At 47.6% G+C, this 71,225-nt stretch overlaps 1 protein-coding gene and 2 long non-coding RNA genes across 6 annotated transcripts; 2 read left to right on the top strand and 1 right to left on the bottom strand.

Annotated features, from left to right (window-relative positions):
- Positions 1 to 14,214: 14,214 nt before the first annotated feature.
- Positions 14,215 to 37,787, top strand: LOC140601809 (uncharacterized). Of its 4 annotated transcripts, XR_012004911.1 has the most exons (5): positions 14,215 to 14,417; positions 17,000 to 17,121; positions 30,731 to 31,060; positions 31,213 to 31,439; positions 33,526 to 35,067. It is a non-coding gene; the product is annotated as an uncharacterized lncRNA (long non-coding RNA). The 4 variants fall into 4 exon arrangements; XR_012004914.1 differs by lacking the exons at positions 30,731 to 31,060; positions 31,213 to 31,439; positions 33,526 to 35,067 and adding an exon at positions 37,659 to 37,787; XR_012004912.1 differs by lacking the exons at positions 30,731 to 31,060; positions 31,213 to 31,439.
- On the bottom strand, positions 15,550 to 29,684 carry LOC140601810 (uncharacterized). The gene is made up of 2 exons (XR_012004915.1): positions 29,533 to 29,684; positions 15,550 to 17,090 (listed from the first exon to the last, which is right to left on the bottom strand). It is a non-coding gene; the product is annotated as an uncharacterized lncRNA (long non-coding RNA).
- A 20,499-nt stretch (positions 37,788 to 58,286) lies between the features above and the next one.
- On the top strand, positions 58,287 to 61,525 carry SOX11 (SRY-box transcription factor 11). Its single transcript, XM_072771215.1, has 2 exons — positions 58,287 to 59,549; positions 59,616 to 61,525. Exons 1-2 carry the CDS (start codon positions 58,417 to 58,419, stop codon positions 59,899 to 59,901), a joined length of 1,419 nt encoding a protein of 472 aa, XP_072627316.1. The 5' UTR covers positions 58,287 to 58,416; the 3' UTR covers positions 59,902 to 61,525.
- The last annotated feature ends 9,700 nt before the right edge of the window (positions 61,526 to 71,225 follow it).

Here is a 71,225-nt window from a genome sequence, read left to right as displayed (position 1 = left end):
TCAGGATGGTCAAACATGGAGACACTGTTTGCCCATCATCATCTGAAATAGTGGCAACAATTCTTTGGTTGACCAGATTTTAGTCAGGCTCCTGAGCCTTCTCTTCGGTGCATCTGTGCTCTACATTGTAAAATCCAGTTTTAGCAAAAATTCTGCTAAGTTAGAATTTAGCAAGAGGCCTCCACCCTTCCTATCTCATCACCCTTGGTATCCGATCAGGTTCTTATCCCTTCCCCACCCCCAGGTGATGTCTGCCCACCCTGCCTGTCTCCAGGAATAATCTTGCTAAGTCAGGTTAGTCAGAACCCTGCTCACACCTGTTTCCTTTTACTAGTCTTTCCTCCACTGACCCCCACCATGCTCCTTGGTCATAAATATCCACTTGCCCATGTTGTATTTGGAGGTGAACCCAATGTTTCCCACACTGTAAAATTCTGTTGTAGTGATGCCTCTACCTATCATGATGGTCCTGAATGAGGTCTACTTTACCAACTTTAACAAGTTCCATAAATAATATTTTCTTTGTAATAGAATAAAACATTGGAAACAACCTAAATATCCATCCAAATGACAATGTAAAAGCAAAACATGTGTTCTTCATACAATGGTACCATCTGTACTGGGTCACAGTGCTACCCTACCTCAGACCTCCACACCCAAGATAAGGAACTATTGATCAATCACGCTGAGGCCAAGAACTTCCTTTCTTCACAGAGATGCAAACAGAATCATGTCCTCTATTCCATTTGGGGGGGAATGAAAGGAAGAAAAGTATTGTCAAACTCTGGAAATAACGTTGAGGGAAACCGGAGAAACGGAAGGGTGGCATCTCAGAATCTACAGGAGTAGACAGGATCAAAAACATGGCCAAAGTCAAACAAGATACAGCAAAAAAATGAATTGATTTTTTAAAAAATAGAAATGGCCATAGATTGGAGAAGAAAAGAAAAAAGAAAACTTAGTCCTTCCAAGATGGAGGATCAGCACCTCTTCTACCCAATATGGAGACTCTGTACATGATTGAAACCATAACTGCTCCCCCAAGAAATGTTATTGCCTCTTACTAGAAAACTGCCAGGTATCTGTCCAAGTGTATGTTTCCAAAGGGATTTGCACCATATGGGAGTGTGGGGTATATTTCTGGGATAAGGAGAGAGTGAGGAGAAAGAAACTGAATATCCAACTTAGAAATTGTCCAACTGGATGTTTCATGGAGGAAGATCTCAAAGGGGAAGGAGAAAATAAATGGGGTCAAACAACACATAGGCACAGCACTGTTGTTCACTAGGAACCTATATTCCTATGGTTTGTGGGAACACTATGACCCCTGAGATAAGGGAGAAGGAATCATAGAGGCGGGAGTTATTACTAAATAGGATAAAGGAAAACAAGTGGAGATGTGGACGGGGGTTTACCTTTGTGACTTCTAATATCCATGGAATGAGGAAAAGATAGTATTGAGGGTGTGAAGGTCAGGGATTAAGTTAATGTCACGAGAATGTAACATTTCAATGTCTTGAAACATTGGCATAGCCACGCTAGGGAGTGGGAACCCACCAAGACATCAGTTAATGGATTACTGGAACCAGCACAGCCAAACTGAGTTTGGAAGTTCAAAAATCTGTCATGGATCTCATCAGCACATCTGTGTGGCTTTAGTCATCAGGGTTTGGCAGCTGGGGAGCAGGGCTGGTTTGATCTAAGGATAGAGTTTGGCAATACTGTGAGGATGGGTATGGAGGAGAGGGGATAATCACGAGTCCAGTCCCTTTGATTTGATCATCCTACTTTGTTGTGAACGTCCAGATGTATTGGCTGATAATGAAATTTTTCAGTCCTTTCTCAGAATCTAGTGTAGGTTCAATGATCTTGTATAGCAGCTGATGGAAAAGACTGGCTAGGTGGTCTCCTGAAAGAAATCTCCTGTTTATCCTTTGAAATACTGGCCTCTTTTTTTTTTTTTTTTTTAAGCTGGTCTAGTTTTGTCATTGTATTGGATTCTTCACTGGAAGATTGGGTCTGCTGTGGGAACACTGCTCACAGCTCTGCATGTCTTGGCCAATATCCTTCCTTGTACCACTTCTCTGTTAGTCCCAGAAGAGTATTTTGCTTAGAATTGCTCAGAGTTAAGAGCACAAATGAAGGAAGCTATGAAAGGAAGCATAGCTCATTTTCACAGACTTGGAAACCTGAATGTCAGCATCAGTAACAGCTACAAGCTTCAATTTCCAGGCAAAAGTTCCAGGGTAAAAAGGAACAAGACAGACTCTGAGAGAGAGAGAGAGAGAGAGAGAGAGAGAGAAGGACAGTATAGAGAAGATAAACTGAAGGAAACAAAGAATTCTGAAGGGTCATCAAAGCTCATGTCTCTTCATCCTTTCTAAGTTTACAGATCTCTGCAACACCGTTTTGATTTGAAGCACAGATAACCCCACGGATTATTATCATGGCAGTTATCCTTTTACCAAGCCTGAGTCAGGTAGTTCACTGTGAGACCCAAAGAGGTCCTACATCTTGAGGATGTGTGCTTTATTAAGGGACAGAGACAGATCTTTGAACTCAAGTTCAGATTCTTCTGAATTTACGCCCAACCCCCTTATCCCCCTTTGCTTCATGGCTACAGATGCTTATTGAGCTCCTTCTCTGCATGAGGCATGAGGCAAGATAATTGGCCTTATCTGTACTGGTACTTCAGCCTAGTAGGTTTCCTCTAGCATTGCTAGGATAGCTCATTCTGGAATAGGCCCGCAATTGTACACACTTTCCAAAATGTTCTCAGACCAGTGATCTGCATTGGGAAACAAGACTTGCTAAAACATAAAGTTAAAATCTCATATGGCTTTACTGAAATTCTGAAAATAATAACTGATTAGTCCCAAATAAGTTCTTCTGCCTCTATCAATGATGGGCATCTGATTCAATCACTTTGCTGAAAAACAATATAGCTCTTTTTCATAGACTATTTTCAAAAGCTCGTAACATTAAAAAACTCATTTGCTATTTTATCAAGACCCCTATGGAGTCAATTTGTACAAAGCACTTGAATAGTCTCACATTTCATGAGAAATGTTAAGCTGAATTTTTAATAAATATCTTTTATTATCACAATAGATATTTATACTACATTTGTGGTGGTGTATTTATGCTTGTAAAATGTGAATCTGATCGGTGAAGTTGAAACAGAACCATTATTTTCAATGGATTATAATTATTTTCTCATAAGCCCAGTTCTATAAAAGCATGGATTTGAACATTATTGAACTGATAAATTGGCAGTTCTTTCCAAATTTGGGCTCAACTTACTCAGAATCGTATGAGTCTCATCAATTTCTGTACTTGCCTTTCTAAAATTGAATGTTGTAACATATTCTTGGCCTTCCTCTCATCTCCTTTTAAGCCTTACATATACTTTATTGTCTCAGTGTACTCAGTGACTATTCACGTAAGATGTATACCTCATTTCTCACTCCATAAAATTGAAGATGTCATAATCTTTTAAGAGGCGTACAACATGTCGGATCTAAAAAGAGAACTTGATCACTAATCCTCATGGTAGAAACAGATCCACATATCTAGGAAAGTTTCTCAAAGCCAAAGTACTAAATAGTAACTTAGTTAATAGTTAATGTTAGACCCTGAGACACTAATCTCCCAGACTAGTGGTCTTTCTGTTATAATCATAAAGAACTGTTTATATTTTAAAAACATTCTCCCTTTGTATACAAATTATCTCTTCCATATTTGGCGATTGTTAGAGATTGAATGTTTATGTTCCCTCAATTCATATGTTGAAATCCTAACTCCCACTGTGAAAGTAGAAGGAGGTGTAGCCTTTGGGGATCAGTCAGGTCATGAGAATGGAGCCCTCATGAATGGGATTAGTTCCCTCATAGAGAGACTCCAGCCAAGTCTCTTGCCCCTTCTGCCATGTGAGATCATTGGGAAAAGATGGCCATCTGTGAACCAAGAAGTGGGCTCTCACCAGACACCCAATCTGTTGATGCCTTGATCTTAGACTTCCAACATCCAGGACTGTGAGAAATAAATGTCTGTTGTTTATAAGCCACCCATCCTGTAGCCTTCTGTTATAACAGAAGAGACTAGGACAGGGATGGATTCAGCTTTTCTTTTTGAATCATTCTAAGTTAGATATTCAAAGGTCTATCTCTCTCACTCCTCTTTCCTCATTTTCATCCTTTACTCTTCTTTCTTTCTCCTTTTTCCTCATGTTCTATCAGAGTCCTTTCAACCTGTCTCCACGTCATCCCATGGAGCTCACCTTGGCCGCACGTGGCATCACAGGGATGATGGGGGTGGAACAAGTGGAGTGGTAACTGGCATCGTCACGAGACTGACTATTTACTTATGCTTTGCATCCACTCGAATGTACCTTCCAGAGAGATCTAACCTGTGGTTACCCCCCATTACATATTCAGTGACCAACAGAGTGTAACTATGAATATTTGCAGAATGATGTATTAAGCGTTTCTTAGGTACCATGCATGTTGTACAGTCATCTTGTAAAATTTGAAAAGTGGTATACTTTATCCACTCAAACCTGGGTGCTAAGAGGTTAAATAATTTGCCCAAAGCTATGTGGAAAAGCTGGTATATCATACAAAGTCTGTGTTCTCTTCAATATCCCAAAGAACCTCCTAAGATAACATGCGATTTAATGAGGCTTTTCCAAAGCCCATTTAAGGTCTTACTTCATTACTATTCCTTGGCAAGGTCTGTCTTTGTATTTACTGGGCAGAAAAACAATTCGTCTTTTGTCTCAGGGCATTGCCTTTATAGAAATGCCAACAAAAAGAACAAGAAAGAGTGACTATAAAACCTATCCGTTTGGGAATCAGCTTCTTAAAAAGACTAATCAGGCAGCTCCAGTTCAGGATAGACGAATAAACATACACATTTGTTCTTCACCTTCCAAAGACCTCCACTGAAATAAAAGATTAGAAGTTCAAAAGAAGGAAAGAAAAAAAAAAAGAGTAAATTAAGGGTTGGTAATAATCAACAACAGTTAAGAGATTTCCACCAATTTCTGAAGGGAGGTGGGAGAGGATGGAAAGATGAAACAAACAAAGATAAGTGACTCAGATGCTTTAAAAAGGAGACAATCTAGCTGTTGGAATTCAGAGAGGGTGTGGGTTCAGAATTAGTAAATGGCACAGAGGTTGGTATTTAGACGTTGGACTAAAAGCAGGAGTGTTAGTTGACAATGTACAAATGACAACCACACCACTGGACACTCATCCTACTTCAGTGTCCCCAGCCCATTGAGGTTGTTGGCAGGATTTAGTTTCCTGTATTGTAGGACTGACAGCCCCATTTTCTCATTGGCTATCATGGAGGAGCAGGTCTCTGTTTCTGGAGGCAGCCCACAGAAGACAGGATGCTGAGAGTGGGGGAAAGGCGTGTGAACAAAATTCAGCTGCTCCCAGAGACTGAGCATATGACTACTGATACATATTTAATCTGCAATAAAATAATTAAAAAATATAGTTTTAAGAATCTCCCGGACCTTAGAATGAGATAAAAAATATCAAAGAAAACACAGGCAAGATCTGTGCAAGAGGACAAACACCAAACTGGTAAAAATTTTAGAAAAAAAGTAGAGAAAATGAAATAGATGAATGAGATGTAAATCTCTCAGGCCTGAAGAAGGCCATGAGTCTTCAAATAAAACTCCCCATCAACAGCTCAAGGGCAAAAGAGAGAAGCAACACTATAGAGAATTGATATAACTTCTTTCTTAAATGTACGATAGAATCACCAGTGAACCCATCTGGGCCTGGTGCTTTCTATTTCAGAAGATAACAACTATTGATTCAGTTCATATAACAGATGTAGACTGTTTACTTCTTGTGTTTTAGCAGACTGTATCTTCAAGGAACTGGTCCATTTCATCTAGGTTATCAAATTTGTGGCATTACAGGTGTTCATAATACTCCTTTATTACCCTTTTACTGTCTATAGGATCTATAGTGATGCCTGCCTTTCATTTCTGATGCTTTTAATTTGTGTTTTCTCTCATTTTTCTCAGTTAGCTTAGCTAGAGACTTGTCAATTTTATTGATCTTTCCAAAGAAACAGATGTTGATTTTGTTGATTTTCATTATTGATCTCCTTTTTCAATTTCACTGATTTCTGCTCTAATTTTTTTTTTTTTTGGTATTACCTTTCTTCTGCTTACTTTGGATGTAATTTGCTGTTCTTCATATTTTTATTTATTTTTTAAGATGTTATTTATTCATGAGAGACACAGAGAGAAAGGCAGAGATTCAGGCAGAGGGAGAAGCAAGCTCCCTGCAAGGGGCCTGATGCAAGCCTCCATCCTGGACCCCAGGATCATGCCCTGAGTCAAAAGCAAACGCTCAACTGCTGAGCCACCCACCCAGACGTCCCTTCATATTTTTATTTTAAACATCTTCCCTATTTTATTAACTTTTTATTAAACTACAAATACTGTGCACAAAATACTAGATGTAGAGCCCTGAGTTATGTTCTTGGCATCCTGGAGTTCTTTTTGCAAAGGTAAAATCCACATGCAAATCCAGTAGGAAATAAAAGAAGACTTAAGAAAGTGATAACTGCTTTACTCTGTGTAGGGCAACATCTGGGATTTGGCTTCAAATACATTTGGTCTAGATCTTGACCCTGACACAGATAAATGTTTGGCACCAGATAGTCACATAAACCCTCTGTGCCTCAGTTTCTTCATCTGTGAAATAGGAACAGGAATATCCATATTTTAAGAGGCTTTAGATTTAAATGTAAGGAAATTATTTAGCATTGTACCTGAGGATGTTACATGGTTAGGATCCACGAATTAGTGAAAGAAATACAGAAATAGGCAGGATGAGAAGGGGGAGAGGCAGAGGCAGGCTATGTTGAGGACAAGAGTAGCACGGGTAGAGAATGCTGAACTGGCCACAATTACCTATAACCCACAGCAGAGAGAAACTTCTTGAATTTCAAATATAAAATATAAATCACTTTAAAATGTATAGCTCTACGTGACAAAAGTGCCATGCTCTCACCCCAAACTAAATCTGTCTTTGTCCTGAATAGAGAAAGACAAGAAGGAGATACAAAAAGGAGTATGGGAGTAACATGTATGTGCATACACGTTTACGTATTTGTATGTTTACATCATAGGAAAAAATTTGTAAAACTGGCCTTGGCACAGTGGAATAGTAATTATTTTGCAAAGATCCCATTGTCACGTATCTCATCTCACAAACCTGCTCGTGTTGCACACTCTCACTGATGATGTATGCTTCATTTTCTCTTGTACTCTAAGAACAGAAGCTGGGGTGCCTGGGTGGCTCAGTCAGTTCAGTGTCTGTCTTCAGCTGAGATCAGGATCCCAGGGTCTCTGCTTATCAAGGAGTCTTCTCCCTCTGTTCTCTTCCCCCGCTCATGCTCTCTCTCTCTCTCAATTAAATAAATAAAATCTTAAAAAAAAAAAAAAGAAGTTTAAACATACAATAGCTGGTGATAAACAAAATGTGGTATGAACATCCAGGGGCCCATGACTCAGCCTCAGTAATGAGGTCATTCCAACACAGGGCTATACCTTGAGGACTACATACAAAGTGAAAGAAGTTAGTTACGAAAAGGACCTGTACTATGATGCCACTTATATAAGGTACCTAGAGTTGTCCCATTCACAGAGACGCAAAGTAGGAGGGTGGTTATCAGGAGCCGGTGGGGGAAGGGATGGGAAATTACGGTTTAATGCATATAGGGTTTCAGTTTTGCAAGATGAGAAGATGTCTGAGAACAGACGGAGGTGATGGTTGCACAACAGTGTGAATATACTTAATGCCACTGAACTGTATATCTAAAAATGATTAACATGGTAAATTGTACATGATGTGTATTTTATCTGATTTTTTTTAAAATAGGAAAAAAAAAACTACCCTTCTCATTGGTATTTGAAGAAATGGAAAAATTTTAAAAAGGGAAATCTTTAAAAAAGTAAACTGGCTGGGTGTGTGCTCATGAAAATCAGCCTGTGTTAAAAGTGAGCTCCCTCCAGGACTCCGGCCTACACACAGATTGGGGTAATGGTCTAAAATTTGACTTAAATGTGCTAAGCTTCACAAAACACTCCCCTTCCCTCCATTCACTAAATGGACCAGGAGCAGCTCCCACACGGTGGAGGAGGAGATGCCGCATCCTAGCCCGCGGGGAGCGGGCCCTGCTGCAGATCTCGGCTGTCCCCGCAGGACCTGAGGCTCTTGTCACTCTGTCCCCCCTTCGGATGAGCAGCCTGAGGCTCACCCGGGGCCCTGCGGGGGCGGGGGGGGACCTAAGCCCCAGGTCCCTGCCTGCCCCGCTCCGCAACCCTGGTCCAGGCAGGCCCGGGGAGGCTGCGGCTGCGGGAGCCACAGTGACACAGTGACAGACAGTGGCCGGCTGCTCCCCCAGTGGAACCTCTGCTGCTCTTCTGCACGTTCGGGGGCCGCCTGCCGGGGGACTCAAGGACGCGGGGATGCGGAAGGGGGGGACGCGGGACAGGACTGGGGGGCGGGTGTCTGCAGGGTCTGCCAGAGCAGGGTCTTGCTGGGGCTCCTAGGGAGGTTCCTGGAGGGCACGGGGGGCACAGGGGGCTGTGGAGGGCTGTGGGTCTGGGAGGCTGCTGGGGGGCGCAGGGGGATTGGAGGTCTGCGGGGGTGCAGGGGGCTCCTAAGGGGCTGCTGGGGGGCGCGGGGGGCTGGGGGTCTGCGAGGGCACGGGGGGCTGCTAGGGGCATGGGGGGCTGCGGAGGGCTGGAGGTCTGCAGGGATGTGGGTCCTAGGGGGCTGCTGGGGGGCGCGGGGCCTGGAGGTCCCAGGGGGTGCAGGAGGCTCCTAAGGGGCTGCTGGGGGGCGCGCGGGGGGCTGGGGGTTTGTGAGGGCATGGGGGGCTGCTATGGGACTTGGGGGGCTGTGGAGAGCTGGCGGTCTGCGGGGGCGCAGGGGGCTGCTTGAGGGGCACGGGCAGCTGGAGGTCCACAAGGGCGCAGGGGGCTCCTAAGGGGTTGCTGGTGGGGCGCAAGGGGCTGGAGGTTCGCGGGGCTCAGGGGGTTGTTGAGGGTGCAGGGGGTTGCTGGGGGGCGCTGGGGGCTGGAGGGCCGCAGGGGCGTAGGGGGCTCCTAAGGGGCTGCTGGGGGGCGCGGGGGGCTGGGGGTGTATGAAGGCGTGGGGGGCTGTGGAGGGCTTAAGGTCCGCAGAGGCGCAGGGGGCTCCTAAGGGGTTGCTGGGGGGCGCGGGGGGCTGGAGGTCCGCGGGGCGCAAGGGGTTGTTGGGGGTGCGGGGGCCGCGGGGGGTGTCGGGGGCTGGAGGTCCGCGGGGCGCAGGGGGCTGCTGGGGGGGCTGCGGGCCGCGGGGGGTGCGGGGGGCTGGAGGTCCGCGGGGCGCAGGGGGCTGCTGGGGGGGGCTGCGGGCCGCGGGGGGCGCGGGGGGCTGGAGGTCCGCGGGGCGCAGGGGGCTGCTGGGGGGGCTGCGGGCCGCGGGGGGCGCGGGGGGCTGGAGGTCCGCGGGGCGCAGGGGGCTGCTGGGGGGGGCTGCGGGCCGCGGGGGGCGCGGGGGGCTGGAGGTCCGCGGGGCGCAGGGGGCTGCTGGGGGGGGCTGCGGGCCGCGGGGGGTGCGGGGGGCTGGAGGTCCGCGGGGCGCAGGGGGCTGCTGGGGGGGGCTGCGGGCCGCGGGGGGCGCGGGGGGCTGGAGGTCCGCGGGGCGCAGGGGGCTGCTGGGGGGGCTGCGGGCCGCGGGGGGCGCGGGGGGCTGGAGGTCCGCGGGGCGCAGGGGGCTGCTGGGGGGGCTGCGGGCCGCACTGCCCACGCCCCGCAGTTGCCGCGGGCGGGGAGGCACGCCCGGAATGCGCGGGGACAGCTGCAGGGTCGCCGCGGCGGCCGGAGGGGATTCTTTGGCAGTGACCACAGGGCCGGCTGGGCCAGCTGTCCCACTCAGCGCGCCAGGGGTTCCAGGGTCGCCGGGCGGGTGTGGCTGTTGTCACCGGGCCGTCACCGCGCAGGGGTTAAGCGAATGTCGCCGATTATGGCAGCAGAGGAAATGACACTTTGAGGAGTGTCCCCGCGCAGGCTGACTCAGGCTTCGCACACCATTCCGGGGGCCCAGTCACTCCGTGGACGCTTGTAAAAATAGCGCCCAGCTCGCCGGGCAGGCCGCAGCCCCCCACCCCGGGAGGAGAGGTGTGGGGCGGGGAGCCAGAGGCGAGGGCTCGGCCTTGGGGACCCGGTGCTGCTGCGGGGACCGTGTCAGGCCCGCGCCCTGGGCCCCCTGGGCTGGAGCTGCAGAGCCCGCACACCCCGCCGGATGCTCCGACCTGACCGTGGAAGGAAATGAGCCTCCCCGCCTTTTGGTGATAAACCCGGCAAAGGGCTGTCACTTCTCGTGGAGGCCAGACACCTCCTGGCCAAGCCCGGGTCTGTGGGCCCGTCGCCTTCATCGATGCTGCACCCGACTGGGGGAGACGGGTATTATCTTTCCACTTGGTGAAGGGCCTCGACTTCCAGTGACAGGGGCTGGAGGGAGGAGCAGGGTGAGAGGGGGCTTTGCGACCCCCGCCAGGCCGGGGAGTCCACTCCACCAGCCGCCCTACTCTCTGTCCCTAAATCAGAGTTAGGCACAGAGCCCCCAGATGAAAGAGCCCCGCGCAGACCACACTGTGCATGATTTCCTGCTCTAGTCTGAAGGCAAAAACCACATTTGTATTTTAACAGCTGCTACTCCCTAAGCAAACATATTCATGTAGAAGATTCGGAATCTCTCCCCCCACACACACAAACACACAAATTCCCTGGAAACATAATTTTCTTAGGTAGCCGCAATTGTCTAACTTTGGTTATCTGTACGCATTTATGAATCGGCCAGTTAAGAACAAGAAAGTGAAAGGCAAGAAGGAAGGTGGGCAGAGAAGTGAAGGGGCAGGGCTGAAGGCGGGCGGGACGAAGGGGGGCCCTGTGGTTGCAGCAAGATGTGCCTCAGGACAGACCACAGACCAGACCGCAGATCCACATAGTGGGAGAGGCTGCCGGTGTGTTCTCCTCCCCGCGGGCACATTCCCTCCTATTTGAGTGACCTGAGACCAAGTTTGGACCCCCTGTCTACAGGCCAGTCAGGGAAGGCTTCCTGGAGGAGGTGATACCTGAGGCCAGGACTTCTCCAGCCCAAGGAGCCAGAAGCCTGGGAGCGGCCGTGGGATATAAGCGGCGTGGAGGTGCGGATGCACAGTGGGGAGTGGGGCTGGGAGGCCAGCAAGGTGGCCTGTAGACCGTGCCCTGCGCAGGGCCACTCTCAACAAAGTCCTGGAGCTCCGGTCTGCAGGCTGAGGGGGCAGGAAGTGGGGGGGATCCTTCCCACTTCCCGAGCACATTGTTCTGGGGAAGGCAGAGTGGAAAAGGGATTGACCCCAGGCAGAAAGGCACTTAGGGCAGGAAGTAGGAAAGCTGGCGGAGGGGGGGTGGGGGGCAGAAATCAGAGGTGGCTACTTCAAAAGCCATCCAGGCGGGGGTGTGCACCAGCGCAGGGCGGAAAGGCCCCCACCCCCGGGTGCCAGCACATGACTGGGAGGTTCCCCGCCTCGTGAGGAGAATGAAGCGGGTAGCAGGCGTGGCTGGCACCTGGGTGTGTGCTGGAGGTCGCGGGGGGACGACCTCCTGATCCCATGACCTTCTGGACGCAGCCCTGTGAGGCCTGTTACCATTTTACAGAAGCAGGAGCTGAGAATCAGAAGGGTCGAGGAACTGAAGAGGTGTCCACACAACTAAGAGGTGGAGGCCGGCTGTCCTGAAGGCTCCCCGCCCAGGTGACTGTCACATCCGTGGTAAGCCGGTGAGATTCAAAGGGCCATGAGACATCCCGGTCGGGGGACCTGGGAGCTAGATGAGTGTGGAAGCGAGAGGGTTCCGGGCAGAGATTTGGTTGTGACGGCTGGGTTAGGGATGGGTGGGAGTTACTGAGCCGTGCAGGCTGAGGTCGAGATCTGGGACACCTGGCGCTGGGGAGGTGGCCCCCGAATGGCTTTAGTGCAGAGTGGGAGCGTGGGACAGAATGGGCCTGGCTCTGCCTGGCCTGAAGGAAGCTCAGCTTCTCTGCATTGTTTTTTGTTTTCTTTTTTTCTTTTTTTTTTTATTTTTATTTTTTAAGATTTTTTTAAATTATTTATTTATGATAGGCACACAGTGAGAGAGAGAGGCAGAGACACAGGCAGAGGGAGAAGCAGGCTCCATGCACTGGGAGCCCGACGTGGGATTCGATCCTGGGTCTCCAGGATCGCGCCCTGGGCCAAAGGCAGGCGCTAAACCGCTGCGCCACCCAGGGATCCCTGTTTTTTTTTTTTTTTTAAGATTTTATTTATTTATTCTTGAGAGACACACAGAGAGAGGCAGAGACACAGGCAGAGGGAGAAGCAGACTCCCTGCAGAGACCCTGATGTGGGACTTGATCCTGGAACCCCAGGATCACACCCTGAGCCAAAGGCAGATGCTCAACCGCGGAGCCACCCAGGAGCCCTCTCCATTGCTTTTATGACCTCAATTACTAGCCGTGTTGCTGCTGGCCTATTTTATTTTGCAATTCTCCTAAAAATAATGATCCCTTGTTTTGTTTTGTTTTGTTTCAACAGGGTTCATTTTAAAAAGTTTAGCATCTTATTTATTACTAAGACTCTTTGGGGAATAAAGTGCTATCCAGTATGATTTTTTCCCCTAATAAATGAAGCTTATCTCTATAAATTCCAGAACTTAGTATCAATCATGCCTATGTGTTTTGTTTTGTTTTGTTTTCTATGTGGTATTACATGGTTTGCTTCTTTTCTAAATATAGCATAATTGTGGTCTTCTCATTATGGATATATGTCATTAAATGGAGTAATTTTTACAGTGTTGTCTCTACAAGTGAGGCCTAGATGATTACTCACTACCATTATGAATGATTCCAGAATGCTCTGCATTTATTTCGTTCATTGATGACCTCATTTATTTAGTCATTGAACCAATGTTTGTTATTTCTATTACCAGTGAACAAAAGAAACGAAATACCCTGCTCTTGTATTCTAGAGCTTCTATAGCCTTCTGGTTCCTTCACCCTGCACTACAGGGTTCCCCTCACACTGGTCTGATATGACATTGGAGAACTCCGTGGCTTTACCTTTATAATTACTAACAAAATGGTTTCCAGCAGATGGGAAAGTAGTGGCCTAGTGTAAAGGGATGAACAAGAGAAAAGTCGTTTCCACAGGTTTCTACATACCTACAGAAAGGATTTATCCCATAAAATGGGAGTGATTAGGCAAAAGGTCATGATGTCTAAAATGCCATTGTGTTTATGCGTTAATGTAAAAAAAATGATGACACAAAATTATGTCTATTAACTACATGGTATATCACTTTATATTCTTTTCTTTGAACATCTATCTTTAAAGTCGGCCACTTATGGACAACCGATGGATGGATTTTGCTTGTTTCCAATCTGCCAATTCTACTTCTAATCTGCAGGTTCAGATGATTTAATTTTCATGTAATTATCATGTGACTGTCATCTTTCTATTCATTCTCTACTCATGTCCTCTTTTTTCCCCCCTTTTCCCCACCTTTTCTGCCTCTCTTTGGATTCAGTATTTTTTATGATTCTATCTCTTAAGATCTCTGCTATTTGCTTATTATCAATGCCTCTTTGTTTGATTTTTAGCAGTTGTCCTAGTGTTTACAATATACATTTTTAACTTGCAGGTTTATGTAGAGTGAAAAGCACACATCCAAAGAATTTCGCTTTTTCCTCCTGTTCTTTGCACTATTGTCATAAGTTTTACTTCAAATACATTTATGTGTGCTACACATCCCGCAGTATATTGTGATTGGTTTTGCTTTAAACAATTATCTTTTAAAGAGATGACACAATTTTTCAAGTCTTTTATATTTTTCATGTATTTCCGGTGCTGTTAATTTCCTTTTTTTGTAGAACAAAGTTTCCTTCTGGTATCACTTTACTTTTACTAGCCTGATTTCCTTTACTATTTCTGTAGTCCCAGTATATCCATGAAGAATTTACTCCACGTTCCTGTATCCAGAAAAGGCTTTAATTTCCCTTCATTTTGCTCGGCGGAGGACTCTAGGTTAGAAAATATGTTTGTCATTACTTTAGATTGTTTTTTCTCCATTGTTTGTCTTGGTTCCATACGTTCTGAAAGAATTCTGTGGCATTCTGTGCTTCTCTAATAGGCTTTTTTCCTCTTGTGACATTTTCCTCTCTCTGTGTCCTGTCCTGGTTTTCCAATTGCACATATGTAACTGCTGGACATGGTCCTGAGTGCAGAGCTGGGGAGCAAAGGAGTATTCACAGCCAGCTCAGAATATGAGGAATGGCAAACAGCATTGGATCCTAGCAGACAGTGAATCGTCTTTGCAGGTGCTTGTTGAACAGTTATAATATGGCAGCTTCTACTCTACTGTTTATCCACCTGACTCTGATTTAGGCTCGAATTTGTGTGTCCCAGCAAGCCATCCTGTAGCTTCCTTTCTTACCATAATTCTCTGCCTCCCTTCTCTTACTAGGACAGGTGGCCCTCATTTTTAATTGCATTCAGGGTTTCCCTGTGTCTCTAAATGTATTACTCTTTATTCAGCTCTAACTCTTTATTTCTCTATCGTCCATAGCTGCTATGTCATTAAGAACAAAAACAATGACTTTTGTTTTTACCTCAAATAGCTTGCCTTTTACCCAGAGCATGTTACATTCTCAGTAAATGTTCCATGGGTGAATGAACGGTGCCTTCCACTGGGCTGTGACTCCAAAGGCAGGGTTGTATTTCCTCCAATTTTTGTTGTAACTTCATTGCCAGATATAATCATTGGCATAAAATAAGGTGTTAGTGGTTGTGTTCAGAACACTGAAGGTCTGGATGAATGGGAAAGTCAGCCACCGCTCTTGCTAATTGACTCTGATGTTGACAGAATGATAGCAGAGCCGAGGAAAAGAGGGAAGTGGGTCTCAGCGACTATTCTTGCTCTTCCTCTGTAACATTTCTAGCTGGGAATCTGATCTCTGCCACCAGTTTTCGAACTGTCCCTTTGGCTTATGGTCTTTGAGTGCAATGACAAATATACTTTACATGGTAGCCATAAAAATGGCCATGAAGGGATTGTACTTCCTTCCTGCCTTGCGTTGTATTGCTAGTCTTGTCAACATCCATTCTGTCCCCCTCCAAATAACAATTCAAAAATAATAATAATAATAATAATAATAATAATAATAATATTTATTGAGTACTAATTGTGCCAGACACCTGGCAAGGTATTTTACAAGGATCATCATGATCATTTAACAGATTAGGAAACAAGATTCAGAGAAGTGATTTGATTTGCCCAAGGAAATATATCAGCAGAAAGAAACACAGCTGAATTTGAGCCCTGGTTGGTGTGCCAGCAAAGTTCACATTTTTATCACTAGATAAATGCTATTCTGTCAAGGTTTCTTTAAAGTACAAAATATAGTTTTATAGTTACTAGCCAATGATATATTAAATGCACAAACCCTAAAGTCAGACCAGGGATAAGTTCTTTATTGCTCTAATCTTCAGTGTGTTCATCTGGAAAACTGAGATTCTGATAGCATAGACCTTTTTGGAAGACGGAATGAGATTACGTGGATGAAAGGTGTTTCTCACATTGCAAAGCACTAGATGCATGTTAGTCATTATTCAAAACATCATATAGTTTGAGAAGCACCAAGAAAAGAACTCCTCCTACCTTAAAATACACTAATGACAAAGCTATGATTTGGGGCCGGTAAATAACTCAGTAAATAACTCCTTGAAAATGTGACTACCTTATTTTAAACCCATTTACTAGGCAACTAGCCATCGTTCCTTACCTAGAATGAATTATATCCATCAGACTGACATCTTGACTGCTAGATAAGGTTAGTTTCATATAATGGTTGGGAAATTTTAAAGTGAAGAGAAAGATAGCTATGGAGCCGAGCATACTGCATCGAAAAAGTCTTGTAAGCAGAAAAGGCAGCTGAAACGACACCTAATGCTCTGGGGCCAGAAACAACGAGGCACAAAACACGTAGAAGGGAGGAAGAGGACAGGGATCAGAAGTGCAGAGAAGAGGGATAACTTCACAACTCCACTCAGGGCTTTTAGAAATATGAACTGGGGGCAGAAATCCTCGTTCAAATCCGATGATCTTGGATTTTGCCAAGCACAGAATTGTCAGAGCGATTGCCCAAAGTACAGGGGAAAAGCAGCAGTTGGTCTCATAGGCCTGAGATGTCAGGCATGGCTCCAGGCATGATGGGCTTTGTGTCACCACGGCCCTGAGCAACCTCCGTCCCCTTTGCCCGCGTGAGTCTGAGGTGGGCTTACTGAAATCCTTCAGTGAATTCTGCTTATGTGAAATGTTAGTAAGCATGGTCTTAATTCCATAGGGATCTTTTTTCCAGTGTTTTCAACTTACACATGTTGGATATAATCAGAAAAAGAAATAACTGGGTTAGAAAGAGGAAAAAAGAGGAAGTGAAAGACAAGAAAACCAACAACGAGGCAGACAGCGCTGGGCAGAGGTCTTGCAATGAGGCTTCAAGAGAGACGGGTCTGAGTCCCCCGCCTGCCCCTCAGGAGGGGGTGACACAGGCATCACTGGGGCCAAGGGCAGATCCCTGGGAGGCTACCTCTGTCCCTGTGGCCTCGCTCATTGGCCATCAGAGTTGTCAGGCGGGCCTCCAAACCACCAGCTCAACAAAAAGCCAGGCCCAGGAGAAACAAAGCAAAGGAAATACGTCTCTCAGTGTGTGTATTATCTGCAAAGAAGCAAAATGAACGGATAAACATCTGGTTGCAACAGTGGGAGAGGGAGATCTGGAGAAGATTTTTCCAGTAAAACATGTTCGTTGGTCATAAGCGTCAAGGAACTCAGTGAACTGGGCTGTGCAGCGTGCCGTGCCTTGTAGGGTCTCTTACATTCCTCCTTCCCCTGTGTCTTCAGTTTCTTGACTGCGGATGTCCCAGCCCGAGACTTTCAGAAACCCCATTCCTGCATCAGGGAAGTCTCCTGTCCTTTAATGGGGTGCTTGTATCTACACAAGAAAAGAGCCTGTCACTAGAAAGGTAACGTAAAGGGAAGCAATACATCCAACTTGTGTATATGAATGTTGTCAGTTTTACTTTCATGCATGTATTTGTTTACAGAAAATTGTGCAGAGCACTAACCCTATAAAAAGGCAGACCTATTGTCAAGAACCTTCAAGTACCCAAAGGAAGACAAAGGGAAACCCATAATATGCTCATTACTGCTTACACTTTTAACTCCAGCTAATCATATCCTCATGTTCCCTGCATGTACACATTAAAGAAAATGTCAGTAATTAGTGGAAAATTTAACATAATGAATCCATGTAAAAACAAGGTTTTAATTACAGCATTTACACAGGTTACAAATTCCAACTTGCTTTTGTATAAGAGACAATCAGATCCATACTTTATTTTTTTTAAAGCTATTTTAGGGAAGAAAAAAAATGAGGCTTTGATATTTGAGTCATGATCATACACTTGGGTTCCAGGATGGTGTTCTGGCATTTTTCAAGCAGATCTCATTCCTTGTTGGGGAGGGAGGGTTATTCTTATAGTTCATTGTGTATAACCATCATCATGGAAAAATACGCATATGACTCCATACCCGAGTACTTCTTCCTACATGATCCCAGTCCCCAAAGATCCCTTCTCAGTCTGGTCCACGACAAGCCAGGGTGGACTCTGCCCTTCCATTTCCACAGTCACTCATATTGACAGTGCTTCAAAGTTCACATTCTAGGTCATCAGCTGGTGGGTGATAGAGCTTATGTCATTCCAGAATCCTAAGAGAACCAAATCCCTAGGATAGACCCAAGAAGCCACTGGACTCACATGTAGAATGTGAGTAGATCTAAAAATGAGTCAGTTTAGCTCTGGAAAGAAAATGTCAGAATCTTTATTAAAATAGGAAAAATACGTAAGTGTTAGTGATATTGAACATGCAGAGCGACTCCACAATCCTCAGTCACTCCTTCCATCAGAGGTTTGCACACCAAATGATCGCCCTGGGCTCCCACAGAGAAATGGGCATTGCACAGGCCAGGGAGTGGACCCCACGTGGACCTCACTCATTCCTTCACAGCCAATCGTTAGGGAGCGCAGTTCATCGGGCCCCCTTAAGTGAATTTCAGGTTTAACTCATCGACTTTTAACTAAACCCACCTTACCAAACGGTTAAGCAGCTTCAAAAGTTTCCTGCAAAGAAATAGCAAATTAAGCATGATAATTAATGTAAGCTGAAGTGAATGGGAAATATCAGACCTTTACTTCTTCAATTAGTCCTACATGCTCTTCCTGCCCCCAGAATGGTTTAAAATAATGACAAGAAGCCAGACCAAAAAAACAAAAAACAAAAAACAAACAAAAAAACCTAAATTATCAGGAAAGCACCTTGAAATATAGGTTGTATCTACAGTCTTCAATATTGACCCTTGTCATAAGGGGATATTCTCACTTGAGGCTTAAAGGTGATGATCGTATTTGGAAAATGTGTAGGATCGAATTACACAGGCTTAAGAACACTTAGACATCTACTTCCAAAATTTAATTAAACCTAATGACAACATTTAAAAGTCTTTTTTGAGAGATATTAACAATAGAAGACAAAAATCTGCCTCCTATTGGTTGAAAACTTTACATAATAACTGAAAAGCTTGTTTTTCCTATTATTTTGATAAAAACAGCAGAAATAATATATGGGAGGGGTGTCTGGGTGGCTCAGTTGGTTAAGAGTCTGTTTTTGGCTCAGGCCATGACCCCGGGATCCTGGGACAGGGTAGGGTCCCTTGTCAGGCTCCCTGCTCAGCAGGGAGGAGTCTGCTTCTCCCTCTGCCCCTCCCCCTACTCATGCTCTCTCTCTCTCTCTCTCAAATAAATAAATAAAATCTTAAAAAAAAAAAGGAAAAAAAGGAAATAATATATGGAAAAATATAATGAACTAAATAAATAAAACAACAATATGCTAACAAACTGAAATAGAGTTTTTTGTAGTCTCCTACTGTTACATGATCTATAGGAAATATTATGAATCACGTAAAGAAGTTAATATTAAAACAGATCACACAATGAAAAGTGTTGAAAAGTGTGAAGTGTCCTTCAGGTCTCAGCTTGTGGAAATTTCTAGACTCTGCTTCAGTAATGGATCAATACAGAAATAATTGTTTCTCATTATTACTCATTACGTGTAAAGAGAAACACGTTAATGAGTAATAATGGAATACTTTTTAATAAAAAATAATGTGTATTGGGAGACAGAGAATGACTATGAAAATGATGTTTTTCAGACAACTGTTGGTTTTCTCTTAACAAATTAAACAAAGTTGTAAACTTAAAAATGAATACTGTGTTTTTCTCTTACAAAAAGAAGAGTGTACAAGAGTTGCTGAGTTGTTTGTGATGACACGTGGCTCACAGTGGCACATTACATAACACACATTTACACATATGCAGCACACACTCACCGCTGATCTAAACTTTGAAGTACAGTGAGTAAGAAAGTAAGTATAACTCAAAAGAACATATGCTATGAAGGGAGCATTGTGTAAAACATTTGGAAATGTTCCTCTTATCTGATTTCTTAATCTAAAAGTGATGTCAGTTTATCAGCTTCAAAAGACTTCTATCTACCTTGGAAAACGGACTTGATTGACATATTTACAACTGTAGGAAGAAAGTTCTCAATAAGGCAAAATGCCCATATTTCCAATGGACTATATGACATTTCTACCTGGATATCTAATAGGCATCTTAAATGTGCTATGCCTAAGACCAAATTCCTAATAAACTCCTGCACCCTTGTTCCACATTCCCCTCTCCCATCCTAGTTAGTGGAGATCACATTGTTTAGGCTACTCAAGCCAAAACACTTGCACAAAACCTTAAATCTTTTCCCCTCCTCCTCCCCCCATACCAAATGCATCCCACACCAAATGTATCAAGAAATCCTCTCAACCCCACCCTCAAAACATATTGGTAGTTGGACCCCCTGTCACCTTATGATGATGGCAAGGCCCCCACCTCTCTTACTCTGCTCCTTTTTCTCCTGATTGGCCTATTTCCCCTTTGTCCTCATTCTCTCTCTTTGTGTATTCTCTTCACAACATGCAAGGCATTCCTATAAAAACGTGAATCATGTACATCACGTCCTTTCCACTCCTCTGCTCAAGGCCCTCCCATGACTCCCCATCTACACTCTATGGTCACCACTCAGTCTCCACCCTCAGGGTACCACCCCCTTGCCTCTGCGCTCCCACCCCATGCAGACACTCTATGCAATTGCTGGAGCGAAGGCTCTTTCCCTCCGTGGACGCTCTTCCCCCAGCTGCTTGGTGGCAACCTCCCTCGACTGACTTAGTTTGCTGACATCTCAATGGCATCTACCTTGACATCCTCCTTTAGAAGGATATCCCTGTCTCCATTTCCTTCTTTATTTGTTCCACACTTGCAACCTCCAAGTATCCCACATCCCCTCATCATTTATCTCCTGAATCTGTCTTCCCCCACCAGTGCATACTTCCTAGAGTCGGGGATGCTTGCCTGTTTTCTCCCTGCAGCGTCCTGGCATCTAGCCCAGGTGTGAATGGGGAGCCAGACTGGACAGTTCCACCTGCCAGAGAGAGAAGACAGACTTGAGAGGCATGATGGCCATGTAATCAACAGTACTTGGTGTTCAATGGATCTCAGAAGGGCAGAGAACACTTGATCAGGGCTCCGTGTTTTGCAGGCTGATGGGCCAGGGAGCCAGTGATGCCATTACCAGAGAGGGAATGTGCTGGAGAAGCAGGCATGCCACTGGGGAAAAGATAGGCTCCAAGTTTATATCAGTATAAACCAACGGACTGAAAGCCAACACCGTTGTGTTGAACAACTAATTCACCAAATTACAGAGAACAGTGTGAAAGTTTTAGATTTGTACTCCAGGCCTGTTTCCTTTCCTCCTACCAAACTATTACAGAAAGAAAAAAAATAAAAAGGAATGGCGTTTGAAGCTCACAAATTAGATGCATAGGATCCGACAAATTGGGGCCTAGGGTAAAAGCCGAGAAATGTGCTCTTTAATTCCTTGTAATATTCTAGTTTCTCTTACCATGTTCCAAGTCCCTCCTACTGAGGATCTAGCTTATTATTGAACTTGATACCTCAGTGCTCTCTTCTGGTCATTCATTCCTTACTCATTTCTCTGGCAAAGTATTCATCACGAGTTTGCAATATTTTATTTAGATATTTGAAAGAATCTCATAAGAATCTAATGAGATTAAAAAGTGCTTTTTGTTTGGTTGATTTTGCTTTTTTTTTCTCTCTCTTTTGTTCAGGTTTTAAAAAACGTAGCTAGACATTTGATACTTATTTTAACAGGAATGGCTATATGTTTATAACCATCACAAACAAACAAACAAACTCTGGTTCTTGTGATGTGTCACATATTCTTTAGAAAGCATGTTCCTTACAGGCAACAGACATTTAACCAATCAGATAAGGGCTGCTTCGTGGCTCATATTCGTGGAATACATCCTGAAGTTAATGTTTTCTCCCTGAGACTGATGGATTTAGCTTCTTAGAAATTCTTCTGTAATATTTGTTTTGTTTGCAAAATGGAAAGACCCTGAATTATATATAAACGCCACCAGGAACTTGGTCTAACAACCAGATTCTCTTTTCTTCCCTTTATTGTTGTTCTAACTGCATAGAAACTTAATTTTAACAGATGCTTTTCAGATGGGCCAATTTCAAATGGGCCTTTGACCACCACTCCCTGGGTGATGGGATGGACTCAGAAGGCATCTGTGCATTGGAGGAGACTGAGGCAAGCGCCCACACTCTCTCTGCAGGCTGATGGCTGTGCAACCAGGAGAGTGGTAGTATGACTTGAGTCCAGGGGTCCATTCCTTCCTGACCTGGACATCACTTACCTTTTTGATGGTACATCTGTGAGCTTCTGTCTCCTAGTCTTGTGAGAGGGAAGCATGTGAACACAGTGCTTGCAGCCCACCGCAGGGAAAGGCAGATAAGAAAACATAGTCTTTGGAAACTCTCAGGCCTGTGAGAAGGGCTAACACTCACTGCATATAACCTGGCACACATATTCCAGAGGTGGAGATGTGCAAACCCTTCCAGTCCACTCCCCTGCTAAGACCTCTCCAGAAACCCCTGGCAGCCCAGCAACCGCAGGAAAGACCCTGCAGCCTGCAGACCCTGTTCTAGCAACTGCTCTCTGTCCTGACCCGCCAGGGTCTCTCTCTCATGATTTAGTCGATACTGTGGTTATCACACCTGCTGCTTCTTAAAGGTTCCATCACGGAAGGAGACCGGCTTGCCGGCCTTATTCATACACTATGATATCCCACTTAGATTTAACAAATTCTCTTTCATAAATTTATATATATATATTTCACATATTTATATAAATAAATTTCATCTACATAAATTTCATATATTTATATATATATATATACTTGCTTAAATCACATAGATAGTAAATAGTTTAGGACAAGCTAAAACAGATAGATATAATGAATGCATTTGAAATTTTGAACTTTGCTTTACAATTTATAAAGGAATATCAAATAAAATGCTCTATTTGCTTCTCCCTCAAATCCTATTAAGAGGACACGTTTTCCCTTCCTGTTTTTCAGTGAGGAAAATCAGTTCTAAAATGTGCAGTCACTTGCCCAGTGTCCCGCCCTTAGAAATGGAAAAGTCTGGGGCATCAGGACACAGGCATCTGTGCCCAGGTCTGTGTCATCACGTGACCTAGTCAAGGTAACTGCAGGAACCAAAGGAAGCCTGCTGCCTCAAGGGGCAGCTAAGACCCTCCTGGGGTCTTCTCCCAGAAGAACAAAGCCTGCAAGCTAGATCCTAAATGCATAAGCATTGGTATCAGTGACTCACAGTTCAAAGAATAAAACAAAATCTCTTCAACAGAATCATGCCAACATCACTCAAAAGAATTTTTGGAGAAACACAAGGTGTGTATTGAAATCAGAGGCTAAGCAATGAAATGAAAGGTGGCTTTGGGTGCCTGAGCCTTCTCTTTGCAAATAATTGTTTTTGTATAAAATAGTAACAAACCCAGCCAATGGCATTCTATTGAGCTGCTTCAGAGAGACTCCTATAAAGTTTAATTTTCCTGGAATCCATGAAAGAGAAACATAAAAATGGGATTTTACTCCCCTTGTTCATTCTGTCCCTTACTGGTTCTTAGAACATATTTATTCACGTATGGAAATGGTTTACAAACGCATGTGTGGTCTATCTTCTCTGACACTCCCCCAACTGCTTCGAGAGACCCAGTCAAGTACAATTTGCTCTAAGCTACGAATGAGAAGACTAACATGCAGAGGGATCGGGTTCATATCCAATCAACTGGCTGTGGAATAATGGAGCATCCACTTAGAGCCCAGCTTCCACTGAACTAGAGCGCCTGAAGTAAGCCACAGCGCTTTATAAACACAGTTAGGGCGCATCAAAGATTCAAACTGTTCATTTAAAGCACCCTGATTTGTTAACCTCATTAGTGATCACGGGCCTATTGGAGGATCGGGGTCTATTGGAGGACCGGGGGTGATTGCAAGGTCCTAATCACACTGGAGGATATTCAGTTTCCTGAATATCCTGAATAAATATTCAAATTTATGTATTTAATCTCTTTTAACTTTGGATAGTTTTATTAAAAAATAAATATTTTTGGAATAGATTTGAGCCTTAGACTAAAGAGAAATCAGTCATGTCCAGATCCTTCGGGTAATTAGGAGGGGGCAGAAAGTGAATAATTGTACTTTCCAATAAAAAGTAAGTCAATCACGCTGACACTGCTGAAAACAACTGAGAAATTCTGGATAAGACAGGAAAAAAAAAAATATATATATATATATAGTAACAGCATCAGAAGCTTACAACATAGTAAGGGATTTCCAGACCAAAATCTAAGTGAAATCAGGATCCTAACAAAGCAAGCAGAATGCTAAGGCTCCTTTGCCCTTAGAGAATTTGTCAAGGCTGAGAATGTGAACTGCACTTTTTAAGGTTTTGTGAAGTAACAGAAGAAGGAGCTAAAGCTCAGGACCCAACCAACATGTGTACACTAGTATAAGACCTCCCCCCCTGTGAAACGCAACCCTGGGGGAGCTGTAACTCCAGGGTAAGGACGTACTAAAAGTTGATCCCCACTCCCCACACCTCCACATGTCAACAGGAGATTTCACGGGGCCCAGCAGGGCCTGCAGGAAACGCGGCTCTTGCATAAACTCACAACCTGAAACACTCAAGCCACAAATTCAGTTTCAGACGATCGAGTCCATAGTGCCTGAAAAAAAAAAAAAAAAAAAGAAAAGAAAAGAAAAAAGAAAAAAAAAATCCCAGCTCCTCCTATTTCTGAAAGAATTCTCGCAACACTATTCCAAGGAAAATAACCATTCGCGGTAAAAACAATCGGCCAAATTGAGAAAGAAAGCATCATTAAAGAATGCCAGCAGAAACAACAGAGAACGGTTCTACGAAGGCTCCAGATGTAAGAGTAATCAGGAAAAGGTTTGTAAAACAACCCGTCTCACAGCGCACGATTGTAACAGGCTTGGAAATACGTCGGGAGAGAGCATGTGTGAAAAAAGGAAGAGTGTGTGTGAAAAAGGAAACAATGAAACGCCTCATACTGAACGACACCAGTAACCGATGTAAAATTCACGGCTCTTGAACTTGGCCCTGAAACAGCTCGAGTCCGGGGTGGTGGCCAGGAAGTTGGCCGAAGAAGTGACGCGGCAGGCATCACAGGTGCGCAAAGACGTGGAGATCAGTAAGGAACTTAGCAACTCGGACAACACGGGGGAAGCGTCCACATGCACCCCCCTGGGTCCCCGCAGGGGAGGAGAAAGAGCATGGAGCAAGGGTGACCCTGCTGGGAAATAGGCTAAGGTTGTGGCTGAGGATGTCCCCAGCCAGCACACAAAGAGCTCTCCAAATGTGTAGCAGGACCCACAAAAAAAAAAAAAAAAAAAAAAAAACGCAGTACTTGAACATGGCATCGCGTACTGTAAAAATCGGAGACGGGACATCTAAACACACCACGTGCACACACACGCACACCCAGGACCCTGAGCAAAACAGCTTTCCTTCAAGAGTGATGCTGACCACTGACTTGTCAGCAGTAGCACTAGAGGACGGACACCAGTGGAATCTCAGCTCCCAGGTGCTAAAGTAAAATAAATACCTTCCTAGAACCTCCAAGGAAATGCCTCCCAAGAACAGGGCCAGACAAAGACGTTTTTAGACAAACCAAACGAAGAGAGTGTATCAAGAGCGGATTCTCATTAACGGATACAATTAAGGCATTGGAAGGCGAAGATTAAGAAAATGGTAAATAAAAAAAATTAAAAAGAAGAAGAAAGCAGTAAATATGTAGACATAAGAGAAATAATCCGAAAGGTGAAGAGAAAGAAGCCAAGTGCCAAATACATGAGTAGCGTAGGAATTGGAAGAAGGTAGAAACGGAGTTAGAATCTTCAAAGGTACTGATTTTCCAGGAGATGGATAAAATTTCGAATGAAATGTATACTTTGAAAAGCTAAATATGTATTTATTGATTTTCAAAGGACCTACCAAAAAAAAAAAAAAAAAAGAATAGCCACAAAGTGTTTAGATAGTAGGGATTCAGAAAAGATTGCAATGAGAAGATAACCTCTCTCTCCAAAAAAAGCCACATTCAAGTCATACCTATTTTCATTGTTTCTAAACCCATGTACTTTCTAGAAAATGTCTCTTTACTCTTTGCAACAAGGCTCATGGAATTCTGAGATTCTGATGTGTGGGGTAACTTGTTTAATACGTTAAATCCATTATTTGCGTGTTCTGTTCTGTTTTGTGTTTTATCATGCAGCCATCCTCATCACCATCTGGGAAACCCCATGCTCTGCTTCCTACGCTTGACGCTGGGGTCCTGACTCGGTGGGTGGGGTGGAACCATAGGGGAAATCAGCCTCAACAGGGGATGGTGGTTTCACTGCCAGCGGGTCAGAAGAGGGCCACCCTGCACCCTGAGGCCAGGTCAGCGCCCTCTGAGCAGCACCAGGCCTACCCGGCGGCGCCTCACACCCCAGGACGCTCGGGCCAGCCACCTGCTGTCCTGGAGGAGTCGGCTCGGCTCCAGCTGCCTCAATCTCCGGTCCAGTCGCCAGAAGGTGAAGTTGGCGCGACCAGTGAAGTTCCGAGGAGAGCCGCCCCGTGGGCCTGCCTTAGCGCGCAGCGACGGCGCTCACCCGTCCCCAATGGCCCTGCCCGGGAGCTCCTGTGCCAGCGTCCTTCCCAGCAGCGGCCCTCGGCGGCTCACCCCGGGCGCCCGGCCGTCCGCACCGGTACTGGGCCCGCCTGTCTCGGAGCCGGCGGTGGCCTCTCTCCCTCCCTTGGTGACTTCACACAGACCGCAGGCTCCCGACTCACGCCCCACGGCGGCCTCCTTCGTCCTCCAAGGGCTCTTCGCAGACCCCGAGGCCCGGGCTTTCTGACCCCGCGCCCGGCCGGTGGCTGACGGCTCCAGGCCAGCCCGCGAACCTTGGGTGGAGATGGGACCCGCGAGGGACAAACGTCCATTGCCTCTCAGACTGAAGACAAGACGCAGGCAGAGCCCCGCTGGCTGGAAGAAGCTGAGCACCCCGTGGCCGGGCCGCGAGCCCTGGACGGCCCCGCTCAGCGCCAGGCCAAAGCAGGACCGACGTGCGGGCCCCGCCGCTTTCTCCAGCACGTGCAGGCCCGGAGACGCGCTCCAGGGCTCTTCTAGGGGAGGCAAAGGCCTGCCCCGCGGCCGTCAGGGGGGGGCCCCTGCATGTGGACACGGCCTGAAGGTGATGCCCCCTCCCACCCCGAGACGCATAGCTCGGGAGGGCCGGGCCCCATCCAACACATACACTAAATACTTTAATGTATTTTTTCTTTAGCAAGTGGATAAAAAAGTCTCCCTCAAGGCTCTAAGCTCCCTTTCCAGCTCCCTAGAAATGTCCCCCTCAGAGCAGGAAGGAGGCATCTGCACTTGGGTAGGAGCCGCCCGCCCCGTCTGGTGGGCTCGGGGCAGCCCAGGCCGGAGCACCGCCTCGTTCACCTCGGGACGGAGGACCTACGGAGCCGCCTGTGGGAAGGCGCCCGTGGGGCCCTGGGGGGCTCGGGGAGGCACCTCCTTCCTGCCCGGCCCGGGGCTGCCCGCCCTGCATGCCACAGGCCCCAGGCTGGCCCCTCGGGGCTTCCCCCAGGCAGCGCCCAGGCCCGCAGGCCCCCCTGACCTTCACACAACCACGGAAGTAGGGGGTCAGGGCATCTTAATGCCGCCCCGGGGACGGTCACCTAACAGCTGGGCTGCAGGACACGGGCTCCCTGGCCAGCTGTGGAAGCCTTGCTTCATCAAAGACTTGGGGCCCCAAGGCGAGGGGCCTTCCTCCTTCCTGCCGGGGTCTGCCTCTCCCCACCCCATTCCATCCTGCTCTTGAGCCCCCAACCCCAGGCCTTGTGGGCTGCTGCCTGCACCTGGGCCCCCTGAGCCCCTCAGGCCTGCACACAACCCCCCGACCTGGAGCCTCCTCCTCACTCAGCTCCCCCACCCCTCGCCCCCCCTCTTTGCTGACACTGCCCATCTTTCAAGAATGTCCTTGGCTGGGAAATCTTCCCATATCTCTCTGCCCACACCCACCGCAGGCCCCCACGTCATCTTAGGCATCCTGGGCCTCGCCCTGGCCTCCTGACATGGGGTTCCCGAAGCCCGGGACCCCAGGGTCCATGTGTTGTTCATTCCTAGAGCTTCACGCTGCTTCTGGGCCACAGGGAAATTCAGCCTCGAACACCGAGTCTGTCAGCAAATGAGCTGGAGTCCAGAGCTCTCCGCGGGTTCCCACGTGTTCACACCTGCATCCGCTGCCCCTGCCCACCGACCTGCACGGTAGAGGGTGGTGGGAGAACTGCTGAGCCCCGGCCACGAGCAGCTCTCTGTAAAATCGGTGACGTGTTCTGAAGGAACCACAGTGTTTCCAGAGCCCGTGGCCCAAGTGTTTGGGGTGCTCAGAAGTTAGGGACAGCCCGTGAGGAACCGCAGCAGGTGGAACCGCCAGCTGCTCCACACCTGCCCGCTGGAATACTATGCACATATAAACATGACCTTGTGGCCCAGGAATAACACGCAGGGCACCCTGGCTATGCTCTGTGGCTCTAATTTTCTTTGGTTTTTAAGGATTTGTATGCACCCCCCCCCAAAAAAAGAAAAGATCCAGGAAAGCCAGAATGTGAACGGTGCGACACTGGGGGATTTTTATTATTGTACTTCTGTGTTTAGTTTTTAATCTAAATGTTGATGTTTTTCTGTCTGAATTCCACCGCTTGTTTAATCAGAAAAAAATAAACATCTATATTTAAAAAATACATATATTTTTCAAATAATAAACTTATATATTTTGAAATGAGCATCATAGAAGGAAAAACTAAAATATCAATTAAGCATTATTACCATGACCATGGACCTTTCTACCCACAACTGTTGTTTCTAAATATCATGAAGGAATTTAGACCCCGGAGCTATTTCTGGTCAGGGCACCGCTGGGCTATATCTACTCCCCGTGGGAGGATGGGTGTGAGCTCCGTGGTATTTAGGAACCCAGAAATCATTCACTTGTAACCTCCTCACCAGCACAGAGGCCACATTGCGTTGCAATAGGAATTTCAAATATGAGTACTTTTTTATTGCTGGCGTATTGGGTTTCAGAAATGCCCAAGCGCCACCCCACATGTAATCAAGGAGCCTCTTCCAAGACATCTTAACCTCAAAGAGTCAGGAGCTGAGGGTCACACGAAGAAGAGGGACCGTCGTATCTCCGGAAACAGGCTTAGAACACCGTCCGCATAAACTCAAAGACAAAATTCAAAACTAAGCTCTGTTCACAGTGAAACCGGTAACCGGTGTCCACAGGCGGAACCTGTCAGGGCGCTCAGGAGACGCGTGGAGAAACCCCGGCTTTGTGCAGCCCCCCAGCGCGGCTCCCTGGCCTGGACACCAGCTTTATGAGCCCAACATCCACTTCCCTAATTCACCGATGAGGAATCTAAGCCCCCGAGTGAGTCCAAGGTCACATGAAGGTGGAATCGGGATTATGTCTCTCCAATTCCAAAACCACATGCGTGCTAAAAATAAAAAAAAAAAAAAAAATAGGGCGTTTATAAGAAAAATTAAATATCCTTAAGCATGAAATATTACCAGCCATAATTACAGGCTTCCTTTGCTCCACGAAGCCATCTCTCGTCCATATGCCAAATCCCAGCCATTGGAGGAAACCTTTTCAAACCAGGTTAGGCTACAGGAAGATTTTTGTGGACATGTGACAGAGTCCCTCTGTCCTCCCGAGCAGATTCCAGCGCGGGGAGCTGCGGTTCTCTAACCTGGGCTGCTCTGCAGAGCCCCCCCACCTGCTCCCTCAGGCCTTTTATTACCTCCAGCCCCGAGTCCCGGTCCAGCACACAGGGCTTCTCTTCTCTGCCGGCCTCCCTGGGCCCTGCACCTGGCAGACTGAATCACTCCTTTCTGCCCTTCCTCCCCCTGAAGCCTCCGTGTGGCCACGCCTTACTACAATCCTGGATATTTATAGCACCATTTCCCGGCGGTCGCTCATGTGGCATCATTAAATATGTCAAATAAATTGAAAAAAAAAAAAAGATAAAACTAAAGTCACAATAGCCTCTAAGCACCCCTAAAACTATCATGAAATCAATGCATCCAACCTCATCTTTTGTTCTTTGGGAAAATGGCCCAAACCCTCCTGCCCATCTCACCAACTGCCCACCTCCCGTATATAACGCCCCTACCCTGGGCAGCAGGAACTAGCCCGTAGCTACATGGATCAGGAACCATTTCTTCCTCAGAAAAAAAAATAACACAAAAATCTTCCAGGTGACCATCTTCCAGGTGGCCATATATTTATATAATTATATGAATTTATATAAATTCATATAAATATATGAAAAATGTATATAAATATAAATAGTTGGGCAGCCCAGGTGGCTCAGTGGTTGAGCCCCTGCCTTCAGCCCAGGGCATGATCCTGGAGACCTGGGATTGCATCCTACATCGGGCTCCCTGCATGGAGCCTGCTTCTCCCACTGCCTGGGTCTCTGCCTCTCTCTCTCAATCTGTGTCTCTCATGAATAAAAAAATAATATAAATAAATAAATAAATAAATAAATAAATAAATAAAGCTATATTTGCTGTAATCTGGGGAAGATCTGAGAAGATGTCATCCTTCTATACCCACAACCCCCTCCAGATGCTCTCCGGCCCCATCTTCCTGGAACAGAGACATGTCTTGCATGCGAGCAGCTGTCCCAGGGAGAAGGTCTATAGTAGAGGACACAGCAGCAGAGCAAAAGCCCGGGATATTCAGGAAAAGGGGGAGAAGGATCCAACTGTCCTGACTTCGAGGCAGCCACATTAACCCTTCAGGGGCCCCCAAAAGTTCCTAATACATAAGGACCTTCCCTCACCCCTTCTTATTTTCGTTTCGCAAGGAAACATGCAACCGGTAGGCTGCTGGGATTAAAACCGGGCAGTTTATCCTAACTTGCTTTTCCAGGGCAGAGGAAAGGCTTCCAAGCCAGCACTTCTATAACCACAAAACGTCTTTCCGCCTTACAGTCCGCCGGCCGGCTCTGGTTGTGAGCACGGCTTAGAAGCTACTCCCGTTCCTCGTAAGCGTCCGACTCCTGATTTCATTACCGACCACCGACGGACCCTGTCGCTTGTTTGCCACAAAACAAAAACAGGTGTTTTTTGCACCCGAAACAACACCTTCCTTGATGAATATGCTCCGCAATGTAAAGCACCAAGTACGCTGAGGGCTCCTGATATCGCGGGCCGGGCAGGCTCTCCTCGCTGTGATGAGAGTCAGGCCAAGGACGTACCGTGATGAGAGTCAGGCCAAGGATGTACGGCAGAGGCTTCCTGAAGATTTAAAAAAAAAATCATGTAAATACCCAGTTGTCTGCCTCCCCCCTTCCCCACCCCCCCCCTGTACAGCACCCCCCACTTTCTCAGGGCCTGGTGTTCAGAACCTCATTGCCTTTCCTCCTTCCTTCTCTGCACCTCCCTGTCCCCCACCTCTCTTGTCTTACCCGCAGGGCCTTCATCACCTCCTGCCTGGAAGGGCTTGGTGGCCTCCCACCGCTTTAAGCACCTCGTTCCGTCCTGCTTCACCCACTCGGGTTACGGCTTCCACTGCATCATGTGGCTCTCCGAAAGCCTCCCCAGCCGGAAGAATCGAATCCCGTCCCCTGCGGAGACCGTGCAGCTGGCCATGGGTCAGGGGTACCTGTCACCGTGGAGAACCAGCAAGAGAATGACAGAGGTGGGGAACTTCACGCCTGGGGAGAGGCTGCGGGGGAGCTTACACTTCACGGAGACGTGGGGGTCATGCCAGCCTATGTCCACACACGGACGTGCAGATGCACAATCGGGCAGCTTTTCCCTCTGGGCACCCAAATGACGCAGTGCCTGTGTGCTGTCAGACCTCAGCAATGCCCCTCGGTGGGCGAGACCCAGAGATGCCAGTGAGGGGAGTTTCTATAGGAGTCGGCGTCTGGGCTTCTGTGAGGCACTGCTACGTAACCATTCGTGCATTTCTTCCGTCGCCAATTGTACATCGATTAATTCTCCTGCTATTGTTTCACTTAGTAGCACATACCTATCCAAATACATTGTTTTGCTATTTTTTCGCCTTTTTCTTGTTTAAATGATCATTTTTATTGCTGTAACTATTATGTTGTGTAATTTTTTATGTCATTATATGTTTATATTTCAGCGTTCAGAATTGTCTAACATACGATTATTTGATTCTGCTCTTTTATTGTCATTATATTTTATTATTCTATACCAATTTATTGCTATTTCTCTCTGATATATTATTAGCTAATTTCATCTATTTATTTCATGACATTTGAATAGATAAGAAGTACTTGTGTCACAAAATAACATATAATAAATGTAAACCTGGCTTTTATCTCTGTACCCTATCACCCAGGTTGTCAGATTCACGCATATCTTTCCACAGATATTTTATGCACGTAAAAACACACACACACATACATAGTCAAAAGTACAAATTGCAGATTATAGAATTATATAGAAGTGCTGTAAAATCATAGTATTTTGTCTCATATACACTGTTCTACATATTGATTTCTCTTCTAACAAAATATTTTTGCAAACTTCCAGAACAGTACATTTATGGTATTTTACACTATTTTTTAAAATAGACTTTATTTTTGGAGCCATTTTAAGTTTATAAAAAGAATTTCACGGAAAGTTCTTGTATCTTTTTTCTTCTGCACAGTTTCTCGTATTACTAACATTTTGCGTTAGTGTGGTATATTTGTTATGATCAATGAACCAATGTTAATACATTATTATTAATTAAAGTTCACAGTTAGCATTAGGAGTCAGTTCTGGTGTCGTCCATTCTGTGGGTTTGGACAAATGCGTAAAGGCCCGTGCCCAGCTCTACGGGGTCCTACAGAACAGTCTCGTGACCCTAAACTGTTCATTCCTCCGGCCCTCCTAAACCCCGGCAACCACTGCCCTTTCCACAAGGTCGTTTAGTTGGAATTACCCGGTATGTAGCTTTTCCAGATTGGCTTTCACTTGGTTATATGCCTTTACATTTCTGCTGTGTTTTCTTCCAGGCTCAACGTTTGGTTGCTTTTTATCAGGGAAAAATAGTTCACTCTGTGGGTGTGCCACAGCCTATTTGTCCATTGCCTTGCTGAACACCATCTTAGTGACTTCCAAGTCTTGACAGTTATGAATAAAGCTGCTATAAACAATTGTGTGCTGGCTTTTGTGTGGCCATAAGGATTCAACCCATTTGGGTCAATATCTAAGGATGAAGAGGTGGATCACTGAAGACTTTTAGGGTAGTGAAACTTCTGACATGACATGTTGTCAAAACCCATAGGATGGGAACGCCTGGGTGGCTCAGGGGTCTAGGGCCTGCCTTCCACTCAGGGATCGAGTCTTGCATTGGGCTCCTTGCATGGAGCCTGCTTCTCCCTCTGCCTATGTCTTTGCCTCTCTCTGTGTGTCTCTCGTGAATAAATAAATAAATAAATAAATAAATAAATAAATAAATAAATAAATTTTTTAAAAACCCCATAGGATGTACAACAGAAAGAATGAATCTTAATGTAGCCCATGGTCTGTGGTTAATGCTAATGTATGGTTATCAGCTTCTCAGTCATGAGGAATGTCCACACTAATGCAAGATGCAAATAGTAGAGAAACTATGTCTTGAGGACAGAGGCTGGGAACTCTCTGTACTACTTGCTTGATTTTTCTATGAACTTTAAGCTGCTCTAAAAAATAAATGCCATTAATTTGAAAAGGGATATTTGGAGTTATTATTCCAAGAGACTCAAATATCTACCTTTTTTTTTCAGCTAGATGCCAGGAATACTCTCTTCCTTATCGTGAATGATTCCCAGGCTTTCCACCTGCCAGGACATTTGGGACCAGGTGAAACTGTGGAAAGGTGCTCTGAGGAATTCCCTTCCTTTTAAAAACCTCAAGATCCTGCTTAGTTCACTACAATTTGGTCTCACTGCCAATAATGAAATTATGCAACAATTGTAGAAAATCTTCCCCGGGACGAAGACTCTGCATTGTGATTTATTTGTGTTTTCTCTAATCTTTACCACAAACACATCGCATTAGTAACCTTACTCCCAACATGTAGAGCTGAGCAGAGGCCACGGGGACCATGTTGGGTTTATACCGCTAACAGAGGCTAAGAGAGGACGGCCCCAGAAATCAAGCTCAACTCTTCCTGTTGACAAAACCCAGACTCTTCCCAGTATCTTCCACAAAACCCTAAAGGCTGGAAGCCTTTCCATGTTGATATTCCTCATTATATGCTTTTATTCCCAGCTAAGTAGCCATTAAGTCAATAAATATGAAAAAAAAAAAAAAGCCCATGATGTAGCACATTTTAGTCATAAGGCCGCGGAAACTAGAGATAAAACCTCTCACTTCATACTCATGGAAAAATAAGTTCAGTGGATCGTCCAACATCCTAGAGGAGTCCAGGGGCAGGGGCAGGACTGGAACCCCATTTTCTTGACACCAAATCCATTGTTTTCTCCCTCCGAGTAACAGGGCCCCCAGAGACGCGTCTTCTTTCTTCTTTACCGTCGGCTACCAGGTCAAGTTTGAACTTCCATTGGCTTCCACACTTAGAAACGATATTTCACATCCATCCACAGCCACCACCTCTCCTGAAATAAAGGGAAAAAATAAAAAGGAATTGGAGACTACTCTTCAGAGACTGTAAATTTCCATGGAAGCATTAACACAATCTATTAGGTCACATTATCCTCAATTGTGCAGAGGGAGGAAGCCTACTCCACAACGTGATTTCACGGCGTTTTGATGTGCGATTTGCCCGACACAATGATGAACGCGAGGACTGAGTGATGGGGGGCATGCGAAGCCTACAGCTCTCCTGCGAGGTTTACTTCCCAGGCTTAAATGAGCTCAGCGCTCACGAACGATTTGCCTTGACACTGGAATCCAATTGGAGTCTGGAATTACTGTAACTGTTTTCGGCTTGGGTGATTTAATCAGCAAATCTTCAATAGTGTAATATGCATGTACCGAACGGATTCCAGACTGAACAGTCTGATTTACACACGCTCCTTGCAGACAGCCATTTGTGGCAGGCGTGCTAGCATCTGTTTGCCTGCATCTTTGTGACGCAGATGCCCGTGGTAATGTGTCAGAACAACTGAAGTCTGTGCTTTATATCAGTAAGCCCAAACAAAGAGACATACGCAGGGGACAATTCAGCAGAGAGGGGTTTTTTGCCTTATGATTTTTTTTTTCTTTTCCTAAGGACTCTTAAAATCATTCACTCACTTGCTTAACAAATAATCATGTGTGTGTACAGCGTATCAGGCATTGTCCTGGGTCCAGAGAAGCAAAAGCAGGAGGTAAGGAAACAGAGAGATAAATAAGATGTGTCTCTTAACGCATGGGATAAAACTGTCATGTTATATTAACAGTTGAACACAATATTTTTTATTAAAGGCTGCCTTAAGATATTAGGACTCCCAAACATTGTTGGAATGTAGGTTTCTCACGGCTGTGTGGTGGGATAGGCACTAACCTAGTCACTGAATTTCATTTTTCTCCATATTTTACACTTTCTTCACCCACCCCCACCTCTCACTTCCTACAGATGGAATGCCCTGAGCTCTTGGCCTCCTAAAAGAGAGGTATCAGGGTCAGGATGAGGAACCAACCTGTCCGGCTCCTCCTGGCATGGAGATCTAAAACCCTAAACCCTCAGGACAACACAAGAGGTTCCAGACAAAATCTTTAAGGAAATGGAGGCATAAGGAGAGCTTCTGTGGGCCTCAGGACCATCCCCATACCCGCATCGTCATGAAGACTCTCCAAACTTCCAGACAGGAAAGAAAAAGGGTGGAGGTGGCACTGTGGGTGGCAGAGGTCCTGCTCCCTGATTCCCAGCAGGAACCCCAACAAGGCAGCAACCCCAAGACAGGTGATAATTCACATGTGGATCTGGGAAGAGAGGGCTGGCAAGATGCTGGTCAGTCAGGGAGACACACAGAGGTGGGAAGACCCCATCCTCAGGGCATCCCTAACTATCAGAGACCTGTACCAGCCTCATTGATGGGAGACTGCAAACAAAAATTATTACATTACAGAAAAACAACAAGAAAACTGTTCTTTCTTGCAACCTCTGAGTTCTGGGCTGAGATATATAGCTTTTACGCCTGATTGGTAAATGCTAAGAAATTCAAAACCTATAAAGTTCTAAGTCCTTTCTCCATCACAAAACTTTAAAAATGGCATCCAAAATTCCTATAAACACTCCCATAAAAGATGCTACGTGTCCTATCTGTCCCTTTAAGCAGCTATCAAAAAAGCAAAGAAACAACAGAAGCATCTTTGAATAGAATTACAGTCTTTGAAGGGGACGTCATCCTGAAAACCATTTTGTAGGCACAGCTGATGTGAATGAAGGTCATATTATGTGTATATATAAAATTTATTTTCAGGAATCGGCTAGGACGTTTGTGAAGGGCTGGCAAGTCTGAAATCTGCAGGGCAGGTAGTAGGCAGGAAGAGCTGACCCTGTGGCTCCAGTCCAAGGGCCTTCTGGAGGCTGAATTCCCTCTTTCTCAGGGGACTTCCCTGTTATTTTTCTCTCAAGGCTTTCACCTGATTGGATGAGGCCCACCACAACAGGGAGGATGATCTTGCTTTACTCAAGATTCTGATTATAGATGTTCGTCTCATCTAGAGTAGACCCTCCAAGTAGCATCTACACTGGTTTTTAGTTCCACATCCGGTCACCACAGTCCAACCAAGCTGACACGTAGAATACATTGTCCCAATGTGGAGAATGGGAGCCAGGCCCCTGCTGCTGCCCGGTCCAGCAGCCATGGCCGGTGCTTGCTCTGCCCTGGCCTCTGGATGGACCCTGGGTGCCCCTCTCTTGCTGCACTTCTCCCGGACTCAGTGACTCCCCCAGTGGGGGAACCCCAATCTTCCTCCCTGAGCCCCGCACACACTAGTCCCTGACCCCAGGTGAGCCCTGAGAGGTGTGCAGGTCCCAGGCCCCCATGAAGCAGCTGCAGGAAGGCCTGCCTTCCACGGGGACGTGCCCCAAACACCCGGGCCTGCTCGTGCTCCTACTTGGCCAGTGACATCCCCCAGGTCTTCCCGTGGATGGTAATCACCTGCACCTACCTGCCACCAGCCGGGCACATGCTTGTGAAATTTAATTTTAATGAGAACGATGATGACGACAGTGATGTAGAATAAAGACAGATTTAGTTCCTATTCAGCTCTATTTGTTTCTAAGTTTCAAGAACTAACTAGAATAAACACACCGAGGCCTGGACATAGATGGTCACCCTTTCACCCAGGAGGTAAATAGATTATGTGCAGTAAATCTAATTTACCTAATAAACTTAGGTATGTAACCTTGAGCTCCAGCGTACCGACCGAAAGAGGAAAATCAATTCATCACAATAGAAACGACCAAAATGACTATGACCAATGTCTGGAAAGTCTCATTTTAACTTGTAGAGAATTTTAATTGATGATTTAAACATCTTTAAAAATAAAAGAAAAACTATTTCTTTATTTAAAAAAAAATCCCGACAAATTCTAACTGCACGGTGAAAGCAGTCCTAAGGGTAGCTGCATATCGGCATGATTTACTTATTGGTGTTGTCATGAAACCCAAGACAAATTTTACTAGTGATTACGAGAGATCATTCCACATTTTCTACCCTCATGTGATGACTAGTATTAAAGGGTTTCTTGGGTTGGCAGGTTTTCTGTTGTAGATTTAATTTATAGATGTTTTACTGAAACGAAAAGTAGACATAAATTGAAAATCTATAAATGCATCCACTTGTAATGCATTGGGGCTGCTTCTAATTAGTAAAGGGAAAAAAGTTGCAAGGACATTTTGGGCCTTGGATAAAACCATCTGAATTCCTTTTTTTTTTTTTTTTCTTTCTTTCACTTTAAATAGGCACATATCGGGATCCCTGGGTGGCGCAGCGGTTTGGCGCCTGCCTTTGGCCCAGGGCGTGATCCTGGAGACCCGGGATCGAATCCCACGTCGGGCTCCCAGTGCATGGAGCCTGCTTCTCCCTCTGCCTGTGTCTCTGCCCCTCTCTCTCTCTGTGTGACTATCATAAATAAATAATAAAAAAAATTAAAAAAAAAATAAATAGGCACATATCGTGCTTCTAGAGCTCCATGCAGGGAACAGTATCAGAGGTACTGCTGGAGGTGCTGGGCTCCTTGGCGGGACACGCACTCACACCCCTGATAGCCACTGGAAAGTCTTCACAATCTTGGGAATCCCGTGAAAGAGAAATGCAGACATTTGTGGTACTAGAAATACCGCTTACATTAGAACTCTACCAAGAAAATCTTTTTTTTGTTTCTTCCTGTGTCCCTTTTTACAGAGAGGCAAATGATTAAATTTGCTTCACCAAATTAAACTCCCTCCTCCCCCCCTGGCTACCTGCTGGGGACTGGGCAGCGTTTCTGGGGTGCCACCTGCAGGGCAGCTGCTCGGGTCCCCCTGGCCTGAATATCATCACATGGCATCAGCCTCCCGACAAGCTGTGGAAATCCTGGTTGGCCACAGGGCTCTTCTCTGGGTTGTGCGGGACTGAGGGAAGCCCCAGGACCACGGTCCAGGCAGAGCAAACCCCCCAGTGATGTGGGAGAAAGGCTGTTGATGAATAGGACACACAATCACCCACGAGGAAGGAGATTCCAAGAGGGGAGAGAGAGAGAGAGAGAGAGAGCCAAGGCAGAGAAGAGGAGGTGGAAAGAGGGAAGGAGGAGCTGGAGAAGACAAAAAAGAGAGCCTTTCTTTTCTTGCTCTGAAGGTCACGTCCCCTGGCCCACTGGCCCACCTTTATCCGTGAACTTAGCTGCTTCTCTCCCAGGCACTGTGCACCCACCGGGAGCTGGGCTCATGCTGGCAGATCTTCGGCTTGCGTTTACTTTTGTCAGCAGCCAGCTCCCTGCACATCCGCCCGTAGGCCCTCGCCGCTCCTCCATGCATGTCCCTACATGGCAACGAGTTCCCTGTGGCTGCAAGTCCAGCGTGGATGGCCTCCTGCAGTCACAGGCACCAGCATCCCAGCCTGCAGAGCATCACAAGGTTATTTAAGCAAGACTCTGACCTGCTCACCTTTAGGGATAGAGGTCTAGTGAAGAAAATGCACGTGTAGATCCCATAACGTGTAATGGGGAGTGCCACTCCCATCACCTCCATGAACGAAGTCCCTCTCTCCCAGCATATTCAGTTTCTGAAGAGAAAGAATGCTGCACCTCACTTGATGCAGAAGGGAGGAAAGACCACGAAATGGGTGCCTGCCGGGACCTGGTGAGAAAAGGAACATAACACAGGGATCTTAAAAAAAGGCAAACATCGAGGCTCATTGGACCTTGTCCTCGGGGCAATAGCACAATTGCATCCGCACTAAGATCCTGGAGGTGCCAAGGTGGTGGGGGGTGGTGTGTGTGTCAGGATTCCCTACCTTTGGGATCGTCGGCTGCCCTCAATCACTAGCAACAAAAAGAATGTACACGTGCCTTCACTTGCTACAATTAGCATCACAGAAAACGACACAGGTCACTCTTAGCTACAGTGTGTGTAATAAGAAGACCGTTCAGGTCTGTCTAAATTTTAGGTGTGCCGGAACCCACATTTCATTCATTGCTGCAGTTGCAAAACTACATTCCATAAATGCAAGCTGATCAGGGACCCACCAGGCATTGCTGAGGCAGGACTGAACAGGACGGTCCCTACCCTCCAAGAATTCGTTCTCGACTACGTCGAAGTCGGATTTCCCCCGGTATTTGGCAACATGGCTCCTGTGGTTTGTAAAAATTGAACTCGGACGCTCCCTCCCTACTTCTAAATAAACAAGGCCCCAGGAACTCCTGCAAGTTTAAAGCAATAACCCTTCCCACCTTCTCCATCCGTGAAGTCCTCCTCGTCCTTCAGGGCCGTGATCAAATACTTGCTTTTTGAACTGTTCCTTGATCCCTCCACTGGGTCTCCCCCCATGCACGCCGTTCACGGCCCATGGACGTGGCACCTGCTACAAACCTGCTCAGCTATTTGCCTCCCTGAGTCTCTCCCCCACCCTCCACCCCCCAGGATTGTGAAATCTTTGAGGATAGAAACCAAGCCTTTAAATGACACTGAGTCTCTGGTATATGAGACAATATCACAGACACCACAGATACTCCATCAACTCTTGTTAGAATGGATTTTGATATGGGCTCTGGAGTCGGGAAGATCTGAGTCAGCATTAGGCTCTACCAGCTGTTGGCCGTGGTCCCTTAGCTTCCCTGACTCTCTGCTTCCTTGTGTTTAAAATCAACCTCCTAGTCCTTACTGTATCAGTCTGCCATGAGGATTGAAGGAGGTAAATAAAAAGAGCCTCCTAGGTAGTAGGCACAAGCATCTTTTTTTTTTCTTTTTTTTTTTTTAACTTCACATTTTGGGGGATACAATTAACATAAAATTGTGTGATCTGAAAAGTGGGCACATGGTGATGCTGTGATGATGTGATCTAAGCATACGTTGTAAAAGGAGTCTGGCGTCCACCTAACACACCTACCGCTTCACGTATTTATCCTTGTGTGTCAGGGGAACATTTACATTCTGGGCTCTTAGCAAAATTTAAATGATACACTACAGTGTGATTTGCTAGAGTCGCCTCGGATGGGTAGGCATGGGCTCCTCAGATCTTTGTCCTACAGTTGAACGTGTGCTCTCGTTCACCAAGCATTCCCCGTTCCCCTAACCCCAGCCCTTGCAATCACGTTTCTGCTCTCTGTTGTGATGAGTCTTTCTATTTAGATTCCACATGCAAATGATCCGTGCACGTCTGTCTTTCTCTGCTGGCTTATTTGACTTAGTCTAATTCCACCAAAGTCCATTCAATGGGTGCACGTGGCAGGGTTTCCTTCTTTCCCGTGGCCAAATAATATTCCATTTCTTAAATGTGCCACATCATTCATCTGTGGAAGGGCTGCTATTTCCATGTTTTTCCAGAAAATTCCTATTTCTCTTTCTGCTTTTATTCTCATTCCCATACTGTACAGTTTAGGAAGGTCTGAATATCCATTGACACCCTAAAGAAATCAAAGTGTCAGTCTTTTGAAGGGGTTGTGTTTTGGTGTCTTGCTATTTTCGTCCATCAAGTCCAGAAAATTTCAACAAGAAGAGAAGATCGGATGGGCAAGCGTGGTTTGAAATTCGGGACATGCTCACAGTGATTTGGGCGATCTGACCCTGGCCACCAATACTCAGTCCCTGCGTTTCCGGCCTTTTCTGGGGAGCTCTGTGGAAACTCAGGTGGCATCAGAGTCGTGAGAGAAGCGACTTCCAAAGAGGACACCCAGCTGTGCTGCTCAGATGGTCTGTGCTCCTCCTAGCTGGGGACAAGTCCCCTGGTTCCCCCAGTTCTGACCTATCAGATTTGTCTAACTCTTCTGCACGAGTTAAACGGTGAGCCCACACCTCGCACTGAAGGGCACTGGAGGAAGACACTGGCTTTGCTAAAACTGGAAGCCACTCTGCACAAAACTGTCCTCCATGATGCGATCTCAGGAGAACAGTTCTCCCCGTGCCTCAGTCCCCAGAAGAGCGCATTCTGGAAAAGCATCTGGTTCGTTTTTATGCTCTGGACCCCAGGAATCCTGTGACGGATCACGTTCCCTTTCTGGCTTTGGCTACTCACTAACTCAAAGCCAAATGCCTGCCCTTCCTCTAACGTGCGGGCCTCATGGAATGCAGTGCAGGGACCAGCTTCTCTACGGCCCCATTGGCGGTTTCTACCCTTATTTCCTCTTTGTCCAGAATTTCTCCCGTTTTTATTTTAATCTCTTATTTTATGTGCATTTCTAAGTTGATAAGGATTTGAAAAGATCATTTCTTTCCCTCTGGAGCCATTCCTGGGTGGCGGGTCCACCTGCAGGGGCGGCCGTAAAGCCTCAACCAGAAGAGGCAGGTCAAGGCCTCAATCTAGAGGCCCTGGTCTGACAGGAAGGATTTTGTCCTCGATTCAAGGGACAGTTGGGGCCTCGGAGAGGTCTCGGGCAAGGCCACAACCACAAACCTCCTGAGTCTGGGAGGCGCAGGAGCTTATCCGGGTGCTGCTTCCAGGTCCAGGGCTCTGAGGTGAGGCCTGAGGCCACCTGTGCACGAAGCTGCCAGAAGTGGTGCCGATGCTGTCAGGGACCAGACTGTAATAGCAAAAGCACAGCCTGGGGAGACAGAGACGCTGTAAACCGTGAGTGGGGAGGCAGGGTCAGCAGCGTGGGGTCGGGCCCAGGGCACACCTGCCCTCCATAACCACCCGCGGCGGCCAGGCACCCAGGGTTGCCCTGCGTGGGTGTCAGGGGCCGCGGGAGCCCTGGCCACAGACCAGCTCTGCCATTCAGCATCCCTCCCCACCGGCTCCTCCTGCATCCAGAGGCACCAAGGCTCATGAAGCACCTGGCTCCCCGCCACCAGTGCCACCGGTGCCTGCGGCGCCCATAGCCGAGCACCTGCCCGCGCCAGGGCGGCTGCCAGGGAGGCGCGGGGCTGCGAGACTCCAGGGCGGGAGCGCGGCCCCAGGGTGGCCCGGGCTGCGGCACAGGAGGTCCCTCGGGGAGTCTGGGGAGGCGGCAGCTGGCTCGTTCAGAAAGGAGGCGTCTCCGGAGGGCTGCAGCTCGGGCAGATGACTGGGGAGGGCTGGGGAGATGCAGGATGCAGCATCTCGGAGGGACGATGGCTGCCCGGGCTGGAGCCCAACACGCAGCGTGGGGCCTGGCAGGGCAAGAGCCGAGGCTGGCACAGGGTGACCCCGCATGTGTGTCATCCACGAAGGTGCGCCCGCCGCCCTTGAAACAAGCACAACTAACCATGCAGCTGCCGTGGAATCTGTGGGTCTTTCAGAAGATAGAGAACACGGTTGTGTTTTAGGGGGTTTGTTAAGGGCTGTTAACAAACGAAGCTTCCCTGTTTCAGGGAGAGTCTCACCCGGATGCTTCTTTTCATGGAGGCCACTGGGACTGGGGGGATTTTTAAAACCCTTCACTGCAAAATGCGTCATCCTGAATGACATGCGGGATTCTTCGCACCAAGATCTCTATGCTGGAGTCGTAACGTGCAGGGTGGATGACTTAGAGACCTACACGGGCTCACTGCCCGCTTCATCACGGGCAGGTCACCATCTTCCTACCCAGCCCTGGTCTACGACACTAGAACGTCTACGCTCAGGAGTTGTCCAAACATGAAATATCTGTCGTGTATCCTGTGGAGAGGACTCTTGAGTTCGAAGCCAGACAGCTACCTCCCCCCCACCTTGTTCCCTCGGAGCCCATGGGTCATCCACCCCTCGTAGGAACCTGCGGTTGTTCGGTTCTCAGAAAAGACATGCCTGAGATTTAAAGTCACACGAACATGCAAATGCTGGCAAGGGTAATTCTTGAAGGCAATGTCCACATTCACAGAAAAAAATTCTCAAAAGCCAGGAAAAGCTATTTTGCTTAATTTTCTTAGTTAGGGAGCCAGTCGACATCCTGAGATGCGTGAGTGATGGGTTTCAGGGTGAACCTGCAGGTGGGTGTGGTGTCCCCCTCTGCGGGTGGAGGCCAGACGGATGACATGGCAGGTGATGGATGATGTGGACACACACGTCCAGGGAATGGGGTGACACAGCAGCATCCTGTCCCTGCACTGACTCCCGCCAGCCTTCTCCGCTCTATCCTGTCTCAGGGGGGGTCCTCTGGACAACTCTGCTGGGCCCTGCTTGGATGTTTCTGTTAAAAACGCCTGGAGAGTGCAAAAGTCCTCAGCATCATGTGTGCACCTTCCCACACAGATCCTCACTCTTTTGAAACCCATTTAAAAATATACAAACAGGGGCGCCTGGGCGGCTCAGTCACTTAAGCCCCTGACTCTTGGTTTTGACCAGGGTCGTGATCTCAGGGTCCTGGGATCCAGCCCCATGTTGGGCTTTGCACTCAATGCAAAGTCTGTTGGAGATTCTCTCCTTCTATTCCTCCCTTGCTCTCTCTCTAAAATAAAATAAAATCTTTTAAAAAGCAAAACCTACACATACATGCTTGCTAATTACATACTATAAGTAAGAGTCCTCTGGAAATTAAGAGACACTTTCCCTGTCGTCGTATACTTTACCATACTGCCGTGGGCCTATTAACAATCCTGGAGGTGGACAAGGAAGACTTTTTCGCTTCCACATGTGGACAAGGAAACAGTCTCCACGCAAATATGTCACCTTCCCCAGGTCCCCCTCCAGGTAAAGATTCAAGAGTGCTTTGCTTCTCATACACGTGTGTCACTCCTTGCGGGTCCTTGGTCACAGGCTGTCGGGACAGATGGGGAGAATAAGTAGGCCCTGGAAGGGGACGTGGTCTCCTGGACTCCGAGGCCTGGGTTCCTTCAGACAGACTGCGCTGCCCACCCTCCTTAACAACCTCCACATTTCCAGAAGGGAACCAATGCCAAGCACGTTTCCTTTAAAAATGAGTGTGTGTCTCTACCTCACTGCAGTGGAAAATATTCAAACATGGTTCTTAGAAGAAAGTTATTTAAAAAAGAGTTGACTGTATTTCCACGAGGCATCTCCTTGCTTGACACGTGGTACTGGGGCCTGCACGTGTCTCTTTCTCCCCACGGGACAGGCGTTCTGCAAGGACGAGCATCTCCACCTCCCCTCTTCATCCCTAGTGCTGGAATATGGGGCATGTTATATGTGCTCATTAAATACACGCCCGGGAGAGAAGACAGGCCCTTTGTGAATGGCCTGATCACAGTAGCCAGACACGGTTGTGCTCAATAAATACCTATTAAACATATAAGCATGTACATGAATGATTGAAGGCTATGGATACCCCCTCACAGAAAATGCAGGGACATGAAGTGATGGGAGATGAGCCATTTGTGATATATTAAACATAAAGATTGTTCTCTTTACTTGTTTGGCGTGAAATACGTTTTCTGCAGCGAAATAACCAGGACTCTCGAACAAATACCCCCTGCTTTGTTCAGAGTGCCATCAGCAAGGATCAAGTCATCCCAAACGGGACTGGCTCCTAGTGGGATGACACAAATTTGTAGGCACCGCATCCGTTAAGCACAAATTGTGATTTCCTCATAGCAGCACAGCCTTGAGCACCCTGGCTATAAAATATACAGCGGTTAATCCAATACCAGACTGAGTATCTGATCTAAAGTCATGAGCTTTAGTTGGGTGTTGTCATGCTCGGTTTTATGGACTGACACAGAATTTCCATCATATACCCTGGTGGAGCCCCCTACAAATGTCACTCATGGTAGAACTCTCTCAGCTCACATGAGGGTGGAGAAGAGAGAAGCGTATTTTTTTTTTCTGAGATTGAGGTGCCATGCTGTTTGGTATCATTCCTTTTCAGACCCCAAGTTCAGTTGAAGGGAGAAGAAGGTATCACAGAGCCTGAATAACAGAATTAATCATCGACGAGATATCCTAGCATGCACTGTATCACTTACTGATGACCCCCTATGCGCAGTCAACTCCCAATATAGCTGACATTGCAAAATTTTATAAATAGCAAGAGCGATCAGAAGAGCAAAGTTGGCATGGCTCAAGTAGCACGCATTGCCATGGAACTAACAGCCTGGTTAGCCTTGCCAATACCGTTCCCTGCTGCTCCCGGCCTCATCAGGACCCTGAAACGTGCAATTATGTCTACTGGATGGCCGTGCTCTGGAAATTTCATGTCTAATTTCAGCAAGGTCCCTAACCTATGAAGAAAACTCAGAGTAATGCTGGCAAGCAGGATTTAAATTTTGCTCACTCTCCTTTCCATCTCCGATCCAGAGGATATTCAGACAAAGACTTCCTAGACTCTGAAGGCAAAATACCACGTCTCTGGAAAGAGATGGCTAAAATACTTTCTTTCCTGCAGTGTCTTGGCCCATTTTTGTGCACGAGCTTCACAATCATGCAGGAGCTTCATAAAGGGCTGCTCCTCCTCCCAGGAACTTCAGGGACAGGTGGGACGTACTGAGCCATTTTCCCAAGGACAGACCATGGTTCTTACAGGGCAAGTACATGAGTCTGATCTAAGTTTATAAATTTAGTAAATGGGGATTCCAAGCCTTAAAGTCAGAACTTCTCAATCAAAATTGCGTGTGCGGAGTATTCTCAGTGCACACTCCGTGTCCACCAGGGTGTAATGTGCATAGAGATGTGCTCATAATGCTGTTTCTGCAGCCCCCAGAAAGCAGTGTGTGGACACCCTCGAAGTACACTGCAAAATATTTAGCACTCAAAATTTTGAATCCATAGTTCCAACTGGGTACTGAAGAATATCCTTGTAGAGAGAATATGTCCTCTGTGTTTTCTTAAGTAGGCAATCTGGACACCATACATTGTCTTTGGATTTGAGGCGGATCGCTTGGGGGGAGGGGCAGTTGCATGTTTCTCATATTTCGCTTCTGGAAAATAAAAGTAACTTTAGATGTGATTTATGTCAGTGGAGTAGGAGTTTTTACATCTACCATATATTGGAATATGTACTACGGAATAGCTAACCATTTTCGTACCGGGCATAATAGTGTTGCCGTAATTAACTTTAACACGATACACAAGCCACAGCTGAGGTAGCTATGCTAGTGAATGCACGACCAGAAAATACTATAAATATCTTTCCTTTTATGCCTCAGATCCTATTCTTCAACTGTTGGAACCAAAAATACACACACCAACATTTCACCCATGCTGTCACTTATTCACACAGAATACCATTAGATCTCTCGTTGCTCTCTGCTTATAGGAGGGTAAATAGAGGCACAGCACCCAGTATGAGGAACGGCAGAGTTACGTCCTGGGAAAAGTGCTAACTACACGTGGACTACTTGTCATTGCTCCCAGAAAAAGCTTGAGGGAGCTGAAGGAAAAAAACACATGCATCTAGCTGGGGGGGGGGGGGGGGAGGGGGGCATAGAAAGCTATTTTAAACCTGTGGAATTATCACTATGGCCTCTCTAAGATAGGAATTCCACCCTGAATCAGATCAAGGGTGGACCTGTTCCCTGGATCCATGGAGCACCATGTGGGGAGGGTGATGGGCCCCTGCATTTCCCTACTGAGGCGACCCACTTCTTTATAGACTCACCTTGGAGATGCACACCTGTTGCATGCGGTGACGGACGCTTCCTTTGAAAGGTCCTCAAGTTCCCCACTCCTGAGGTCTAAGAAACCCTCAGATTCTATAATGACAAGTGGCAGTGGACAAGCTCGTGTAGATCTTCACAGATTTCAAGGCCTCCAGGAATTTTGTTTCATAGGAGAAGGAGAAAGGGAAAGGGAACCAAAGTGTTAGAGTTCTGTTGCGAGAAAATGCGTGAGTAATGGAGAGCAAGAATGTGTCTGAAGATGATACACTTGTCCTACACTGGCTTTACCTCAAGGGCAATCCCTGTAGACATAGGCAAGAGAAAACACACACATGCACACACACACACAAAAGTGGTTTAAGAGTGAATTCACTAACATATTGGTACGATATTGAAAGCACCAAACTGCATTGCATGAAAATGTGAAAGACAAGATCCACGTAAAGAATATTGTTGAAATATGAAGGACAGGGATCCCTGGGTGGCGCAGCGGTTTGGCGCCTGCCTTTGGCCCAGGGCGCGATCCTGGAGACCCGGGATCGAATCCCACATCAGGCTCCCAGTGCATGGAGCCTGCTTCTCCCTCTGCCTGTGTCTCTGCCTCTCTCTCTCTCTCTCTCTGTGACTATCATAAAATAAAAAAATAAAAAAAAAAAAAAAAGAAATATGAAGGACAGTGGCCTGGGCTGTGAGCAGGTCGCCATGTAAGGCAGAAAACCAACCACGAGCTGGCCAAGGAGAAGTGTTTCCTTTCTTTGAATTTCTTCTTTCCTCCGCTGGCCACTCTCTCAAAGTAACTCTGACCTCTGAGTCCTCTTCCTCATTTCTTCATTTGCTCGTCCATCTGAATGCCTCCTAGGGGCCGGGAGGCCTGCTGGCTGGGGGGGCTCAGGCCATGTTGGAACCGAATACCCTCTGCCTTTGAGAGAACGCACGGTCAAGGAGGAGAGTCTTCTTTCTTTTAATTTTATTTTTATTTTATTTTTTTACTTGAGTTCATTTTGCCAACATATAGCATAACACCCAGTGCTCATCCCATCCAGTGTCCCCCTCAGTGCCCATCACCCAGTCACCCCCACCACCCACCCACCTCCCTTTCCACCACCCCTTGTTCATCTCCCAGAGTTAGGAGCCGGAGGAGAGTCTTCTCTTTCAGGCGCGATACTACTTTTATCATTGGATCTATACCACCCACCGTGATGGTGAGGACATTTGTAAGCTAGAATTCGCATAAATTTTCTGGTACTTGTCAGCTGTTCCTGTCTCTAAAATACGCCAGGGAAACCTGCTAGAGTAACTCCATTGTATCCTAGAGGATTAGCACTGAAACCAGTTTTTATAAATAGCCCAGAGGACCTTCCTCTCTGTTAGACTCCGTCCCCCCAAGTGTCTTCCATAGGCCAGCGAAGCACGCAGATTCATCCTGCTTTACAGAACTCGCTGTCCCTGGGGAGACATGTCCCCCCTGGAGATTAGGGGGGAACATGCTAGAAGTCCTGCCCTAGGGGTGAGCAGAAAGTGCCAGGGGGGTGCGGTGAAAGACAGCTTTGCTGGCCATGGGCAGCGTGGTCAAGAAACATGATTAAAAACCGTTGTGTCCGGGGCAGCCCGGGTGGCTCAGCGGTTTAGCGCCGCCTTCAGGGCCTGATCCTGGAGACCTGGGATCGAGTCCCATGTCAGGCTCCCTGCGTGGAGCCTGTTTCTTCCTCTGCCTGTGTCTCTGCCTCTCTCTCTGTGTCTCTCATGAATAGATAAATAAAATCTTAAAAAAAAAAAAATTAAGGGATGCCCTTTGGCCTGAGTACAAATTTAAATGGGTCTTCTCCCGTTCTCATAATTTTGCTGAGACCCCAAAGCTGAAAAGGGATAAGATGTCCAAGCTATGACAAACAGAGCAACAAAGTCCAGCTACACGGTGGCCAATGAGACCTTTCCTTATCTGCCGTTACCGCCGAAGTGCAATAAAAGTCCAGAAACCAACGGATGGGGGAAATTCTTCAGAAGCTGTGTAAGAGAAGCAGGCTTTATGGTTCTTGGTCCCCCTCTGTGTTAGGTTTCTGGGGCTCAGGTGTCAGAGTAGCACACAACTGGCTGATGTAAACAATGATTTCAGTCTGGAGACCAGAAGCCAGAAATTAAAGTGTCACAGGGTCGGGTCCAGAAATCCAAGTGTCACAAGGTCGGGTCCCTCTGAGGACTGGGAGGCACAGTCCTTTCCAGTCTCTCTACCTGGCTCGTCCATTTCCACCTGCACCCTGAGCTTCCCCCACTTCACCTTTTCTCCTGTGTGTCTGTCTCTGTTCCAAACTTCCCTTTCTTATAAGAGCATCACATCAGTCAACTCAAAGTAGAACCCACCAGAGCAACTGTCTCCTTTCTCAAAGTCCTCATCTCCAAATACAGACTCATCTTGAAGTCCTCGAGATTAGGACACAAATGTGTGAATTGGGGGCAAACCCAATTCAAGTCTCAACACTCCAGTTTTCTGGCTCCTAAAAATTCATGTCCTTTATGCAAAACACACGCATCCTGTCCCAACATCTCCAAAGTCCTAGCCTGCCCCAGCATCATCGGTAAATCCAAACCCTATCTAAATATCATCTAGATCAGGGAAGGGTGACATTCGAGGCAAACTCCTTTCCAGTTGCAAAACCATGAAACTAGACAAGTTATCTGCTTCCACAGTACGATGATGGGACAGGCAAGGACAGACCTTCTCCCACTCTGGAGGGGAGAAATCCGAAGGGAAGAAGGGGTCAGGGTTGGAAACATAGGACCAATTCTGTTCAGTTTAAGGCTGGACAACAGTCCTCTCGGGCTTGATGCTCTGCCCTTGGGCCAACTGAGGCAGCACCTTCATCTTCCCTTCACCAGACTTCACCCCATCTAGGAGCAAAGGCTCCCAACCCCGAGCTGCGGGGTCTCAGCCTGCCAGAGGCTGAGGCACCTGGCTCCCACCTGGAGAAGCCAGGCCCGGCCTTCCTGGGCTGCCCAGCAGAGTGAGTGGGCCGGGTGCTCCCAGAACCTCCTCCGGCGGGAGCTCCAGGAATTTCTAGGAATCAGAGGACTTGGAGGGAGAAGGCTGGAAGTGCGCTCACTCCTGAGCAGAACGGGCACTCAGGACTGGAGAGGAAGGCTGAAGCCCTCTACAGGAAGGGGGGCTGTGGACTTGCCCCTGTGCACGTTTGCTTCTGCTCATGCTATTTCTTGTCCCTGCTTGGTTATTTAGAATTTAGGAACTGCTGGTGCTGCACACAGCTCTGCCTGTACTGAAAGGGCGGTCCGGCTAATAAAACTGTCTTGGCAAAAAGCAGTGAAGATCTGTACTACTTTGACCATAAGAAGATGCAACAGAGACAGAGAGAGGGAAATAGTGAGATTGGGGGGGGGGGGGGAGAAGGAGAGAGGAGGAGAGAGAGGGGAGAGAGGGAGGGAGCTGGGGGGTGGGGAGAGGGAGAACAAAGGGGGGCTGGGTCCAGCATGGGCCCCAGAAGAAAAGAGCAGCAGGTTCTGAAGCTCAGGCGTCAATGGAGGAAAGCCTTGGGGGAGCGCGGGGCTCATGTAGGAAAGGTAGAGAAGCAGCCCCGGCCACAGCTCATGGCTGAGTCAGAAGGAGTCCTTCCTAGGACGTTGCCTCATCGCAGGCTGAGGGGAAGGGGAGCTACATCTGACATCTCTGGGGACCACCTTCTCGGCCAGGCTCATCCGTAGGCACCTTCCCCCTGCAGTTGTACCAACCTCACCCCCCAAATCTACAGGACACCCACACGCTCCTGGGTGCCTCACCTTGGGGGATATCACCAAAAGTAATGATGCTGTCATTACCCTGGATGAACATGTTTTCTCTAAGAAGAAATTAAGATGGGGGGCTGGGGTGGCTCCGTCTGTCAAGGGACAATGCCAGTTTCAGCTCAGGGCCCTGGGATTGATCCCTGCATCAGGCTCTGTAGTCAGCAGCGAGTTTGCTTGCCCTCTGTTCCTCCCCCCACCCCACTCATGCTGTCTCTCTCTCTCTCTCTCTCTCTCTCAAATAAATAAGTCTTTTTAAAAAGGAAGAGATTAAGATACATCAGTAGCTATGTGTAGAGAAGTCAGATTTGGTGGATTTTTACATTGTACTTCCGAAACTGGCTATCAGTTCCTTTCTACTTTACATTCTTATAAGCATGCTTACACATATGCTCACAATCACACGTCCTCTTCTTGACTGTGTGAGATGAAGGTACTGATAGAAAACAGGAGCAGAGCCTCCAGGGGAAGTGGCCTCCTCAGCCCTGAGGAGGGAGGACAGGTGTCATCCCCTGCCCTCCCTACACACTGCCAGCTGAGGAAGTGCACACAGCATTTTTTGGAGCATGTCTGTCTCTCATTCATTCAGATGGCAAAGGGTTGATGTGTAACAGGCAGGAACCGTCTCTCCAGCCCACCTCACTGGCTGCCCCTCCGCTGGGGCACAAGGTAGGGGGGCCGCAGGTGGCACTGTGCAGAAAGTCAGCGGGCTGCTTAGGAGGATGGCCAACCGGGGCTTTAGGAAACGGTTATTTACCTTTTTAATAAATAATAATGAGGATAATGATAATCATAAATCCCTGGGTGTCCGGTCAACAAACAAAAGCCTTTTCTAGAGCAGCTTCTCACCAAAAAGAAAAGGGGGGGAAAAAAAAAAGATTGAAGCTGATTAATGTAAGTGTAACAAAAATAAATTTTGTTTCAATTGCAAAAGCAATTGCCTTCTAACAAACGCAGGGCTAATGGGACCAGTGTGAACATGTGAAACAGCTTTATCTGGAGCCACAAATATCCCTCCTGTAACTAGCTGGGCTTCACTTGTGTGTAGTGTGCGCGTCCAGGGTCATGATGTAAAAATGTATTTCATATGGCAGGTCACGGTCATAAGTTTGAAAGCCACTGCTCTGTGCTGCACAGCCCTTGTGCCCCTTTGTGTTTTTATTAATTGTGAGAGAGATAAAGCTGGAGAGGCAGAAAGCGTAGAAGCATGCTTTGCCTACATTGCAGAGGGCAGCGGATTTTGCTCCAGCGTGAAGGGCTCCCTTGAACATGAACCCATAGAGTCCGAAGAGCCAGGCTGCACGCTGGGGCAAAGAGTCTGATGGGGGTACAGGACCTGGGAAACCAGCTCAGGGTCTGTGGTGAAAATTCTGATAGTCTTGAGAAGAGCCTAAGTACCTGCAGCGATAGTAGAAACCAGCAGGGAATCCTGGGGTGACTCAGGTGGGGGACTTGCTGGAGCTCCCCGGGGTGTGTGAACAAATAGGCATATTCACTCACCGGACATTTATGGAGCCGCTCCCTACCGCGTGCCAGGAACTGCTAGAGGCGTTGGACAAAGAAAGGTTAAAATAATAGCAACAGCAATCCCATGTGTGGGCATCTCATGATGTACAGGTGGCATTCTGAGCACTGGAGGATGAGGGCGCAGGTGCTGGCCAGGCCGCCGAGTGCCGGCAGCTCTCGGGCATCGCTGCTGGAATGCAAAATGGGGTGCCGCCACATGGGAAGGGAGTTCCTTGGTTTCTTACAAAATTAAATATACTCGTACCATGGGATCCAGCAATTGTGCTCCTTGGTATTTACCCAAGGAATTGAACACCTAGGTTCGCAGGAGAAAAAATTCATATGGTCATTTATCGCCGCTTTATTCATAATTGCCAAAACTTGGAGGCAACCAAGATGCCCTCTGGTAGGTGAGCGGATAAATACGCTGTGGTCCGCCCAAAGGGATGTTACTCAGCACACGCACAGAAGTGAGCTGTCAAGCCATGAAAAGACCTCGAGGAACCTTCAGTACATATTTCTAAGTGAACGAAGCTAATCTGAAAAGGCTACACACTGCGTGGCTCAAACTATAAGGCAGCCTGGACAAGACAATAACAGCTATGGAGACAATAGAAAGATCAGGGGTTGTTGGAGGTGGGGGCAGTAGGGAGGGGTGATTTTTAGGGGGAGCACAAATGATATTTAGAGCAGTGCAACTCTTCTGCATTTTGTGATAATGGTAAATGCGTATCATTATCCCTTTGTCAAAACCCATGGAGTGTACAACACCGAGAGTGAGCCACAGTGTAGACTATAAGCTGTGGGTGATTATGATGAGTCAATGTAGGGTCACAAATTTTCACTAATTTAGCATTCTGGTAGGTTGTGTCCACAGTGGGGCAGGCCGTGCGTGCATGGGGACTGGGGATTTATGGGACTTCTCTGTACTTTCCACCCAATTTTGCTGTGTACCTGAAACTACTGTAAAAAATAAAGTCTTTAAAAAAAATACATAGCTCATGTGAATAACAGAGACAAAACATGAATTTTGGAGGCAGTAGGTTTGAGTGATTCTTTTGTTTTTATTAAAGGTCAAGGGCTACGTGATGAGATCCACTAAAAAATATGAGGGAGGGAGGAAAGAAAGAATATGGGAAGGAAGGAAAGAAAGAAGGAAGGAAGGAAGGAAGGAAGGAAGGAAGGAAGGAAGGAAGGAAGGAAGGAAACGAATGGATGGATGGATGGATGGATGGATGGACGGACACCGGAATTGGCATTTTCAGTCCAAGGTAAACTATTTCAGAGTCTTAGAACACCCAAGCCTCTGTTATTCAAACTTCAATAATGTCTCATTAATAGACGAAATCAGTGGGGTTTAACCAACATTGTTTAAGAAATGGAATAGAAAGTAGTCTGAATTACACTTAATAAGAAGAGATATTCACTTGTGACCTTTGGTTTCTGCTTCATATGTGTATTGCTTGCGTGCTCATCATGATGTAAAATCATGTTTTATTTTTTTTATTTTAAATTTTTTAAATCTTTATTTATTTATAATAGTCACAGAGAGAGAGAGGCAGAGACCCAGGCAGAGGGAGAAGCAGGCTCCATGCACCAGGAGCCCGACGTGGGGACTCGATCCCGGGTCTCCAGGATCGTGCCCTGGGCCAAAGGCAGGCGCCAAACCGCTGCGCCACCCAGGGATCCCTAAAATCATGTTTTAAAAGTTTCAGGGTCAGGGGCAGCCCTGGTGGCCCAGCAGTTTAGCACCTGCCTTCAGCCCGGGGTGTGATCCTGGAGACCCGGGATCGAGTCCCACATCAGGCTCCCTGTATGGAGCCTGCTTCTCCCTCTGCCTGTGTCTCTGCCCCTCTTTCTCTCTCTATCTCAAATAAATAAATACATACATACATAAAAGTTTCAGGGACCCTGCCCTGGGCCCTCAGCTGTGCATTAATGCAGCATACCCTCTGGCCGGGCAATTGAGAGAATAAACGAGTGACAACATCAACAAGACTATTTTAGCAACTTTAAAGCGCGCGCTGATGAACCCAACAGGTAGTGACAGTCGTTGGCAGCCTGTGTGTCGAGGGGAGGCGCAGCAGCAGGTGCTTAGTAAGCCCTCTCAGTATTGCACTTGTGTTTAAATGCAATGCAGGAGGTCAATATGCAAAGACCAGGAGGATAGAAAGTTCTAGGTGGCTAGAATAAAACATCAAGGCCCTAAAGCACTGTGGGAACAACAGGGTAAAGTGGGATCTGGAGAGTCAGGTGCGTTCAGTTTAAACCCGTTACCACGTGGGAAGATACAGAGAAGGAGGACCCCAGGTAGGCAGGAGATCTACAGATCAAACCCCGGGTCCAGGTCTGAGGCGGAGGTAGGCAGAGAGGGGCGGCCGGACTGCGAGTGGAGGCGCTCATTTCGGGAGAGCCGACCAAGAGAGAAGACGAGAAAGAACCGTCCTGCGGGCCAGCGTCTCAGGCGCGGAGCAGTGCGTGTGGTCAGAGCTCATCCAAGACTGGTAAATTCAATTTAATGAGTCAAGTATTTACCCCGTGATATTTTTAGTGCATTATTGGCTTAGCAAAAACGTTTCCTGTTCAGAGGGGAAAGGAACATTTCATATGTATCCTGACGGTGTTTTCCTAATTTTGAGAGACTTCTAGAATATCTTACCCTCCTTCCATAATAGTTCTTTAAGTGAAGGGTCTTCTTTGTAAAGATCATTGGTAAGAGACAATAATAACCATAGAAATAGTCAGCTGGGGCTCTGCCCAAATGTAAATCTTCAGACTCTGAGCATGAATTATATCTGCAACAATGTTTACGATTAGGTATCTTGCTTACAAATACAGAAGTATTCACACATATATGAAAGGTATACTGGCTATAAAAAAAGATGACCCCTAGGCCTAGCCCTGATACACATTCAGTGGTTTTAAAAATAGCAGATGAGTTTCCGTTTTACTAAATTAGACTTTCAGGAGGCATGTGTATCCTTTCCGAGGGCCACATTTTCCATTTGTTAGCCTAAAACTCCTTTAAATACTAGGTTACTAATGATGTTGCAAACATGTATTTTTTTTTTTAATACTGTTCCCATGAGAAGCCTGCAGGTCTCAAACACCCCTCCTCCCACTTCCTTATTTTAAAACTTTTCCTTAGAAAGGAAAAGAAAGACAGACAGAAAAAGTATACAGATGAGTTATTTAGTTGTCTTTTCCCTCCACCTCCCCTCCCAATCCTCAATAAATTCTGGAACATGGAATAGGTATGGTAAGATCATGTTACAAAATAGCAATCTAGGTAATCCTCTCTGAAAGTTCTTACCTTGTCTATGGAATACAAGGAGGAATCTGCTCCAGGACATTCCTTACAAGCCTCCATGCCTGCTCGACCTCCTCCCGTCCCTGCCCTGCGTTGACTGAAAGACCCCTGGAGTCGCCACAGTGACCTCCCATCATCCCCGCCTGCCCCCTCACAACTAATAAACAACCCGGATTGGCTGGCTTTCTCTTCTCCAAAGATGACCCATCTTTCTCAGAACAGAAGTTGCGCTTCTTATCTGAAAGGGTAAATATTAACTTCTATTTCCTCCCAGAAGATCATAGCACTAGAAGAAGAAACTCATTCTTTTCCAGCTTTATATTGCACTCCCCTAATTCTCATTCTAAAGTCACACGTGACTTTTTGCTTACGGAGTGAAAAAGGCAAATAAATATTGAATTGGCTGTAGATTTTTTCAAAAACGCATTCTCTCTCGAAGTCTGAAATACGAGATGCCCTCATAGTTTGCATGAAAATAATGCAACCGAGCTAAATTCTCTCAAGCCTTCTGGCTAGAGTATGCATCTGTCCCTGGGTGTTGGGGGAAGAGCAGCGTGGAGCCACCCATTCCACCCACCCACTCCCCTGCGGCGTGCCCAGGGGCCGGAATGGCCGGGAAATGTGTGAGCTGAGCCAGGAACGCGATTCAGGGCTTGCCTTGTGGGAGCCAATATGAATTGTCACACACCGCCTCTGGTTTCATACCTCTCCAGACTTCAGGTCACCCGGTATGCGTGGCTGCAGATTCCTCTGGTTCCGAGGGCTCTAAAAAAAAAAAATAAATAATAATAATAATAATAATAATAATAATAATAATAATAATAAATAAATAAATTGCCAGCACGACCGACCTGAATATCACAAGTGCAGGATGCGGTGTTTTTCTTTAGGATGCTTAAGGAGGGGGAGGGTACCGCGATGGTGGAGTATGGATCACACATACCACGGTCTGTGAAACATGCGAAAACGTGGTACCATTTCACGTTATTGAAGACATCAGAAAACTGCAAGGCTTGGGTGCTGCAGTATTATTTGCAGGGAGGGCACCTGAAAGGAGGAGGGCTGGGGTCCCGTAACTAGTCCTAAGCGGCTGACTCCTCTCGTGAAACACTCTGGGCAGTTATCTTGGGAATCGCTCAAAGTTGCCAGCTCCCCGGCGCTGGAGGGTGTGAAGCCAGTGATGACGACAGACAATGCATAGGAAGCGGCGGGTTGCTTTTTCATTCCCCCCCCACCCCCACCCATAATATCCGCGGATGGGGGAAGAGCGACTAAATAAAGAAACACAAAGAAAACAAAAACAAAAGCAAAAACAAAAACAAAAACGGGTTTCCAAGTAGCCCAGCAGGACCGACCGGGGTTTGGGGGCTGCTTTACAGAAGCGGGCCCGACCTGGGGGTCGCCGTCCCGGAGCGGCCGGTCCCACCTCTGCACGCACGCGGGCGCCCCTCGGCTCCGAAGTTGGGATGCGCCTCGTTTTCTCTTCCGTCCGGGTCGTTTCGCTTAAAACAGCGCGCGCCCCGGGAGGCGTGCGGGCTCCTCGCTAGAGGGTCGGGAGGGAGGACGCCGGGGACCGAGAGAGGGGGAGGGGACAAAGAGGGGGACGCGGGGCGCGGGGGGAGGGGAGGGGAGGGGGAGGGCGCGGGGCGGGCGCGGGGGCGGGGCCGCGCCGGAGCTCGCGGGGCCCGGGACCCGGTTTAGAACCTGCCTCCGGAGTGGCCAGATTGAACGCGAGGACCCGGCCCCAGCCAAACCCCCAGACCGTTACTCCGGCCTCCGCCTGGGGCGGGACGCGCGCGGCCCCGGCGCCTCCGAGGATGGAAAACCTGCGGAGCAAAGGGGACAAAACAGAAAATGCAGACGGGGGGTGGGGGCGGGGGCGGGGGGAGAAGGAAGCCGCGCGGGCTTTATATGGCTTTCTTTGCCTTAGAAAAAAAGGGAGAAAGGGAAAAGGAGGAGAGACCGAGGGGGAGAGCGAGGAGCGAGCCCACGTGCCCGGGAGGCGTTGTGTTAAAGCGCCACCTTCCGTCGACCCGGGCGCGGCGGGCTCCCCGGGCGGGCTCGGGCGCGCGCGGCTCCGGGAAGCAGCTGCACCCACCGGGGGCGCGCCGGGCCGCACCCGCCCGCACCCGCCCGCCCCGCCCGCCCCGCCGCGCGCGCCCGAGCCCGAGCCCGAGCCTGAGCCTGTGCACCCGGACAGCGAGCGCGCCAGGTCCGCGGCTCCGGGGGACCCCGGCACAAAGGGGGTGCGGGCCCCGGCCCGGACTGGCCCGGTTCGCCGCGGCTCGCGAGCATCCCGGGGAGAGGCGCATCTGTGCACGCACGCGGGTGTTTTTTTTTTTGTTTTTTTTTTTTTTTTTTAAATAACATATCTCCAGACGTGCCTCCCCCTTCTCCCCCACCCCCCATCTTTGCAAAGCAGCCCCGAGGGCGGGGGGGTAGGGGGCGTGGCCGAGGAGTTAATAAAGGGAGATGGGCGGAGCCGGCCCGCAGCCATTGGCTGGCCCGGGGAGTGATGTCACCCATATGACACCCTGATAACTAGTTGGGAGAGAGCCCTCAACTTTTTGCAGAAGGAGCGCGCGCGCCTGGGAGTGCTCGGGGTCCGGCGCTTGCGGCGGGAGCCACCAGCCGAGCAGAGAGGGAGAGAGAGAGAGAAAGAGAGAGAGAGACACACACAGAGGGGTCCCGGGCTGCTCCGACCGCCGCCGCCGCCGCCGCCGCCGCCGCCTCTCCGGTCGCGGCCGCAGCTTCCCGCGCGCGGGCGGCCGCCGCCGCCGCCGCCGCCGCCGCCGCCGCCGCAGCCGCTGTGTGCAGCCTGGAAGGGGGGGCGGGGGGGAGGGGGGGAGCCGCGGACGCGGGGTACCGAGGACTTTGCAACTTGCCCGGGAAGGTGGAGGGGCGAGAGGGGGAGGGGGACCTCCGCACGAGACCGAGCGGCCCGGGTTGGAGCGCCCAGCCCCGCGGCGGATCATGGTGCAGCAGGCGGAGAGCTTGGAAGCGGAGAGCAACCTGCCCCGGGAGGCGCTGGACACGGAGGAGGGCGAATTCATGGCTTGCAGCCCGGTGGCCCTGGACGAGAGCGACCCGGACTGGTGCAAGACGGCGTCGGGCCACATCAAGCGGCCGATGAACGCGTTCATGGTGTGGTCCAAGATCGAGCGCAGGAAGATCATGGAGCAGTCCCCGGACATGCACAACGCCGAGATCTCCAAGAGGCTGGGCAAGCGGTGGAAAATGCTCAAGGACAGCGAGAAGATCCCGTTCATCCGGGAGGCGGAGCGGCTGCGGCTCAAGCACATGGCCGACTACCCCGACTACAAGTACCGGCCCCGGAAAAAGCCCAAGATGGACCCGTCGGCGAAGCCCAGCGCCGGCCAGAGCCCCGAGAAGAGCGCGGCGGGCGGCGGCGGCGGCGGCGGCGGCGGCGGCGGGGGCGGCGCGGGCGCGGGCGCGGGCGGCGGCGGCGGCGCGGGCGGCGCCAAGACCTCCAAGGGCTCCGGCAAGAAGTGCGGCAAGCCCAAGGCCCCCGCGGCCCCCGCGGCCCCCGCGGCCGGCGGCGCCAAGGCGGGCGCGGGCGCGGGCGCGGGCGCGGGCGCGGGCAAGGCGGCGCAGCCCGGGGAGCTGGGCGGCGCGGCCGACGAGTACGTGCTGGGCGCCCTGCGCGTGGGCGGCGCGGGCGGCGGGGGCGCGGGCAAGACGGTCAAGTGCGTGTTCCTGGACGAGGACGACGAGGACGACGAGGACGACGACGAGCTGCAGCTGCGCATCAAGCAGGAGGCGGACGAGGACGACGACGAGCCGCCGCACCAGCAGCTCCTGCAGCCGCCGGGCCAGCAGGCGCCGCCGCTGCTCAGACGCTACAACGTCGCCAAGGTGCCGGCCAGCCCCACGCTGAGCAGCGCCGCCGAGTCCCCCGAGGGCGCGAGCCTGTACGACGAGGTGCGGGCCGGCGCGGCGGGGGGCGCGGGCGCGGGCGCGGGGGGCGGCAGCCGCCTCTACTACAGCTTCAAGAACATCACCAAGCAGCACCCGCCGCCGCTCGCGCAGCCCGCGCTGTCGCCCGCGTCCTCGCGCTCCGTGTCCACCTCGTCGTCGTCGTCCTCGTCCGGCGGCGGCGGCGGCCCGGGCAGCAGCGGAGGCGGCGGCGGCGGCGGCGGCGGCGGCAGCAGCAGCAGCAGCAGCAGCAGCGGCGGCGAGGACGCCGACGACCTCATGTTCGACCTGAGCTTGAATTTCTCCCAGGGCGCGCACAGCGCGGGCGAGCAGCAGCTGGGGGGCGGCGCGGCGGCCGGGAACCTGTCCCTGTCTCTGGTGGATAAGGATTTGGATTCGTTCAGCGAGGGCAGCCTGGGCTCCCACTTCGAGTTCCCCGACTACTGCACGCCCGAGCTCAGCGAGATGATCGCGGGGGACTGGCTGGAGGCGAACTTCTCCGACCTGGTGTTCACGTATTGAGCGGGGCCGCCCCCGGCTTCTCGCTCCTTCTCTCCGCGGGGTGCAGAGCGGGGCTCCTCGGGAGGAAGTCGTGGTGGTGGCGATGATGATGATGATGATGATGATGATGATGGTGGTGTCGATGATGGTGTCGATGATGGTGGTGGTGGTGGTAGGGTGGAGGGGAGACCAGAAGATGCTGATCTTGATATGATGTCGTGACACAAAGAAATTGGAAAACGATGATGGAAATTTCGGTGGAGTTAAAAGTGAAATGAGTAGTTTTAAAACATTTTTCCTGTCCTTTTTTTTTTTTTTTTTTTTCTTTTTTTCTTTTTTTTTTGCTCCCCTCCCTTCCCTTATCGTGTCTCAAGGTAGTTGCATACCTAGTCTGGAGTTGTGATTCCCCATCCCCCCACCCCCCCACCCCTCCCCAAATGTGTTTTTGTAATTACTATTTCTTTTTCCTGAAATTCGTGATTGCAACAAAGGCGGAGGGGACAGGGCGGGGGAGGGGAGGGAGGACCCGCTCCGGAAGGCGCTGTTTGAAGCCTGTCGGTCTTTGAAGTCTGGAAGACGTCTGCAGAGGACCTTTTGGCAGCACAACCGTTACGCTAGGGAGTTGGTTGGAGATTCCTTTTTTTTTTTTTTTTTTTTTTCCCTTAAGAGATCTTAAAGAACTGGTGATTTTTTTTAAAAAAACAAACAAACACAAAAACAAAAAAGGGACCATTGCAACTTTTTTTATTTTATTTTATTTTTTTGGAGGGAGAAAACTGATGTCTTCTATGCATCCGATTCTTAACAAAACTGCAGGGAGCTTGAAAAAATGCAGACTGTACAAACGCTCACAAAAAAAAAAAAAAAAAACTGTGAACTGACTTAAGATCAGAGTTTACTTTTCAGATCAAATTGTTTATGGTTTTACAAATGTGATTTCTACTTGCCAACTTTTTTTTTGTAACTTGTTCCCTTATACCTCCTTGATTGAATACCAGACAGCCTAGACCTCAGTACAAAAGGTATTGAAACATTTTTGATACATAACAGACCTCAGTCTTTTTTAAAAATTAATATATTTTCAGGCGTATTTTTGTACAGTGAAAAGGGAACATTCTTGCTGTGTTTTTTCAGTAAGACTTTCAGGCACTTCTTCCCTTTTGATTTCTTTTTTTCCTCTGTTTTTTTTAGCATGCAAGTATGTTGGTACGTGATGTCCTGGTTTAAAAAGGATTAAAATTTTTAAATAATCCTTGCATCTAAAGGCCTTGTGGTTTAAAAAAAAAAAAAAGCAAACTTTTTTTTGTACAGCTATAGTAGAGATTTGTTCAATATTTGTAGGTAAAGATTTATTGAAAATGGTGATATAGACCTCAGAGCTGTTATCTTAGTTTAAAGATTGTATATGTACTGTACTATACTAGGACTTTATGTATCTCATACGCTGTGATATGTGGATGGGGCCCCAGATGGAAGGTTTGAAACTGGATTCTCGATTTTTAGCAAAAAAAAAAAGAAAAAAAAAAGAAAAAAAGGCACATAGTTTAAAAAGTTTCTCATTTTGTGCAATATAATCTAAATAAAGTACAGACCATCTGCATATTTTGTAGCAAATGGTGGCAAAGCAGACTCAATGCACTGTCGACATCATTGCCTGTTTTTTTTTTTTTTTTTTTTTTTTTGTGCTGGAAGTCTGTATCTTGACAATTTTAATAAATCAGCTGGAACTGATAGAAACTCGCATCGCCAATAGTCTCTATAGAAGTCAAACTGGAGGTCCTGGGGTCGCAGCGCAGTGGCGAGGCTGTTGTGTGCGCGGGCGGGAGGCGGGGGTCAGGCTGCGAAGCGTCGCAGAGGCAGGCCCGGGTCTTTCTCCTCCGCCTTCCGCGGCTACTTCTGGAAAAGGAGGGAGGAGGATCCTTTGCTTTCCGCCCTCCCTCCCCCCGTTTCCTCTCTCACCTCCTCCACCACTCCCCGTCCCTCCCCACCCTCCGGGCCGAGGGGTCGGGGTCCGGGGTCCGCGGGCGGTGCGCTCCGTGCGCCCGGCTGCGCCCCCGCTGCGCGTCGCGGTGACCGCCCTGGGCAGCCTGCGCTCGGGGCGCGCCGACCCCGCCGCTCGCCCTGGGGGGGGGGGGGGGCGCCGGCTCCGGGGGCGCATCCTTCCCCGGACCCCGCTCCCCGCTTCTCCGCGCGCGCCGAGGTGGACGCGGGGGCCGCGCGGCGAGAGGGCCGGGGTCGGGGGCGACGGGAGGGGCAGGGCGCCGCGCCGGGGGGCTCCGGGGGGCGCCGGGGGGCGCCGGGGGGCGCGGGGAGGGGGGCCTCGTGCTCGCCGGCGCCCGGTTGGCCCGGAACTCGGCCCCGGGAAGGCGGTTCGGCCTCCGGCTCTGCGCCTTCCCCGCCGCCTCCCCGGGGCGCTCCCCGGCCTCGGGGTGGGGCCCCCCGATCTCCCCGGGCCCCCCCGCCCCGCGCGCCCGACCCCTCCTGCCCCGGGGCCGCGCCCGCCCTGCGGCCCCACCTCCGGGCTGCGGCTGCGGCTGCGGCTGCGGCGCCCCGGGGGCGGAGGGGGGGGGGGCGGCTTTCGGCGGCTCCTTGACACTCCGAGCAGAGCCTCCACCGCCCCTCTTCTGACCTACTGACTTGATTTACCGAGGCCCGGCCTCCATGTTTCCCGAGATTTGGCGAGACCCGGTGCGGGCGGCCGCAGCCCTCCGGGAACGGCCAGGCCACGGGGCCCGCACCCTCCCTGCCTCCCCTCCCGCCTCCCGGGGCTCGCCCTCCCGGGCGCTGGAGCTGCGGCCTCCCCGGACCTCCCCCCGGACCTCTCCCCGGCCTCCCCTGCCCTCCCCCCGGCCTCCCCCGGCCTCCCCTGGCCTCCTTCCTACTTCCCCCGGCCTCCCCCTGCCTTCTCCTGCCTCCCCGGACCTCCCCCCGGACCTCTCTCCGGCCTCCCCTGCCCCCGTCTGCCTCCCCGGACCTCCCCCGGCCTCCTTCCTACCTCCCCAGGCCTCCCCCCGCCTCCCCCCGGCCTCCACCCCAGCCCCCAGCCCTGGGATGCGAAGCCAACCAGCTTTTGCTACAGAGGGACGGATTTCTGTGGCTTTTTCCTTTCGATGAACCATCTGATTTCAGTAGTACACTTGGGAAAAGAAAGGGCTGATGGTGTTAACAAGGTTCTCAGTTTGGAACTGGATTTCTGAAGTTGTTTACCTTCTTTTTTTGTTTTGTTTTTGTTTTTTTGTTTTTTGTTTTTTTTTCCTTTCAAAATGATAGACTAATGTAGTCATTGGTCGGACATTTATTTGAGCCACGAATAATTGAACCAGCGGTTTACAATTGACAGTTCTCTGTGCTGGTGGTTTTACGTGGCGGCCCTCTGCTGCAGTTCTGAAACTTGTTGAAAACACAAACCCATTTTTAAGACTGAGTCTATGTATTTTGAAAATCTGAAAACTTTGCATGTATTTTATGTTTTGATCATAGATGAATCTTGGGCTTTTTTTTTTTGTGGTGGTGAGGTAGAAACTTTAGGTAAATTAGTAACATAATTGGCCTCGGAATGGAAACAAATAGTCTTGATTTAATGATAATAATAATGATGATGATGATGATTTTAAAAAGGCTCTGTAGCTAAGTTCTTGAGAGTAAAATACAGGAAAAATAGGTGGTCAGCGATCTAAATTAAAAATCTGTTAGAACTCAGGACAGCGCTTGGATGCGCTTTTAACCATATTTAAGGCTGTTTTGATGAATGCATTGTGAAAATCATTCTTAATGAATCCTTTATTGAATGTCTAAAACATAATATAATACACAGGTATTCTTGCCACTGGATAGTCTTCAATAAAAGTTTAATTGCATTTTTTTTTTTTGTCTCTTAAGTAAGTCTTATTTTTAACTAAACATGGACAGAATATCTTAAAATGGTAACATGGGGGTGGGGGGTGGGCGCTGAGAGCGCCACAGCCTAGCCAGTGGGTATCCTGCTGTTTATAACTAGTTCACAGACTTTGATGATGGCATTTTGGTAAGATTTCCAACTTTAAGACCTAAACCAGCATTCTCTTATTAATTCTTTAAACTGTGGAAATAATCTTCCAGTTCTTACACTCCGAGATGCATCCCTTTTATTAAGAAAAAATAAATAACGCTAATAAAAGGCAGTGTATTTAAACTGTGCTTTGCAAATATTACGTATGTTATGAATGACTACAGTCACAGGGCAAATTATTTGTAGAATGATTATCCTTTAGCTAGAAGAAAATCATTACAACCCTTTTGGGCAGAGATGTTTCTTTGTAATGTTAATCGAGGGGAAGTGATTTAAATATGCATGCATATAGCAGTCAGGAGGATTTAGTTGTTTTTATGTTATTTTATTTTTAATTTTTGAAAAAGAGAAAGGCTCGAAAGGCAAAACTTTTAACCTTTCTCTTCTCTGGGAGTTGAAACCATCCTCATTTGCTATCGGTTATCGGTCCAGTAAAACAAATGCACATTTCTTTTTCACTTCAGAACTTAAGTGACTTTTGCCTAAGGAATCTGAGAAATAAAGCAAATAAGTTGCTCTATTTTAAAGTAGTCATTCAATATAAATATATTATATCAATCTTAACTTTTTTATTCTCTGGATGATTAATAATATGTATATTCTTACTTTTTCTTCCAATGGGCATATGTATCCTTGTGGACACTTTGGAGAGAGGTTTTCTTGGACTCTCCCCATTTATAGAATCTTTATACTCTTTTACCGCGTGGTCCCCTGCTTTTAACAGATTTCTGAGGCAAATATATTTGTGCTTTTTTTTTTTTTTAAATGTAGGATGACCAGCAAAAAATAGTTTACTGAGTTGTCGATTTTATCAGTAGATAAGAAACCTTCTTTATTACAGTTTCAGGGAAGATTTTTTCAGGATATTTCTCAGTTATTCTAAGGGCCAAATTTTATAAAATTTCCATTAGGAATGTCAGTTTCAAATACCCTTTGTATAGCCTAGGCCTGTGAGGGTACCGAGTCTGAGCCTTATGTAACCCAACACAGGAGTTCATGAGTTCCCAAAGTAACTGTCTCCATGCAATGATTCTTGCACATGCTTCTCAGAGATTGGGCTTCTTTTAATTATTGCTTCTTTCTCACTGTTCATTTATTTCACTCTTTCTGCCATATCCCCTTTTATTTGATGATCCGGCAAATTCTGCTCTTTGATAAGAACTCAGTTGTTTTTCGCTTGGTTTGGGTTTTTTGGTCTGTCGGTTTTGGCTTTTGGTTTTTGCCCCCTTGTGCCGAGCCCATGTTGTTGTTTTTTTTTTTTTTTTTTTCATTCACAATAAAGATTAAACAAAATTTTCTAAACTCCACTCTTTTTGCATTTTACTTTGCTGCTGGCTTTTCTTTTTTCTTGAATCTTAACATACCTTTTTTTTCCCCCCATTGAAGCTTTATTTTTATTTTTCCATTGAGGCTTTTCTTTTCTTTTCTTTTCTTTTCTTTTCTTTTCTTTTCTTTTCTTTCTTTTTTAACACTACCTATATCCATTAGCTGCCTAATTAGTTTTATCTATTCCATGTGGATGCAGTGAGTTTATAAGAGAATTTCACAAACAAGTAGTTTTTTAGTGAACTTAAACAGAATTTTAAAGGAGACCTATTTTTATACTCAATAAAAGCACAAAAGTGCAGAAAGTATAAAATGGCTTACAAAGGGAAACATAAGTTCATACTGTTCCATGTATAAAAGTAATAATTTTATTGGGTAGAGATACTCTTAAAAGATTCAATACCTCTGCCAGTGCACAGATAGGACTGTTCTAAATGACTTGGAAACTTCTGGTTGCCTGTGGTTGCAAACAGAGAATCTCTCCGTCGAGAAAACAAACCGCTGAAAGCAATAGGACGGAGTTGACCACGTGGTTTCACATGAGCAGTTGAGGAATTGAAACACCCTGGATGTGCGTACGTGGAGGCTTCCTTGTCATGGTTTGATCAAACTTCTTTTATGTAGTCACATAGACGTGGGTTTTCTGTGCTGTGAAAAATGACAAAGCAATATGACAAAAAGTCTGAAAATGCGTAGGAAATATTTACTCTAGGGTCCTTGAAGGGACGTTGATGTTTATGTTATTTTATTAGATGGATTACATTCCCTCTTTGAGAAAAGAAAGAGCGACTGGAAATAATAAGATGATACCATAGAAAGAATTTTGATCAAATAGATATTGACAAAGGGCCCTCTAACACATTTTTCTTCATCCAGCTTATGTTCAAGAACACAATGCCCCATCCCTTGAATCACATAGGGAGAAACGTTATATACCATTACCATTAATTTCCCATTTTGTCTACTTTTTACTCTTGTACATATGTTGTGGGTTTAAGAGTCTTTTGCATTTGTTTGTGACACCTTTTTTTGAATGGACTGTTTCAAAACTGGAGGCCTACTTTTCCGGTCTGGGGCTCCTAGTGGTCACGGCATCCTGCAATGCTTCATGGTGGCCACCAGGACAGGGCCACCTGATGAGTGAGAGCAGTTTTCAGCATGACACTGTTGCCAAGTCTGTATTTTCCAAGGCCACATGAAACTTAACTTTCATAGCCACTCCAGGTTTGGGAGCAGAAAAGCTGAAAACCCTTTTGTTTAGGAGTCTGAGTGGTTTGTTGGGGGGGAACCTTTTTTAGAGTTTGCATGCCAGCGCACGCCCTGATGCTGTGAAACAGAGAGAGGGTGAAGCTCCCCGAGGCGGTGCGCTGGAGGATGAAGTGTTTGGTAGCACTAGGGGGAAAAGAAAATGCATGGCAAAGTTTCGTCTTCTTGTAGACTATCTAGCATGCAGAGTTTAGTGTGTTAGAACAGTGTATGACATTGCTGTATCAAAGTTGTAAAATTAAGCATTATTTATTGAAAACTATGTATTTTTTTGTAAAAACCTGATCACATAGAGAATATCAGTGGCTTGTGCTCGTGCTCCAATGGAACCAGCTTCGTGACCCACCCTCCTTGGTATGCAGTGTTATTGCTCAGGGTTGAAAATAGTATACCCCAATGTCTCTTTGCAAGAGTTTTTCACAGAGGAATACATTTGTTCAAAAGACTCTAATAAAATTGTGTGATCGATCTGCACTTGTGGTTTTTATGTGACTCTTTTACGGTTTTGCATTTGATAACTACCGTATGATTCCTGATCGTCCCAGACAGGCTTGCAGAGTCCTGGATGTCAGCCTGGACAGGAGTAGACCCCACAGGAATGCTCTGGGCAGGTTTGAGAGCTGCTGATAATGGGAATGAGCATGATAATAAGGTCTCGAGATTTTTAACTGGCCAATCGAGTGGGTAAAAGCATAAGCAAAGTATAACAAGGCAGATGAACATGCTCGGTCAGAAATGCTTGAGGTAGAAAATGAAGGGAACTTATTCAGGGCCAGTTGATGCTGTTAAATTCAGTGCCAGCAAACTCCCATTTCTCTGTGTCCTTTTGTTTTTGTTTTGTTTTGTTTTTGTTTTTGTTTTTTCCTATCAACAATTTACAGTGTAAATGTATTTTGACATAGAAATCATTCTGTATTGAGATTCTGGATATAAAATGCTTTTATGGATGCCTGTAAGTGATCCTTGGAATTATTATCAGATTTTTTTAAAGATGTGTTTACATGGTGAGTGTTTGTTGTATATTAAATTTGGTTTTGTAGAAACATTTGTGTTGTATTGTAACAAATCTCCAAGTGCACAATTAACACAACCACTCTTAGGTTTTTAGATAGACTGATTTTCTCTTACAGACCATAGAACGAGTACCAAAGCTATCTATGGCAGCACTGTCGAATCATTATGCAATCAATGTTTTAACTTTATTCCTGAATATTTTAGGGATGCCTTTCATCTTGGTAGGGTTTTATTTTTTAAGTTTGAAGGACACAAAGAATACATCCTATATAAGTTTTATCTAGTAAAAAATTCCTTGCAATTAGCAGTAAAGGATCCTGGACATGTTTCCAGATTCCTCATCGGGACTCCTTATACTATTTATTGATTACACTCCTTTCCTTTCAATGCGGTGGGTTTTTTAAAAGTAGAAATTATTCTTTAATTCAATAGTTAAGTTTATGGAAGGGACAACTTCAGCTAAAGTGTCCCCGGCAGGACATATAACACAGGAAAAGTTTGATTTTACTTTTCTCCCAGTAAACCTGGGAGTGAAAGGAGGTGATGTACACTTACTCCAGGGACTGCTTATCTATAAGGCACCACAAGAATTGTATGCCTGGACCGAATGTCTTGACCCAAATGTGCATGATAATCTTGTCACAAGGTACATCGGTTCTACTTGAAAGTAAATATCGTTAGGACATCTATAGCTTGGCGAATGCAAAATCATGAATTCCCGATTTGGGCATTGGCGGAAGTACATGGGACTTCATTAAAATGGGGTGCATTTTGATGTTTTGAGCATGATGAAGGTGGAGAGAGGCCCCAGCAGAAGACTCGCTCCCTCTTTATATTGTATCATCACTTAAGACTGAATTACAGAGATATAAATGTTGTCATCTTGATCAAAATGAAAACTGGACCTAACTGCAATAGATAGCATGTATGTAGATCTAGAAAAATTCAGAGAAATGGGAGTCACCCTTCAGATTTGACTTTCCATGAAATACTCACCAATGCACATCTAGCTTGAGCTTCTGTATTACAGGTGCCCATCCCATCGTTTGCTGACCTTCCTGTCTCACAGTCCCCTTTCCAGCTGGACAAACTGACCCCCTTCCCCGCTGCCACCCTTTGCCCCGACCGGGGCCAATGGCTGGGTGGTGACCACACCAACCAAAAGGTAGCATGTGGACGATAGGCTTGCTCATAACCTGAAACTCATTTGTCTCTCAAGAGTGAAACTGAACTAATAATCAGACTCCTTCCCCGGTTTGGGTTGAAAATGCAGATTGACCTAGTTCTCTGCACGATATGATTTGAGAGGTCATGAGGGGACCTTCGGACAGGAGTAGCCATTCCCATCTGAAATGAGGTCAAAGCCAAAAGGAAAACTGGAAGACAGAAATGGGAGAGAGAGAAATCATGAGGGAGAATCATGTGTCTCCTGGAGGAAGTGCTCCTGTGTGTCTAGGGAGGGGACCAGGTTCCTGGTGGCTTATTGGTCCCAGTTCAGGGCTTTATATGATAAATCATGGCTGCTGATGACCAACCCAAGAGTTATTTGGCCATTTCTATTTACTAATACAAAATTATTTCCGTTTGAGTGCCAATACGACCAACCAAAACACGACCTTCCTTGCAGGGAGAGGTGACCTGTGACACGGTTCTGATCAAGGTGATGCTAGTGAGAATTGTTCAGTGAGACCTCCAGGAAAACACCACTGCAGGAAGGCCTACATAGTGGGCACGTACCATTCTGCTATTGCTTCTTCCAGCAGGGTATATTCGCGTCAGCTGGAGCTGCAAGAAGTGTGAGCATGAGCAGAAGGGGGGAGGGATCCCCGAATCCTTAACCAGCCGCCAAACCATCGCCAACTACTGCCTGTGTGTAAGTCACAGTTACTCAGATTTTCTCGTAAATGTGGCCAAACCCAAACCATAATACACTCCTATTTCCTTGGGATTATTTGCACTGATCTGTGTTTCTTTTAACCCAATGAGCAAAACTAAAAACAGTTTGAATAGCCAAAGAGTTGGGATGATGTGCTCAATGTTGAGAAGTAGCTAGAGTTTAGGAAAACTAAAGTTGAAAGAAAGTTTAAGAAAAAAAGAGTAAAGAGAAAGAAATAGCAAGAGTTTTCAGAGTCACAGCAGGGTATCAGATTTAACCACAGAAGTTTTTGGATGATTGTTAGGAAATATTTATATTTATATCAAGGACTCGAGAGTGGCTTTACATCTGTGGAGCTTCTCAACTCTTCAGGATGATACCATGTCTACCTCATTTGTCTTCGTATCTCGAGTGTGTCGTGACTCCTTTGCCAAGAAGTAGCTCCCCTGGGAGCGTTGTCCCTCCACATGCGACCTTTCTCACCGCCAGATTGGGTCAGACATCCCTTCTGACTCAGTATATGGCATCTCAGAAGGAAGAGGTTCTCAAATACCATGGATTCTTATTTGTGCCTCATGGTCAGAATGCTGACTTTCTAGCTCATAGAATGTCACAAGCAACAAATGTATTGCAGCAACATATTACAGGAATCAATGTTTGTAATGCTGATGCGAGGCCATCCAGAAAAGCTTCGGTCATGTTTATTTTGGACATTTTAGCAAGGCAAGGAGGTAAGAAGTTTTCAATATTTCTACTCCATGTAATTATAAATGAAACCAAAAAGTTCCAGAAGAGTCACTTTTGCCTAAACTCTCTTCACTTCTAGTGCTTTACAAAAAAAAAAAAAAAGTATTTTTGTTCCAAGAGCTACTGGGAGATAGTACAAGTGAAACTTCCTGTTTAGGGAGGCCCACAAGCCAAAGAGGCAAAATAGAACATTGCAGCTAGGTGGACGGGAGGGCCCTTGGCACGAGAGCCACCAGCACACGGGACTCAGATCCCTCGACTCAGGCCCAGTCTGGGTAACAAGGAGCTGAATAGAGGCAGGTGAGATCAGTTACAGAAGCTTTTTGAGAACAGAGACAAGAGTCATGCAGGAGCCGGAGGGCTTGGGCGGCAGAGAGAGAGAGAGCAAGTGCAGCCAGAAGCAAGTGGGAGAGACATGGGGGTGAAGCCTGCCAGCCCGACGAGCTGGCCAGTCACTGCGACAAAGCAGGGGGCCACCTGGCATGCCCTGGCCAGCGACCTCGAGCTGTGTGGGAGCAGCTAGCCAAGCACAGGTGTCCTGGGAACCAGGAGCGGGAGGACCGATACAGAATTGGGATGTGGAGACAGAAGTTTGTCCTGCTCAGATTAAGGTAAAGAAAAGACAGGAAAAAAAGAGCGGTAAAATCTGTAAATCTGAGTTTTCACTTCATCGATGTGACATTAATGGGAACAGAGGAGGAGGGCAAGGGGCTGCTTGAGCGAGATCATAAGAACTCTTTTTATGACCTTTGATAGTTTAGTCATCAGAAAAAGCATCTGTGGAGAAATGTCCTTGGAGCAGAGTCAGCTGGGGTGACCCCATTTACACCTGTGGGCTGGCCTTGGAGCTCGGACCCCTCCTGCCCTGCACTGGGTCCATCTGGATGGTGGGTTCCACGCTACCCCTTCTCTGAGCAGGGCCAAAGGGAAGGGGTCGGCTCCCCATCTCTGAGCAGGGCCGAGGGGATGGGGTCGGCTCCCCCTCTCTAAGTGAGGCCGAGCCAAGGGGTCAGCATGACTGGGGAGCCTAGGCTCAGCAGCATGAGTGACCTGGCTTCCATGCCTGAG

Source organism: Canis lupus, chromosome 12, assembly GCF_048164855.1.
Source record: "Canis lupus baileyi chromosome 12, mCanLup2.hap1, whole genome shotgun sequence".
NCBI lineage: Eukaryota > Metazoa > Chordata > Mammalia > Carnivora > Canidae > Canis > Canis lupus.
The sequence above is the reverse complement of the archived record's forward strand: the minus strand, read 5'-3'. Positions and strand labels throughout refer to the sequence as shown.

What these genes read in the sequence shown, in the direction of transcription:
- SOX11 (XM_072771215.1), top strand. Translation starts at nt 58,417, where the DNA reads ATGGTGCAGCAGGCGGAGAGCTTGGAAGCGGAGAGCAACCTGCCCCGG. An exon ending in ACCTCGTCGTCGTCGTCCTC is followed by an intron (nt 59,550 to 59,615) that starts GTCCGGCGGCGG and finishes CGGCGGCAGCAG; the next exon opens with CAGCAGCAGCAGCAGCAGCG.